Raw genomic sequence first — 72089 nt, 5'->3', positions numbered from 1 at the left:
GCATTATGTTCCCTCCACTGCTTTACCCACAGGCATTGTACCATTATTGCAGTTATTGTATATCACAAATTACAGACTGTCTCCAATATTTGCTACCATAGAATTACAGCCTCAGGGAGTGCCAAGTTTTCTGCCATCAGCATTCAGGACACTACCTTTGTGAGGATAACAAGAGAAATCAAAGCAGGCAATCAACAATGTGGGAAAACTGCAGAGAATTATAGCATATAATATTCTACTTCCAAGCTATTATAAAATCCAAGCCTGTACTTAGATGCTGTGCAGCCTCAGGTTCCTAAGAATGCAGAGCCTGCAGCAGGGCAGCGCACCTGAGGGCGCACACACAGGTGCACCTGGGCTCGCTTGGCATTCCAGAGCTGCATGGCCAAGGAAGACAGTCATCAGTCTGGAGCTGGAAATCTTTACTTCAGATACCAACCAAATTATACTCTTTCTTTCTTTGTTGGGGTGGCTGAAATGTGGCCAACAGCTTTTAAGAGTTTTGACGAGATTGAAGTTAAGACTGGACTTAGTCTTTTGAGGGGCCTTAGAAACTCAGGCCAGTAACTGGCTCTGACTAAGTCTGGCTTTTCAGTGCTGTTGGTGTGGAAAATAATTCCTGCATTTCTTTGCATGTACTGAATTTTGTGAAAGAGAGTGAAGACCTCCTAAAAATGTGCCGATTCAGGCCAATGGCTGTGTAGAAGATGACGTTCACAGTCCTATGTATGAATTTCTGAACACACAAATGAGTCCCAGTAGGAGAGAAGGGAAGGGAAACTTTGGCTATTAAACAGAAAACTATTTTGACTTACCTGTTAAAAACTTGGAGAAGGATGGAGACAAAGGGCTATTTTGCCTTATGCCTTTATGCATCAAAATTTATTGTTTCATCCAGCAGAGGTCATTTGAGAGTGTATCTAGAGAGGGAAGCAGATTACTACTCTGATTCAGAGTGTGTTTTCCTGTGAAGGAAAAGATCAGAAGTCCAGGAAGTAAGGATAGAGTGAGGAGTAAGGTACTATGCAGAGATAGGTACATAGCACTAGAAACCTGTTCCAGAGTTTGGATTAACCTTTGGTTTTGTCCTTCGCTGTTTTGTGTGTGGCAGATTTCATTAAAAAATTATATTCTATGTTTCTATACTTCAAGTCAATAAACAAGTCTCTATTTTCTTGGTGTGTTCAGTCTAAAAATTGTTGCGAGAGACAGAGTGGATTTTTGTCTCCCCCAGAAATGATGAGAATAATTTATTTCTAATTTTTGCTATTACTGTCTCAGGCTATGCTATTAAGAAATAGCTATTCTGGATAGTGGAATGAAAACAAGAAATATTCCCTCCCTGATGGTAATGGTGGCTATTAAACCTAAAACCCCAGAGCAATGTAAAGGTCTAGCATGATAATGTAATATGATCACTTTGTCTCTCCGAATGACTTAGGACTGACATTTATGTTTTCAAACAAGCCCTGATTTTTTTTCAATATCTGCCACATTACTAGGCTTTGTAACTGCATACCTTACTGTCCAAGCCTCTGACTTGTAATTTATGTGTCCTTACTAACCATGAGTGGGAGTCAAGTGCCTTAAGTTAGGTGCAGGTGTCTACTCATGAGTGACTAAGTGTTACACAGATTTATCTTGCCAGTCCACTCTTCCCTTTATTCCCAAAGCTCACTTAATGTTTAAATGCATCTGTAAAATCACAGTGCAAGATTTTATATACTGCTTACGGAGAGGACTTGGCTTCTGAAGTGCAGATCACAGGAGTACGGATCACCTGTAAGCTATCGATTAAAGCTCTTCAAAAGGAACCTAGTGATTTGAATTTCTGACATTTATGGTTCACACTTGACAAAGAGGATTTTAACATTAACTGGTAACTGCATCTTTATGAAATTTCTGATATGTAACAGTGTTTTGAGTAATTTGTCAGGCTTCACAAGGAATAACTCTTTTGCTGAAGTTTTGCCTCTTTCTTAAATTTTCACAAAAAGCCCAATGAATTCCTGTCTGATGAAAGTGAAAAGCTAAACCAGCCATTTTATTTCCTATATTACAACTAATTTAGAATCAGTAGGCTCAGATACTTATTTCATATGACACACAATTAATGTTCATTAACAAAATACTAGGAACAGAGAATGCACTTTGGCTTCTGAAGCCAATGGCACTTTTTCCATAAATTCCTAAGCAGCACAATTTTTATTGCTACTCCTGTGAATGTTGAATGCCCCCCTCAACATCATGACGCAGTTTCAGAGCATTTTACAACATGGGGTGTTGGGCAGAGGTCCACCTATATGGCACATTTGTTCCTGCAAGACTGAATGACTTGACAGGAGGAAAGACTGAACTGTCTTTGACGGGCAAATTAATGTGCTTTCCTCCAGGATATAGTGCCCCTGACTGAGATTATCTGGAATTCTGGCAATTCCAACTAATTTCTTGAGCAGAACTTATTTTCAGATTTCAGTCTGTGATTAGCAACTTTTGTGCCATGTTCCAAGTCCTCCTTTCTGAAGGCAATTTTGGTGAATTTTGGCATCTCCTTGTTGTAAATCAAAGTTGTTTAAAGAATTTCTCCCTGGGAAGCAAAAACTGAAGTAGCAAAGCTCCAAAAGTACATTACAGCAAAGGAGTAAGGCACTCAAGCACAGTATTAAGCAAGATGAGAAAACCTTTCTGAAGCAGAAGAGCAGAAGTGTTTTGAGATTCTTAAGCTCATCTTTATGGAGTTTAATAATTTTACAGAGGGTAAAAATCCAGACATCATCAGCTATTTACTCTTATACTATATTTTCTATGGAGATGTAGTACTGGCCTCAAGGAAGCATTGAACCCTGCATTTGCAGTGTTTGCATAGAAATGCTATGAATTTTTGTTCTTCAGTCCTAACATTTAGAGTAGCAGGATACCATTCTTGATCAGAGGAGTCAAGCAACAGGCAGTCATAATCACTTTCTACTCCAGAATTGGCAATAGGACTAAGAATCAAGGAAGCAAGTCTTCTATTCTGGTGTTCATGCACTGAATAATAATGGTTGCAATCCAAAACTATTTATTGTAGAGTACTTTTAACAACTTAATGTTGAAGAATGTATCAGTCTAGATGAGTTTATTCTTTTTTTTTACTTATAAGAAAGCAAAAAAAAAATCCCTTAGTCTCTGTCTTTTTTAAAGTCTTTGTCTTTTGTCCAAATCTTTCACTATTTGAAACTTGGCAGGTAGTAAAACAGGGCTACTTTAAATAAAAAGTGAATTTCTTATGTATATGTAAAAAAAAATGGCACTTCTAAAATGGCCTGGTATGCAACTAAAAACTATTTTTAACATTCTCTTGGACCTGGGCAACAATTCAGCAGTAAAAAAAACATAGTAGTCAAATTTACTTAAGTCATCTATTTTATCAACCATCTTTTAGAGGAAAAAAAGAAACAGACAAACCAAAACCTTTAATAAGAGCAATAGTTTATTAGAACCAGAAAACATTATTGTTACAAATAGAGAAAATTACGTACTAACTTCTAAAGCCTTGCATCACTCAGGTATAATAAAATTGATGAGTCCATATAATAAAATTTATGGAACTGAGGTGAATTCCATTTATTTGAATATGCTCAGTTATGTTTTTGTTTATTCCCATAGCAGATGTTTAATTTACAAACCAGGCAATTATTACAGCTCTTCCAAACAAATAAGAACAGATTACTCAAATGTTCACATCAGTTTTTATGTTTATCATTAGTTTTATGATGCATCATGAATATTCAGTGTTAAGAAAAAACTCTCATTATGATACCTAGAATACCTTAAAATTATGGTTTTCATCTCCAAATGGTGCTTCATCCTGTTTGAAAACACTGCTAATGTGTTTTACTATGAGCTGAGCTTAAATGCTAATAGGGATTGCTCAAATACTTTCCTGATACTTTCAAATAGATTAGCTTTGCATTCACAATAGTATGGATGTAGCCAACTATGTTACATATTTTTTTACATAAATAAAGGAATATCAATTTGTATTTCACAGAGAATTCTGGAGGCTGAAGTGTTCTATTTTTTTTAAAAAGACAAAGCAAACCAACCAAAACCCCTCAAACCCCTTTTAATCTCACAAAACAAATAACTGCCTAGATATTTGTCTTGAATTTTCAGGTAAAGTCAGTCAGTGCTATCCAGCTGGCTATTACTTAGCTGTTTGAGTTGTTTGGTTTTGCTTTGTTTTGCTTCATTTTGGCTAAACTGACTGGGGTTTCATAAATAAAAACAGAGTGTCTGTCTGTCATGGAAGGTGTGCATCACATATGCACGTGGGTATGAGACAAGTCTGAGAAAAAAAGTATCTCCCTTCTTATTTTCTTCAAATGAATTGCAGTCTGCTGAGTTTTATGTTAGAAGAAAAGGAAATGAGCCTCGGTTTCTTCCCCAAATTCCTTTAATGCCTAACTCACTTCAATTTGCCAAGATTGTTGCTCTTTTCATTACATGACAACCTAAGAGAAGGTTTCAGGGTTAGATAAATTTATTCAGATAAACTTTTGTGGAATAATCTCAGTAAGAACATACTATGTAGTGCAAGATGGATGAAGTGTTAAAGATTCCACTGGAAAACAAATATTTTTAGTTAAAAGTGCTCGTTATTGCAAAAAAATTTGTCTTTACCCACTTGACAAAAATACTGGACAAAATCAAAATAAATCAAAATAGCACCTGCCACCTGTTCCTTTCTTACAGTAAAAATTCAATTAGAAACTTCAGCTACTCTCAGATAAACTTGTGTAGCATTGTTTTATAGGGTTCAGATCTATATGAATGTGAAAATTATAATTTTGGGTATTTTCTTATCTCCTGGGTTCTAAGAAGAAATTCTAATACCCCTGCCACTTCAAAAATATAAATAAAATGGTGCTTTCTGCATCACAAGTACTGGAACAGGTTGCCCAAGCAAGTGGTTGATACCTCCCTGGAGGTATTTAAAAGACATGTAGATGTGGGACTTAGGGACGTGGTTTTGTTGTGGTCTTGGCAGTGCTGGGTAAATGGTTGGACCTTGAAGGTCTTAAATGCCTTTTCCAACCTAAATGATTCCCTAAGCTTATGATATACACAATGCACCTTGAGCATTATTGCACTACACAGCGTTCATATATTGTTGCTGGAGCAAATATAGCTCATTGAAAAGATTTTGTTGTTTGAACTAGAACCTGAGGACTTCCAGGACAAAAAACCCCTGCCAGTTCAAACTGAAACTCTCATCCATCCTCTTCCAAAACTTCTAACACATATTGACTCCCAGTTTCACAGAGAATTTCATAGCAAGAAAGGTATCTCATTAAAAAAATATCATGATGTTGAGCTGCAGATCTGGAACATCAGACCATGTTGTGCAAATAACTATAATATCAAAAAGGAGGAACTGTGTTGGTAAGCTAGTGCACATAATTATTGGACTTCCACTGGAACAAAGCAAACTGTTCTAATGAGAAACAGCTCATTGCCAATGTGATTTCAGTAAGTAGTACAGAACATTTACATCAGAGAGCATGCTTTTTGAGACTAAATACATATTATACTGCATGGGGAAAAATATGCAGGGATACTGGCAGATGTGAACTTGTATAGATTTGCATAAGAACACAGACAAAAATCACAGCACAAATAATGCCAAGTCACTGTCTGAGGATGAACTGAGAAGGATAAGCATTAAGCAGCAACTTTGTTCCACAACTCTTTGCTAATTATTCTAATACTCCAATCACTCCTCTAGTTTCAGCCTGTTTCCATGGTATCTGAACCTCTGAACACTATAAAAATGATCAATTACTTAGGATGTCTTAATGAAGAAAATGCAGAGGTTGCAAAGGTAAGCACTGCAGTCAAGAAATTAACAGCCAAGGTTGCTTGCACAGTTTTAACTCTTGCCCTTTATGAATATATATTAGAGCCCTTTACCTGCAGATTGCTTCTTCAAGTATTTCACATGTTCTTTCAAGTTATATATTTTAGTCTTCTGATAATAGGCCATCCATTGAACAAACTATTTTTGTTTAGTGTTTAAGCAACATAACTCTGACAGGAATGCATTATTTTAACATTTCAGTGGGTTTTTTTTCTGGAACAAATACCATTAGCAACGTAATGCTAACTGTTAAGACTTTTCTTTCGGCTAGTTTGTTGCTTTTTCTGTGATTTGCTTTCAGTTTTCTTCCTCTTAAGACTTGATATATTTCCATTAAAGCACTGGTCTGGGTTATAGTCACACTTTTCTAAACCTATTTATTCACAAAACGTCTATTTAAAATGCAAGCAGTGAATTTAGCCATGTGATTCTGTCAATGTTATGGTCAGAGGTAATGCCACCTCTTTCTTCCTACATGATATCCATCTGCTTACACACCCAAGGAACATGCTATACCTTGCATCATGTCATTGCCAGAGAGTGAAGAGGTTACCCTCCTGCTGCAAATACACTGTACGGAGAGTGATGTATCAGCAAAGAAAAGAGAAAGAAAGAGTAAAACCACAAAAACCCATTCTGATCGGTATAGAGGTTTTGTGTGTTCTCTTCAAAGGAAAGATTCTGATGTGATTTCATGTATACTGAGTTTTATCCCAGATGACTCAAATTGGTGAAAGATTTTTTAATTGAATAGGTCAGCTGTACGGTTAATTCTTTGGGGAAAGACTGAAGTCTGTAAAATCCGTAGGAAAAATATAATTTTCATTAAAAGAGCTTAGTGAGCTGTGCAACCTCAGATTTTAAAAGCTTTTTGATTTGTACCCTGGTTCTAGTTAGTCCCCTCCACAACCAGGGGGTTGATATTGCAGCAATAGCACTTGTTATTCTCTGGCTGCCATGCTGTGCAGGGCTCATCAGGGACAGGATGGACACACAAAGTCAGTTTCTAGGTAGTGAGAGTCAGTGTAGTGCCTTAAAGTATGAGGAGCTGTAATGAGTGCCATCAGCTCTTCCATAATCTCTGTTTTTCCTTCTGCAGGTTAGAAAATTGTTGTAGTGCTCACTAGAAGAGTTTTGCAGTGATATTGTTGCTGTGGCTGGTTTTATACTGGTTAATGTGTTAACTTTGCCTGGAGATCTAAATATATATCATGGCACTTAAAACCAGAACTGTTCAAACTCTGACCAACGTAAAGGAATTTCATTACAGTGTTGCTCAAGAGATGCTGGAACTGAGGAAGCTCTTTGAAAATGCTGAAAAAATTCTTAAGCAATGACGCAGGCTCCCCCTTTCACACAAAATGCACTTTGGAGAAGCTGTGTTTCATCTTCCCCATTAAAATATGTGAACAATCATAAAGACAACAGAGGAAAAAAAGCAAGCAGCCCTTTCTATGTCTCTGTGCAGCGAGCTCTCTGACAAGCTGACCCCGAGCAGCTGCCAGGTATCCAGCCTGGCTGCCACCCCATCCACCTGCTCTCTGCTCTGTACCAGGCTCCTGCTGGCTGGTTCACAAAGAAGCTTCCAGGTGTTTGCTGCCTGCTGGCCCGGCCACATTTTGGCTGCCAGTTACAGGCTCCTGCTGCCCTGTTCACCTGCTGGCATCATGCTGCTTTCCTGATGCCCTGAATCCCCTGCTGAGTGCCAGTTGGTATTCTTTCACTGTCTTCACCTTTTTATACATTTCCTTTCTAAATGCATGACTGAATTTTCATATATCTGTTACACACACACACACACAACACTCTGGCATTTTCTCTGCCCCTCTGCCTGCTTTTTTCCCTGCCCATGAATCTGCTTGAATAAGCTGGTGTGGAGCAGCAGGTTCCATTTAACATCCCAGCTGCAAGCTGACATTATCACCGGTGTCAGTTTGTAAGCACATCTACAGTAATTGTTGCTGAGACAGCAGGTTTTGCTGTGAGATTCAGCAAGCCCCATGATTTCTCTCCACACGGGAGCTTCAGAAGCAATGCTTACAGCCCTTGCAGTTTTTTGATTCTGTGTAGAATCCAAAATGCACCTCTGGGACTTTTCCACTCTTCGGAGTGGGGATTTCTCCTATTAACATAACTATTTAGAAAGGAAATTAAAGCAAACTAGAACAGATTTCACGAACAGTCATTGCCTTTTTTCTTGTTTTTGTTGTTTTGCTGACAAAACGAAAAGCAAAATGAAACACATAAAACATAACTCACCATTTTCCACAGCCAATCAAGTCCAGTAGCCTTTATCTTACTTGGAAGAAGCTAAATCCTACTGTGAAAATAGGAATAGCCTTACACTTCTACAGCTAGGAACACAGTTGTTTATGGAACAATAAAGTGAAAAGGAGCAAGATAGTGTCGCTATAAGGTATAGAGCCTGAACACAACTATTAATATTAGATTGACTGTGCTCCCTTTACATGAAATCTATGTTCAATTCTTCTTTGAGGGAGCAATAACTAGTTAAACAGTCTTTAAGGATACAATGAACAGGCCACACGGTTAGCACGAAACATACTGTAATACTTGTGTTTTGAATGATATTATAACTTCCAAAGGCAGATATTCCATGGAAATCTCTGGGACTCCTTGCAGGGTGAAACTCTACTGAACATGACAGAGCGAGTCCAAATTAAAAAGCTAGATATAGGAGGGTGTTTAACACTAGGCTGCAGTATGTATTACATTGCGGGCTGTTTGAAAATATGATTGATTTCAGATACAAAGCTTAAGCTGCACATTGGGAGATTAGTATTTTGGCTAGCTGGTCATTACTGTAATTTCTGATAAGAATTTAGCTTAATTAACTTAGGAGATTTCTAGTGTATCTACAGCCATAGGAACAAAAAGTTTTAAAGGGCACCATGATAATAAATATTTATAAATTGTAGACCAGATTTTTATAAAGCTTTATCATATTTGTTGGTTGAGTTGGGTTTTTTTTCAGGGGTGGGGGGGGGGGGGGTGTTTAGTGGGTTTTGGTCTTGTCTTTGACCAGTTGAATGAGCAGGTTCACAGGCATTAAATTTATTTGACATCCAGTAGAGTTGCTCATATGCTGTATGTTCCTACCAAGCCTGGAGAAAAATACATCCACCTTGCCTTGTCTTATGGACACAGACATCATAGCCTTGATCATGCAGTTAAGTTGTAAGGGTCAAATTTATAATGAGTCAATATATCAGGTACTTTTGCACAGAGAAATATCACCATGTGCAAAGAGACTGTTTTCCACGTTAGATCAGAAAAGGAAGGACAAGTTTGCAAGGAGCATCAAGTCCACGTGCTGAGCCATGCAGTCAAATCTTGTCTGCTCTTCATCCTTGAAAGAGCAGTGACTTTATGGCTGTGGACTTAAGATGTACTTTAGTGGATGTACATAGAACCACTTCAGCCCTGTTAGCTTAAGAATGGAAAGTTCTGTAACCTCTCTGAGATGGTGTCTGCACCTGACAGATTTGTTTACAGGTGTTTACCAGCCAAACATCACCGAGAGTGCAGAAGCAGCTGCTTTAATCAGGTAGAGACAGATGACTTCTTTAATGATTATTTTAATGGCAACAGAAATTTGGAGAGGCTCACAGAACCTTTTATTTTATTCTCAATTGCTTTATTCCACATCCAGAGAAGTTTTTTGTAAGTACCAGTAAGAGAATGAAGCTAGTTTACCCTAGGTGTTGTGATGGAAATTAATGTTTTCTTAAACATGATCTCTGAAAATTACTTTCTATAAGACATCCCTGACTAAGCATTTTGTGAAAGTTCATTTAACCTTTACAAATAAATATTAGATAGCATTTTGGCAAAGTATGATAACACCTCTAACTGAAGCTGCTATTTGTCTCATTTAATAAAACCAACAAAACAAAACCAGGAGATAAGAAAATTTCCTGAATAATTTACAAATCTTTAAACTACTATTATAATTTAAAATGCAAAAACTGCTAATGTCTATGATGAAGCCCCAAATTCACACAAAACTGTGTTTTTTTTCCAAAATAATGCATCTTATGAATCTATAAATAAATAAAACTGGAACAAGGAATAATCATAGAATTATAGAAGGGCTGGAAGGGACTTTTGAAAGTAATTTAGCCCAATGCCTGTGCAAAAAACAGGAACATCTTCAAATAGAACAGGTTGCTCAGAGACCTGTCCAACTTGACCTTGAATGTTTCCAGGGTTGGGGCACCCAGCATCTCTCTGGGCAGCTTGTGGCACTGTTTTACCTCACTGTAAAATGTTTTCTCCTTACATCTAGTAGACATTACCTCTCTTCTTTTGGTATAAAGTAATTTCCCCTTGTCCTGCAAAAATAACCCCCAAACTTCTATTACTAGTATTATGTATAAAAAGACCTATTTTTCTGCATTTTTTTATTCAGAATTCAGCCCTTTGCAATTTGAATCTAAAATTTGCACGAACAGTGGCTGCTTGTATGTACTTGTCACTTCTCACTCATATTGACTGGTAGTAAGGAAAGATTAAGGGTTGTTTAGAATGGATAGCATTAATGACTACAATTTAATTTATGACTGGAAAATTGAAGGCAAAACCTGAAACAGACCCTACGCAAATGGACTTTCAATGTTCATATGGCATGTACATATATGCATATGCCAAAGAGTAGGTAGCCTAATTTCACTTCTGTTAAAGCTGCCTATTGCACATATGTTTGTGTCTCAGTGTCCTACAGAAAGGATACAGCAGATCTGTAACTATTAGTGAATAATATCTGCTACTGCATCGTGCTGCAGTATGTCCCACTGGCTCCACAGGCACAGAGGTATTACATCTAAAATGACTTGATGAGAACCAAAACAATTTTTCCAGCTGCCCCAACCTCTAACTACTAAAATACCTACTTGTATTATGTCTTACTATATTTTCAGTTTCCTTAAGATAAGAAGGCAATTTCACTTTTTATTATTTGGCAATTTAATTTGACATTTTCTTCCTAAAATGAGAAATAATAAAAAGTGTTTTAAAAGATAAATATAGTTTCTTAGTGATTCAGAATTCACATCTCTTTCAATGTTCATATTTCCTGCTCATCTCCGTGAACCTTACAATAATCTCAACCACCTTACTCAGACCTCTGCTAGTTTTCCATTTGCAAAATCTTTAAATGTTGACTGTGTCACTCCTAATCCTCTAGATTACCTTTATACCATTCCTCTCCCAGTAGATTTTTCTTGCTAGTGTATTGCAACAAGTTGGTTCAGCAGACTTTCTTATGGCAGATTTAGGTTTTGTACATGAAAAACCCTTATTTTCAGCACAGGATAACAAAGAGACAGAAGAGTCTTTAGGAAAAGAGACAAAGGGAGAAAACAGCATTCAATATCCTACCAGCAGCAGTGAAGGAAGAAACTTATGTGTGTAAGTTTATACTTAATACTCAGTGGATCCTAATCAAGTGTTGTAGAGATGTTGTGCTTGGCTTCTGGGCTTGTAAAGAAAAGAGCTTTGTGCAGACAGAATTTAGATTAAAATCACCTTCTTTTTTTTTTTCCTGATAATATTCAGAGTTTTCATTTCTGCAGAAAGGAAGACTAAACTCAAGTTTGTAATAGAAACATAAAATATTGTATTTGATAAACAAAGACTGTGATCTATTGAAATATAACTTCAGAAAATGGAGCATTTTCTTTGCCTGTCACACACAATGAAAGATGTGCTTTCCCTTGAATGCCCCTATTCTCTCACTCTCCTTGCCCTGGAGGTTCTGTTCTCCACTATCTGCAAATATGGAATGATGAGTAGAAGGTCAAAACTTGCATCTTTGGGAATATAAAGAAAGCGTCTTTTATCTGCAGGTTAACATTCAAACTGCCTGCATTGTTTTTTGGCATTTTAAAATGGGAACTTCATGGCATCCTGAGGGTTGCTTTAATGAATTTTTCTGGCATCGAGACCCTTCTATGCTTGAAGGCTTTTTCTTTTCTTGACTCCAGGGTACAAAGACACTTGCAAGGTTACACCAGGCTGTAATAACATGATGTCACCGGCTCTTATTAAAGAGCAAGTTTTATGCTGGTGGAGGAAAGATCAGGGCAATTCCTGAGGAAAGAAGTGTCAGCTCTTCCCAGACTTCCTCTCCACAGCAGCTCCATCATATATCCTGCGCTAGACCCCTCCACTCCCTAGATCTCTCTGTGAATTCTAGCCCTTGGGATGTTTACAGGCACACAATTCATTTCTCCAGCCAGAAAATAAATGGTCTTGCTGCAGTGCTGCAAGTATGGAAATGCATCCCTTTACTGTGGGACAAGTCCACCTGGCACCAAGGTCTGCCTCATCATGACCTTCAGGGACTAAAAATAACAAGTGCTAAGAACATGCTGCTTCCTGGAAATTGCTTTTTATTTCAGAATTTGCAAGATGGAAGAAGGAGGCAAATCAAGTTTTAAGTTGGATGATTTGGTTGTCTTATTTACTTACACATTTACGAGGATCAAGTCATAACACCTGTATTTACCTGATTTCTAAAAATAGCTATACTCACTACACCCTTAATTTCCCTTTACTGCTGTTACTGTTCATCTGTAAATGTATCTACTCTTCTGATTGTTGTTGGAACATAAAGAACATAATTCATTCTACAGCTAAAACCTTTTTAGAGCTTTTAGCTTAAATGTGTCTAGTGTTGTCCATGTTTATTTGCTTTTGCACCACAGTTATCTGTTTGCTTAAGTATCACTCCTCCTTAAAGTATAATTTAAAAACAGCACTTATGGCTCATTTAAGGCCCTTTCTAGGCTAGGTAAACCAATACATTTTAATCTCCTCAAAAGACGCAATCTTCTTATCCACAGAACTTTTTAACCATTTACCTACTAGTTTTCACATCAAAGTAAATTTTTCTTGTTTCAAAATGCTTTCTGAATATGTCCATTCACAGAAGCATGGAACAGCCCAAGTGTGAAGGGGTCTCAAGAGTTCCCTTTGTCCCATCTTTCATGGGAATAGGAGCCAGAAGAAGTCATCTAGCACAGTGTCCAGTTGTATCTTGGAAGCCTCTAGTGGGTAGGGACACCAACACGTCCCTGAGTCGCCTTTTCAAGTGAATTATTGTTCTTGTGTAAAAAAAAATCTTTGCTATAACTGAGTGAAACCTCTCCCAGTGGAACTTGTACCTTTTGCTTCTTGTCTTCTCCATGTGGCTCTTTGTGAAGAGAGAACCTCCATTCCCTTTGCAGTCATCTTTAAGTGTTGGAGAACTGTGATGTGCCCACCCCTACCAGGAACACAGACAAATGACCCTCAGAGGTGAGGAGCTGCTGGCCTGCTCTCATCAGTCTCCATTTGCAGCCAAAGAAGGGAAAAAAATAAAAGAGATTTATGAGCAAGATCAATATTGAAAGAGCCTGTCTTTTTTGTCTTTTCCCGGTGCTCCTCTGGGAAGGTACTGGGCAGGTACTGGGGGTAAATCCTCCTGGCTACCTGGATGTAAATCAGGAGGAAGATGATGGATTTAAGGTAATCCAGCCTGATTTACTCCCTGTGTCTGATCCCTGCAGGTCAGTGTGTGGCCCTGGGAAGGGTCTGTGATGATCCATATCTTCTCCAGGGAGGAAAGACCTAACTCCTTTCGCTGATCCATTCAACTTAAAAGACAACACTTAGAATGTGTTCAGCTACCTATCTTTCTGCCTTCGTGGCTAGCAAAACCCATCTATTGCTTTATTATTTCTTTCATTCTTTAAAGCAGGTTTTGCATCACAGTTCCTGACTGCAAAGAGAGACTATACCAAATGTAAAAAGAAAAGAGAAATTTAAAGAAAATGTATACTTATTTGCAAGATTGACAAGTTCTGAAAAATTCCTGAAATAGACCCTGAATCTGAGCTATAAAGGCTTACAGAGCTGCAAAGGATGTTCTGTTTTCCCCAAGAGGTTGCAAGAAATCAGTTTTTTGAGTATAAGAAGCATGTGCCTCACATATATGTGTGGAGAAATAAGAAATGTTTAAATTGAGCTGTTTCTTAATGCTGATTTCCCTTGATCATAAAAAATGTCACATTTTTTTTCCATCTAAACATTCTACATCAAATTTTCAACCCAAAGACGTTATTTGAGTATGCAGAGATGTACCTACTGCTCTGATAGCTACTCTCAACATCTGGAATGTGGCCAGTACACAATTTCAATGAATTTGTTTATATTTGCACTAATATACTGTCCAATATTTGCCACCTTTACTTTGGCTATAAAGACACCATTACAGGATTTGGAGGACATACTCTCTGATATTAAATAAAATAAAGAAAATTAATGTAACATTGAATCTGAGTAATCAAGCATACACAAGCCTGGAGATTCAAAATATGATGGCATGCAGTGCTAACTCAATTTAAATGGCCCATCCTCTCATATTATGTCACGCATTATTCAAATTCATACTTAAAGGTGAAAACATTGTAAACCTATGTTTGTATAGGCTAAGGAGAGAGAGTAATTTTCCTTCACAGTCTAGAAGAGATCTAAAAAAGCAGTGCTCAAATCCAAAAGGTTAAATTCAGACTAGGGGATGGATTTTAGAATCACTGAAGATATTATAGTTTATGACACTAAGATGTCTGGATCATTCCTAGGAGATTTCTGTCCAAGCTGTCAGAGAGCTCTTATTTATAAAGCTACTATGCAAAATTTAAAAACAAAGAAAGAAAGTGTGGTATTTTGAATAACCTGAACTTTCCAAAATAGCTTTGAATCTAATATGCAAAGTCAAATGTAGCCTTTAACATTCTAATATCACCTTTTATGCCTTAGAAGTAATTACCCAAGAATATTATCTTGTCACAGAAATAAGGTGATTTCAGTAAAGCCAAAACTTCAAACATTACCATGTCAAAAATCAAACCAAAATTGTCTCTTCTTAGAAATATCAAGTATGTAAAACTTGCTTAACAGAGGCAGGGTTTCAGTTGCCTATATATAGGCAATTAACAGCAGTTTAGATAATCTGGGATATTTTCTTTCTGTCTCAGCTGATCCTTCACAGCAGCATTAGTCTTTCATATGTCCCAGGTCCTATCTGTCAGCCATTTGACATGTCTCTGATACCCTGGAGCATCTGAAGAGATTTCTTAACACTTGCACTGGATGAATCCTTTTCTGCTTGCAAAACCTAGGAAAATACCTACAGTCAGCCTGAGTTCTTACAGACATTCATATTTTAGTTTAAATCTTAGGATGAGATTCAGATTAATTTTAGAAGTTGTCTGATGTGTATCTTAGACCCTCAATTTCTCAGTCTGTAAAGAAGACAAGATGATTGAAAGAAGCTTGAACATTTCCGTACCACATTATTTCTCACACAGCAGCACGCATACAAAAAGAACTGATATCTTCCTAAAAAATTTTGGGTCCGTGAAGATGTTAAAGCTAATGTAACCTTAGCCACTCTTCAAGCTAATTTCAGGCCTAATTCTATGTTCATACTTTCCTTATATGTCCCCTTTCCATGCACAAAGCCAGTAAGAGGACTCTGGGACTGAAAGGATGAGGAGAAAGGCCATGGTAGAGCTCAATTCTCTGCCCTCGCAAAGGGATTCAACCTGATTAATTTCCAGGGAAATTTGTTTTACTGATTTGAACTGTTATTTTGGAATGACACTGGTGTAGATGAGACCAGCATGTAATTCAGTATTTACTGCACATAGTGCAGCAAATGGGATGGTGATGTTACTGCTCTGTATGAAGATACCGCAGAATATTAAACTGAATATTAAGAATCTCTAGCTTCATGATCTGCAGAATATTCATATAATAGCAAACTTTTTTTTTTTTTTTAATATCAAACTGCTAGTGCCTGCCTTTAAAATTGTCGTATACCCTTCTCATTCAAGGAAATATCATTTTCTCCTGGAAGGCAGCAGAATTTCTGTCTCAGGCTGAGCAGGAATCAACAACAAATATTGTAGCCCATACTATAATTTTGTAAACAATCATGTTTTGGAAAACTGAGTATAAGATATGATGCATGATGAATTTACTATTACTCCAAGGAAAGACACAGCAATGGGCAACATCAGGAACTTTTGGGGGACTTCAGTATTCCTGGACTTCTAAAGAAATAGAGCTGTCCAAGAAAAACCCACTGGAGGAAATAACCAAGTAAATATAAATTTTCTCCCACCAAAGCTGTTTAATTAGATGGGCTTAAGAAAGTCTGGAATGATACTCACCATTTTAATTCATATCATACAGGTTTAAGTGTAAAACAATTTATTAGAATAGAATGTTCAGCTATGCTAGAAATACATTATTGTACTTTACAGAGCTGTTTTTATATTCATTGTCATTTATAAGAATATTTTTATCACAAGGGAAATCCTAAGGCACAAGTGTGTCATTAGAAGTGTGGTGAAACAAAAAGTAAAGCTATTTCAGGTTAGCCTAAAGAGTAGAATATCATAATTTCATTAAAACCATAAGATGCATTTATCAACGACTGCATGTCTATTATAGGATCTACTCATTACCTGTTTCTCACTGTCAGACTTTATACATACTTGCATTATCATCTGTTATTGTGTATTCTCTTTCATGAAAATAAAATGCAGACTTACATTTGAATTATATTTGGCTGAAGCACCTCAATAATATTTCATTTTGGATTGAAATAAATCAGTCTTGTAACAGTGCAGCTGAAAAAACACTAAAACACTGGTAAAAGTTAGTTTATGGCTCTTCAAGTTTTACTAAAACTTCACTCAGAAGGATTTGATACTGATTTGACCCTCTTTTGTCACACTTTCTATGTCTGATGATATGAGTACTGACGTGAGGTACATCTATGTTTAAAGCTCTTAACTTGAATTAGGGATAACCTAACCTCAAATATACCTTTAAACTTAATATCAATTTTGATGGAGATGTGCCAAGGCCCAAGCTAGTACTTTCACTGAAAAACCCACAAAACTCTTGTGATAAGAGAAGCTGTGTTCTGAAAACTTTCGCCTATGAAGACATGTAAATTTACTTCTGAAATTACTCATTTACACTTGATTCCTTTTTTAAAAAGGGGAAGAAAGACAAGTTCAAAACAAGGACCCGGCAACAGCAAAAATTATTTTCAAATTTCCTTCCAATACAAAATCACATTCTAATACCTTCATGAGAGACATGGAATCCAGTACTTGTCCTCTGGCCTTCTGTAATAACAATCACAACAAGTTAATGAAACATGTTAGAAATATCAAAATTGCTTAGGCTGCAAGTCATATTAATTAGCCTTATCTCTCAAAGACAAGAGGTTATTATGTTCAGTGAGTTTTACAGAATTGTGTGATTCTTAGATCAATGGACATTTCCTGCTCTCTCAAGCAGCTCTGCAGGATCTTTCTTTAACTCTGTGGAGGATCTACAACTTGAACCAGCGTCTGACATTGCTATCATTGTTCACTGTATTTTAGTGATTTATATTACCCAATATCTGTGAAGTAACAACAGGAAAAACATGCTGGGCATTCTCAGAGAGATGCCCAGTGTCAAAGCTCTTCAGAGACTACCTTTGCTCTCTGATATGTGGCCCCCCACCCGAAGTTATGAGCAAGTAGAAAAGTGATACATCCTACTGCTGTTACCCCAGTAGTCTTTCCATTCTGCTCCAAGATCTCAGAACAAGCCAAGTAACATCAATAAAAAGACTGGATTGTCAGTTAATTTTATTTGGGTATTAGGTGTTGATTTTGAGGAGTGCAGAGTGCTTCACTACCTGCAATAGTGGATAATAATTGATAAGTGCTCATTTTTGCTGAACCCATACAATGTATTCCCCATCACTGAAGGACACTGCAGTTCAAGTCTCTCTTCAAGGCATGAAGCTGAATGGAAACAAGTGGATCTTCTGATTTCAAGAAAATTAGTAATTAATATCCAACTATGATTTAAAAGCTGCATAAAGGACACTTTATTTTATGTGACTTGTTTAATTAATAGTCTTTTTTCCATGACAATAACATTGATCATAAAGGATTAATTTGATATTAATGCAGACATCATATGTTCTTCTGTCAGAACTCCTCTGTAATTCAGTGTTAGCTAAATGTGCCATTAAAAGAAAGTGTTACTCAGAAAAAAAGATTGGGTTACTGGATTTGTGTTTACTCTATATTCTCCTTTTCCCGTTATAGAGTCTTTTTATCTGAAAATGAAAGGTTTAAAACCATTAAGCATAAAATGCACATAATGCATAGAGTACATTTACAAATGTAACTTTCCTTAAATTGGTCAGATTTTGAGCTTTCATAATCTAAATCTCGGAGAATTAGCTGAAAGAGGTTGTATTTGCAGCAATTAAATAAGTAAAAGAAGTGCATTAAGTTGCTGAAATTGCTGAAATACATGATTGGCACTGAGTTTTGTACCCCAAGTGTTCTCTCTAGCCAACTTCTTTTCTGAGTTCATAGACATATACTTTTGTCTTTATCTAAAAGCATCAAGAAAAATCGTACATTTACTAAGACTAGGTGTTTGGAATTAACAACACTATACTAAAGAGCTGAGTCAATATGTATTGCAATAGCAATAACAATAATCTTTTCATGCAGTCAAGGCCAAAACTGTGTGATGTATCTCAGCATCTTTCCATTGCTTTCAGTGGTACTATACTAATTTGCAAGTCACTTCTGTGATGGTGTTCGTGTTTCAAGTGTTAAAACTCATGTAAGTTGAGCACTAATTTATACCTGCATAGGTTCATATCCTGTTAGCACTTATAAAGGGATTATATTCAATCCTACAAGAATTTGGGATATATCTGCTTTAAGGAGGAGATAAGAGAAAGAGTATTTGAACAATATAGTACTGAGTGTATGATATTACATTTACTTGAATCACCCTTCAGATGCAGATGTCTGCTCAGTCTGGTTCAACAGATGTTTGCATGAGGAAAAGATTTTTCTCAGCCCAATAGGGTAGGCCCACAGTCAGCAAGCCTTTGGATTGTGGATCACTTGCTCTGGGGTTCAGTTCTTTTTCCCTCTCCATTTCATTGTTCTTATTCTTATTCTTATTCTTATTCTTATTCTTATTCTTATTCTTATTCTTATTCTTATTCTTATTCTTATTCCTAACTTTATTTCAATCTTAAACTGCTCTTATTTCAACACACAGGTTCTACTGATTTTACTCCCCATCCCTTGTCCCAGGGAGTGACAGGGCAGGAAAGGAGAAATAGTCAGGTTAAGAAAGAAATTTAGGATCTTTGAATGTTTATATTTAATGCATTTCTCTCTGGTAATTCATGCGGTCATCTTTTTTGCAGAATGATTATTTTACCACATGCTTTCCATATGTGCAAAAATATCACCCAGGCAACAACATGCAAATATTTATGTCACTCTATGTGTATTTTAATGGTGCTTACCCCAGTGCTTTCACTCAGCTATTTTCCTGTGGGTTTCCAGAGACTAAGACATGATATCTCCTAAGAAAAAACTGTGTGAATAATGGCACTCTGAAAAACAACAACCCAAAGGAGCAGTTCCTAGAAAAAGAAGCTGATATATAAGCATCACACTACCAAACACAAGGACCTGCAGGAAGATGTGTATATCCCCAAAAATATTTGTGTACCTCTCTGTGTGTCCAAAAGTTTTTACTCTGGGTGTCACAGAGTGAAACTCAAAATGTAAATGCTGATGTAAACAACATCAGCATTTTAAGTATATGGTTTAAAATTATTGTTTAAAGAATCTTATTTATTTCAGGCTCCTTTTATAATCTGCAAATAAGAGAGAGAGGCTTGTTAACCTGATTTACTGTGATGGAGGGCAAGAATTGGAACATTCAGTTTGAAATCATTCAGATATCAGGTGTGTAGGATGCCTTCACTGAGTTTGCCCTGGGATGAACTTTCTCTGTTAGGTGCTTTCTCTTCCATTTTACTACAGGTGAAATGCTGACTTTAGGTCAGATAAATGATGATTTTATGTGTAAATATTTCACACATTGATATAAACTTAAATTTTCTGACAGCCTTAGCTATTTTAAAATGTGAAGGTGAATAATTCTGGGCTAATGAAGAGTACTTTCTACATCATAAATGCATACTGTTGAAAGAAATAACATTCTCCAGTTATCCAATTAAAGAGAAAATAAAAGAGATCCTGAGCACTTATGTAAAATTTGTTTAAATTTTTCCTTTAGCATTGACATTCTGAGAGTTAGCTGTCTTGTCCATGCTGTCACCTCTCCCCTAGCCCTGATTTAATGAAGAGAGACAACAATTTTCAGGAGGTGATTCATCCCACCTATCCAGGTTCCAGTACCAATGAGGATGATTCATTACTACTGTTCCTTCAGCTCCTTCACCTTTCATTTTGGCAAAACCACTACAGAAACCCAAAGACAGACATTGTCCCAAAGAACTTGCCATGTTCACATACTCTCTAGGCTACTCTGCATCTAAAAGGTAGAGATCTCCAATACCTAAAACTGTTCATACAGGGAAAAATAGAACCTCTTTAAAATACAGTATAAATATGAATAAGGGGTCTACTCAAGGAACATTGGAAAACATTTCTCGAAAGGCACTAATCAGAAAAATGCGGAAATTATAGATGACATTGCTTTGTAAACTCCTCATAACATTCTTTGAGGGTTTCTAAGCATCTCTGCTAATTTCTCTCAAAGGAAGAAATTTTGAAAATATGAAATTCCAAAGAGATTAAGAAAAAAGTTTAAATTTACAATCACTATTGCTAAATTACTATTACTCTTACCATTCCATGTATTTGTGCAAGAAATCCAAAAATGTATTAAAATATTTACAAAACCAAATTCATTTCTGTATAGGGTGTTTCCAGACTACAATGCTATATGATTGTATTAAATATTCTTTTATGTCAACATAGATTAAAACAGTATACAGGTACTGAACTCTTAGAAATAATTGTAGATGTTTACATACATGACTTGACGATTTTCAAGACAAGATCATTGTAAAACATTTTAGATAATTCTTATTTGAGTAACTGGTTTCTTAAATTACTTGGCCTGCCCTAAAATCTGCATCACAAAGCTGAATACATGGGCTGGATTTCAAGGTGATTGAACTGTATACCTACAGTTTGCCTTTACTATCTCTGAATCACACATCTTCTTATTATTTCTTTTTCCCTTTTTTTTTTTTTGTATTCCTCTTTGGTGTGAACAGTTGTTCAATATTAACATGACCATTTCAGGTACTACTACAAATTTTATCCTTACAGTATCATGGGAAGTTTCTATAAATGAGGAAAAACTATGAAACTGTTTTTAAATGAAAAGCAAAATATGACAAAATCCAAATATCCCCAACAGCTGCACACCACACACAGTTGAATTTTGCTACAAAACTACCTTTAAAGAACCTGAAATATTCACATTTGGTCAGAAATTACACAGAGCTCCATTGGTCAAAAGCCCTCCAGGGAAAGAAACGTTTATCTATATTTGATGTCACTCTTCTGCAGCTGCCTTATCAATTTTCTTTAGATCTTAAATATTAATCAGATGATACAGTATTCAAAAGCCTGCCTGCATGTCTTCAGGCATCTTTGTCATAAGTAGATCAACTCTGAATACATATTCTAAAATATATTGAAGGAGCCTTAAAAATGAGATGAGTCTCCTTTTCTGATAATGTACCCATAAGTATGATTAATATTAATAAATTTTAAGAGTGCATATTTAATATGTTATATATTTCTTGAAGCAAAACGGTGCATTCAGTGCTGTTGGAATACGCATGTACTTCAGAAAGAAGCGTCCAGACTACAACAAGAAAGACCATCTGCATGTCTTTTAACTGATGCTAAGAAACAAATTCAGTGAACAAGTAATATACTCAGGTCATTTGCGTTATTTTCCAAAATTACAGGCTGTCCATGATTAACTTAAATATTTATTCAGGTTTATTATTTATCAAAATTTGTGTTCGTATTTCACTCATTGACAGATATTTGAATCATGCTCATTGTTTGCATTTGGGTACCAACAGCTGTGGGGCACTGTTTCAGCATTCTACTTGGTTGATCTAACCAAAAAATAGCATAAGAGGAAACTTGAAAAGGTAGCTGTCTTTAAATATTTTGGAGAGAGATGGTGAAAATAAGTAAACAGACTGGAGAAAATGAAATAGCAAGAGGAAGGAACTGAAAGGGTAATAAATGATTTGGTTTTTTCCTGTGCAGACCACTTGCATGAATGTATTTCTTGAAATAGGAAAAAATCCTAAAACTTAATTCATTTTATATAAACTTTAATATTTTAGATACACACAAATATTTTCTCTTACCACCACAGAAATAAAAATTTACCAATTTCCAGAATGCTTGAAAACAGTGACTGCAATCAGATTTCTACCCGCTTTAATAGTTTTTCTGCTAGGATGGAAACACAAGGAAGGGAAAAAAATCTATTGCTTGGATTTTTCAGGCAGTAGCCTATCTAAAACAAACACTTTTAAAAGTCCTTTGTTGAAATTGGTGAAAGAAAATACAGGAAACACATAAAAAAGTAAAAAAAGAAATTGCTGAATTCTTTCAAGAAACGACTATGGTCTTTTAGCTCAGAAAATCAAATAGTGAATGTCAATCATGTGCAGATGGAAAACAATACAGTGCAGTATCATAGAATCATTAAGGTTGGAAAAGACCCCCAAGGTCATCGAGTTCAGCCTTTGCATATATATAGACCCAGAGTGTCAGTTTGTATAAACAGCAAAATTCCATCTATGTCAATGGAGTTTATTAAATTTATTCTGAATGGCAATCTTCCCTGAAACTTATTTTAAATAAATTTCATTAGCAAAACCAGAAACAAAGAGAGTCAGAACATGTTCTTACAGAAATTTTTGTAGGGAAATGCAGCATTGCTGGAGAATACTCAGCCAAAATGGGGCAAATAGACATTTGTAGACTGCAGCTTATCAGTGGTTTGCCCCACCTAAGTTGTAGAGTAGTGGAATTACTTCCTGCTACACTTCAATGTCTATAGATGTACTGGAAAAAAATTAATTTTTTCTAAATCATTTGGAATTGGCTAATAGCAAGGCAATGAAATCTTGCCAGTTACCAAATGTATTAAACGCATTTTGGGCAGATGTAGGTATTTTCATGACTTCATTATACAGTCAAATACTGTTCCATGAATAATAGTTTATTTATAAGGGTCTGTATTGTGCAATATCAGCTTGAAATCAGCTTGAACTGAGGCATTAAATATGTAGTTGGCCTTCAGCTTATGTAACCAGCTCCTTAAGACCCATATGAAATGCAACAGTAGAATGTGATTTTGTCAGGAAAGCTATTTCTCGGGAAGAATCTGCCTACTAAAATCACATAAAAATATTAGGCTTGCCATTTTCTTGTGCAATTACCATGTCTTTTTTTTTTTTTTTTTAATATCACCATTTCACATTTTGCTTTTTTATACGAGTACAGGAAGGCTGGCTGTAATATAATGGAGTAGCCGTCAAACAAAAGGCCTGTATTTCATTTTCAAACAGTACCGCTTCTTCCAAAAAGGGAGGAATCAAATTTCATTTCAAACTACATTCCCAACTTTATTAGGGCAGAGCTGATCACTCACCTGTGCAAAGCTCCAGGTTTACAACAGATGAAACAGCCCTAGATACAGGATTTTGAAGATGTATAGATGTAGTCCTGTGGCCTGAGAGCTGTTTTCCTTTGAGATTGTGAAGAGTCTGAAGGGATAAGAAAATCAGATCAGAGGATTTGACCGAAGAAACTCAAAATGAGAAATGTTTCAAATTAAATCTGAAAGCCTTCTGTTGATTTCTTTGACTTTTGTGAAGTCAAGAGAGAAAGCTTTACAGTGAAGGAGAAAAAAAAATGATCAAAGAGGCCAGATACACAGCAACAACAAAGCTGAAAGTAATACAGCATTTTCAAAGGGTTAGAGTAGTTCTCTGTGTATGAGTTAGTGGAAATTTCAGATTCATTTACTTGCAGAAAGCACACAAGAGTTATCATGATTTTAGAGACACTAAGCAAGAAGTAGTCTTCAGCTTCCAATTCCTGTAGCCCAAGCTCAACAAGTTTTTGGTGTAGCTTCCTCATCAGGCAAGGACAGCAACATCCCTCTCCCACCATTTCCTTTTCCACAGCTCCCTTTTCCTTCTTCTGGAAGGGAAGAAGAGCACGGAGAGTAAAGTGCAATAATACCCTGTAGTGCCTGAATTGAAACCAGAATCAGGAATAATTCAACACATCTCAGATAGTAAAAGTTAGACCTATCAAAGAACAGCAACAAATATACTGAAATAGTTTACAAAAATCTAACTTATAAATTTCTCTAAATTCATGCCTTCTTTTGTTTATACTTCCTGAAAAGTCAGATGATTAATTTATCTCTTAAATGTTGCGCAATATGTATCATTGATATAAGTCTCTGATCATTGATCCCGAATGTACAAAATCATTACATTCCTAACAATTGTAAAGTAGTCCTAGTTAATTTTTCTGCCTTTTAAAAAAATCAAGCACATAGTGGAGGACCAGATAGATGCTGATACGGACGACAATTCATAAACAGGAAATAGTAGAAAAATCTCAAAATTTTTCATGTCGAAGTAAGAAATGTACCTTTAAAACGAGAAATTTAGAATTGGCACATATTTAGAAAGTGGATTATGAATATGAAAAAATTAAGACGTTAAGGTGACAGTTTACACTTCATTTCCATCACTGTGTTTCCCCACAAAATTCAGTTAAAATATTACTGATCTCTTATGGAACAGATTTTAAATAATATATTACAAAATAGTTGTCTCAAAATCAATAACTGTATGTTTTTGTGTGAGGTTTTCACCTAAGATTTTGAGCAGCAGAAGCAAAATTTGTAGCGAAGAAAATTATTTTACTAGAGAAATAGTCACCAAATGCAAAAAAATCTACATTAGAAGATAAACCTATGTGGAATAATAATGCGTTAACAGGAGCAAAACAGACATGCATCCATTACACCCATGTTGCTTAGAAATTTGATTTAATTCTCTCCAGCTTGTAATATATAATATAGAATTGAGCAGCAGCTGAATTACTGTTCATCTTTATGTCTGCATTATGCATATTGCCCAATTTGTCATTTATTCCTGTGCCTAGGGCTAAAAGAGGTATCTGTAGCAAACAATTGGATTAGTGGCTTAAATTCTTTTCACTATTAATGATTTATCTGGAGGTCGATCAAGAATTTGCACGTAGTTCAAAAGTATCTGAAAACACTGAATGCAAATATGTCTTATGCTGTAAATGCTTGAGAATCTGTTTGTTTTGTTGGTTAGTTGGTTTGTTTTGGTTTTGTACACATTTATTCTTGCATGTCTTATGTAAGTAAGAATATACTTACACTCCTTGTTAAAATTCAACTATCTATTAAGAATGCCCAGCAAGAAAAGGGGAAAGAAAGGCCCAAAGAAAAAAAGTGAGGAATCAGATCATGATTGATACATGTTATCAAATTTTAGTGCTGTGTTTAAATTGCTCTCCAAAATCATGAAGCAAAATCTGTTTGAAAGTGCAAGTTTCTTTGGAAGTCTGGCATTTCTTTTTCAACAAGTTCTAATTTTACCTGTATTCATGTTTCTCAGTGATTCACGGGACTTGTGATGAACAAATACAGGAACCCACATTCATTCCTGTCCCATGTAACACACCACTGATTACAAAGATGTATGTCACTTCAGCAATACTTATTTCTTTTGATACCAGAAGAGGAAATTTCTTCAGCTGCTTCTGCAGCACAAATCTGGCTTTGTCACTCTTATATAGAAGGAGGTTTCTCAGATGCAAAACTAAAATATTAATGAAATCAAAGCTGAATTGGAATGCCATTCAATAGAGGAAGGCCGAAGAGCAGAGAGAACAGAGTAATGCTTTACTCTGCATTTCTTAAAAACATTTCTTAAAAACAAGTCTTTCACAGATGAAGCAGCCATTAGGAAACAGAAATATCTGTCTGGCTGACTGCTGGGAAGTCTTTCCCACCATCAATAAACCTTGTAAGCAACAGTGACTCTGGCTGTATTCTGCAGCAATTCACTAATTCCTTCTTTGATTAACTTAACAGTGTAACATATCTACTCTTGGCTTCTTTTTCTTTCACTTTCCTAGTTTTAAATTATATTAGCATTTACCTTTCACCCCAGGTCTGTTAAGCATCAGTCTCCTGTGAGACCTTATCAAAGCTGTTCAAGTAAATGAAATACTTTATGGAAATGCACAATTTAAAGAGCACCTAGCTATAGCAGCCATATTTTTCATCTGTTACTCAATAAATGTCTAAAAATGCTTTAAGCAAGTTATTCTTCTTCTTCTTTTTCAAATTATGCATATTTGGCATTGAGACGAGAAGGATTAGTTCATTTATCCTGAGGCTCTGGAAAATGATTTACAACATAGTGCTAATCTACTTCTTCATTTTCTCTTCCATGCATGATTTCTTCAGGTCCTTGGATTTTTTTTCCATTTTCTATTGACTGCTTGATAGAAATCACATTTCTTCATGTAGCCATCTTCCTGCCTGCAGTTTGAGTCCTCTGCTTCCTTTACTGTGGCTTTGTCTTTACTCTGAAAGCCACCTGCCCAGATGTGCCCAAAGACAGCAGTATAATGCTGCAGAAGTAGCAACTCCAGGCAATATGAAATTGCCACATTAAGAGATTGCAGTTTGGTTTTTCACACTTTCCACAATCTGTCGTATCGTATTCAGCAAAATCTTTTTTTGGGGGGTTTTTTCCCTCCACTCAGAATGCCAGGACAGCTAATAGATCAATATAAGTATAAATGGAATCTGGCATGGTAAATGTCTGTGCTGTACACATCAAGCCACTTACATGAGAAGGTTTTGACATACTTTTATTCTCTAGTATGAGGTTAATCACAAGTTATGTTGATTGATGCCTTATGGCAACAAATCTCCTCTAGGAAGCTTTTTCGAGTATAATGCAGAGTTTCAGAGATGCATGAAATAGTAGGATAATGAGGCAGAAGGAACTAATTTTTAGCCAGAATTGCTTCCAGCTAAGCATGCATTCTTTATACATATAAGCTTTGGAAGAGTAATTTAGAACAAAATAAAACAAAAGAAAGAAACAGAAAAAACGCCAAACCCAACAACAACAAAAAAAAACTCAGAGAAAAATGTAATGTTAAAAATTAAAATATCAATGCGTTCAAAAACCCCATTACTGTCCCAGTGTTTTGTCCACACGCAATATAACAAGAAGATAGAATTTAAGGAAATTGAATGGGCTGTACCCTAGTCCTAGAAAAGGCAGACCATGTAATCACACAAAACAGCATTGTTTTCTGACACTTTCTCAGAAATCCAGCAATACTGTTTTCAGCCTTTTCTCTCCATTCTCCTGCATGTAGGGATGCTTATTAAGGCCTTCTTTTCTGAATCCGATGCAGAGTTACTCCATGTGATATTCCCCAGCAGACTCAGGCAGCCTTTGATATTTACGCATTCTTTTCATAATGGTGTAGAGAAGTTTCCTATCGAAAGCCTTTGTTAATAGGAAGAGTTTGTAATATTGGCACATTATAGTTTTCCCAAAATTAGTTTATAAGCACATATAAATTACCAAGAGGTGTTCTTTTTTATAGCATTGGAGAACTATAACACAGGCAGAGAAAAGCCAGAGGAAGAGTGCAAATTTTAGCTATTGACATGTACTAGTTTTAAAACATAAACCAGGAGTGAAAATGAGGGAAAATAAATCAGGCCAGTAGCACAAAAATTAATTGCAGCTGAAAGAATATTGAGACCTATGAATGCTATGTTTTAGATGAGCTACATTCATTGCCATGAAGAGGGAAAGTAGTAAATTTAGACATTGAAAATGCACACTTGCTATTTCCCCTCCTGCCAGTTTTTCTATCTATTGATCTAGTGTTAGCTACTGGAAATATTTTTCTAGTCTGCTTTTCCTTTATTATCCTGTTCTTGGTTCTACATACAGGATTTTGGTGTCTTAGAAACAGAGATCATACAATGCACACAAAGATTTCTAAATATAACTGTCACGTGCTCTTGGGACTATACAGATTTTTGTACCTCTTAAAACTTTGAATTCCATATTTAATGGAAATTAAAATGTTTCCTTGTGTTTCCTGCCTAACAATGACATTATGTATAACCTTAAACTCAAGCAGCCTATATATAATTTGTGTTTTATCAATTTGCAGACATATTGTACAGTGATTTTGCAAGTTGCACTTCAGAAGTTATTCCTTTACTATTTCCTGATTTTACACTCTCCATTGAATTCTACATTTTCATGGTCAGATTTCTGACTTGTACCATTTAATTGTGTCAAGACAAATATACAGAAAATTAAGAATTAAACTTCAAGCTTTTTTCTAGGAATGAAACTATGGTGACTCCTGTCCTTGATGGGTCCTCTAACTGGATGACAAGCATCACTGTCCTGATTCCCTTTATTTACTATTTCAATGGTCTATTAGTGTGCATACCTTTGCTACAATGAAACAGTTTTGAGATGAAGGACAGCCGGTGACCCGTTTTGACCTTCACCCTGTCGCTTTTTCTACTTTCTTCCAGCTATGATTTTAAAGGAAACTCTTGGCTGTTAGGAATTCCAGACTCAGGGATCAGTGGAGGTGGGGAGGTCCTTATGGGTATCACCTACTCTGAGTGCCCCTCTCAAGCAGGGTCAGCTGCAGCAGTTTGCTCAGGGAGTTCTTGAAGCAGATTTTTAATATCTCCAAGGATAAAAACTCCAAAACTACTTTGGGCAGCCTGTTCCCAGGGAAGTACCATCTACCTTGACCTGCTGCAGTTCTTCTAAGGCAGCTCAGGAGTGTCCAGCAGGATTCACAGGTTCTTTTTTTCAAGGCTGATTTCCAGTCTGCCTCCAGCCCATCTGATGTATGGAGTTATTCCTTCCTGGGACCAGAACTTTGTCCTTCCCCTTGTTGAACTTCATGAGGCTCCTGCCAAACCATTTCTTCAAGCTGTAGAGATTCCTGTGAATAGCAGCTCAACCAAAGCAGTACTTCCTGCAGTATCAACCCCTGAGGTACAGCAATTATCCTTTTTTTCCTGTGAGGGCAACAAAATACTGACATGCATTGCTTGGAGAGGTTGTGGATGTTCCATCCCCGAAGATATTTAAAAGCCATACAGATATTTGGTGTACCAACAACTCCTTCCAGTTTTATATAATCTGAAATATTCTGAGAATGTCCCCTCTCCTATTATTCATGTCATTAATAAAGACAATAAATAGTAGTGGCCCCAGTAGAGATCCCAGCTCATCCACCAAGCTAGTCAGCTCATTACAGGTGTCTATGAACAAGGTTGATAAAGCATGATTTTCTCTTTGCTGTCTACTCCCACTTTGTAGTTCCTGTGTTTGAAAATGGTTTCTAGGATTATTTCCTCCACCTCCTGTGACCAAGATGATGCTGAAAAGCTTTCAGTTTCTTAAATTTTCCTCTTGTTCTTCATGATGATAGGAATGATATTTACTTCTTTCAAGTCCTCAGAAACTTCTCCGATTCACAATGACCTTTCAAAGATAATTGAGATTTTCTTTGCAAATTACAGCTCTCAGCTTCCTCTAAATTCCTGGGTGTATCCCATCAGGAAAGTAATCTAAAGTTTGAGCCTCCTGAAGAGACATTTGAATTATTTCCTTAGTGAATCAAACAACTGTGAGCGACACTAAATAGGTGTAACCTCTTTCAGCTACCCTTTAAAAGCCTGGTTAATTTCCTCAATTCTTACTGGTTCAGGACATAGCAGTACCTAAATTTTCTATCCAAGCCAGTAGCAGAAATACTGCTAAGACATCCAGATTGGTTTGGGATGGTGCAGAGATATTAGGGATGTTGAGGAATGCATTTGTATCTGGGTATGCAGCTGCAGTGCGAGCTACAGGCTTAGCAGGGGTGGGGAATGGAGGGACCCCCAGGCAAGAGCATTGGCCCCTTGTGTGACATTAAGGACATGGCACCTGTGGCCTGTCACATGGCACCTGTGACCAGACACTCAGAGACATGGCAGGAGCTGATGGCTCAGATGGGAGGCCCCGGACTAGCATCTGCAGAGACTGTGAGAGTGTAAAAGCCCTGGGATTCCTTTGTTCCAGGTCCTCTGGAGACACCCACTCAAATTGTTGTGCTGTTGTTTCAGGAAACATGGCATGACTGCATGGAGCAGGGTGTGCAGGCAGTCCCGAGGGATTCCCTGGAGCCATCCTCTGAGAAGGGGCTTTGATCCCAGCCATGACAATCTCAGGTGGTGGGTGTCACCCCTGAAAGAGTAACTCCACAATGGTTAGGCAGGAAAGTTTGCTTGACACAGACTTATTAATTTCCTCAATTATTGCATAAATTCCTCTAAACTACTTTTGGGTGCAAAGTGCTAGGTTTTGCGTGATACCACACCTTGCTTATTTCCCACATCCAGTTGTTTAAAGGCTCTGCTATTCCCCACTGCTTGGTAAGCAACTTAAACAAAATTTAATTTCTTCAAACATAGAGAAACATAAATACAGAATCCTGGTGTTTTTAGACTCCTAAGTCTAGAGACAAAGAATTTTTTTGCATGTGGCTGAAATGGCAGGAACATTTCAGATAATGCTCATGAGCAGCAAACCCATGGTGAACATTACATTAACTTTCAGGTCTATGCAAAAGAATAGCACACTGAGTCAAGTCAACTTTTAGCTTTAGGAGTTGTACAACTGCTACTGTATAACCTAAATACGGTCCCTCAGTCACACATATCTATAATCTGCATAGCTATCTACTCAAAAAATCTCATGCTCCATTCCTATTTTATTTTCCTTTGTTACTCATGCATTCCAGGACATTTAAATCCACAATTTTTGGTCACAAAAGATCCTCACTAGATTTTGCTTAGACGTACTTGAAAGCATCTCCTAGGATTTTTCATGCTTTTAGAGGTTGCATTATTTTCTATTTTCTATATTCCATTTCCTTCTGAAAAAAATGCATGGCTCAGGGGAAGCATCACAAATCTTTTCTGTCCTTGCTTCACATTTCCATTTACTATACTAATAAGCTTATCCCAGACACCAAAACCTTTTCATTCTCTTGTATGTTATTTTTAAATGGAGCCAAGCAACTGAGACTTCAGAGTGTTACAGCTTTCAAACAGACCAGCTACTTATCAAGCGTGGTCAGAAAATTCTCACTTATAAATTACAGAATTCTTCAGTGTGTGGTTTGCTACTATTATAAAAATATCTAGATAGCAGTAAATCAGCACAAACAAGGACATTTTATTAAACTTTTTCTTGCATGAAAATGATCCAATTGTCTTTAACCTTGTTTTTGTCATTGTGCTAAATGTTTAGCTTTCCTTCTCGAGTTTAGGAGAACATTTTTTCCCATCCCCATTTTCAACATACTAAAATGCAGAGAAAAAATTTTATCTTCTAAACATCTTTGAACTATATATTTTTTAATAAATATTTGGCTTTAAAGTTCAGATACTTAAAACAGAATGCTTAATGCTGGTATTTCTAAATGCATTGTTTCATTATTTAATTTAAATATTTTAATATTTTCTTGAACATTTTTTAAAAGATTTCACTCGTATTCAATAAAATTTTCTTTTTTCTTAGAAAAAAATCTAAAAAATTCTTACCTTAAGAATTAGAATGAATCTAAACTAAAGGACAAATATTTTACATGATATTATTTCATGGATTTATCAAAAGAAATATGACATGGACAATGAATTTTTAGGTATACTTACAAAGTGTTAGGTGTACTTAGGTGCGCTTACAAAGATACTTCACAGCAAACAGTTTTAACATTTTTTTTTTTCCAAACACAATAATTTCAAATGGTATTACAGTAAAATAAAATTCAAATGGTATACAGTAAAATAAATAAATAATTATCAAGGCAAAAACATCTGTAAAACAATTATTTATTACAATTACTATTTATTACAATTATTTAATTGGTAGAAAAGGTAATAATTCAACAGAGTTAAAGAAACTGTTGACAATTTTACAGAGAAATAAGTTTTAGGGTTTTAGGTTGAAAGTAAAAATATTGGCTGTTTTAATCAGGCATTTGCTGAAGGAATAAAGATTCATTTCAGAGTTCAAAGATGATTTCTCACTCTTTCAGCTTTTTTCAAGCAGAAATATTGGGAACATTTTTTCTTGTCTTATTAGAGTTATTTGGCTCCTTGTCTTATTTTATGATCCATGAAGAATAAAGGGAAATAAAAAATGAAAAGGCATAATAAAGGCTATCTGTTGTTTTTTGAAAAACAGAGGATTCTGGGTACACATTCAGTGAAGGATCAGATTTTTTTCTCCTTTCCGAAAAAATCACTGTTCATATTTATACATTATTTAAGTGGGAGGTAACAGGTCCTCCACAAATATATAAATATAAAAACAGGTTTTCACATTTCAACATTCCCAATTGTTCTAGGCACAGTTTCAATTCTGATAAACTATTGCAAGAAATCGTGTGTAACAGAACTCTCTAATTATGTAGTAAATAACAGAAATTATAATGAAATTAACCCCTTTAAAGTAAGTGCAGCAATTGCTGATAAAACTGTATTTTCCTTTAAATTCACCATAAATTAAGATGCTTATGAGGTTCTCTATGCAGCAAACACTGATGAGTTAGCCTAAAGCACTTATACTGGTGGACAATCAAACTCTTCTGTGGAAGAAATAAGGGGTTAACCAGAGAAGTCCAATTTCCTTTGTCCTAGAATACTTGCTTATGAACAAGACTGTATAAAGTATGTCATGCTGGAGAGTGATCTGGAATTGAATTTTACTCTCCTGGTGTTGCACTTGTGTTGTCTCTGACAGTTCCCTTTGGCAGGGGAGTGCTAGGCCAGAAAGAGGCACTATTTATCCACGCTGCATCTTGATTTGCAGGCTGTTCTTCTCTCCCTTCCTGCAAAGACTCTTCAGTGAGACCAGGCCTACCCAGGCATGCTGAATAGTACATGCAGCACAGCCTTTCATGAGCTTCATTGACATGCTGTACCAACACTGCTTTTTCTGAAAAAGGCAGTGTTGGAAAACCAACTAAGTGAGAAAAGCCATGGAAAACAGCTGTGGTTTGAAGCACTTGATCTTTGTCCAGATTGACCTCAAGTCCCTTCTGGGGGCTTTAGCCCAGACAAGGATTCAAACTGAAACTTGTGGCTTTAGCATGGAATATTTCCTTCTCCAACAGAGATGGAAAATCAATGGCTACTGACTGGCTGGTTCTGAAAATTAGTTGCACAATGTATATTAGAAAAAAATGAGGAAAAGGATTTCTCTCTCTCTGACTAACTGTCCCCAATATAAGCAAAGCATTTAGAGAGAACTGTGTAGTCAAAGGCATGAACAAATTAGCAGAAGAATAAAATTGAGTAGTCATTCTTAAAATTATAATTCCATAGTGCACCAACATGCAAACACATCCTTATGCTTACATATTTCTAAGAAATTTTTTTTGTTGTTTTTAAAGACACTATGTGCACTTGATATTAACTGTTTATAGAAAATGTGCAACAATTTGGAATAAAGTCAGTGTGAGATAAATGAATGATTCTCTCATAAGACACATTTTTTCTCCACTGTAAGGAGTAATATTCACTGCTAAACAGAAAGGATTTAGAGGGGTGAGGTGTTGATATTTAATCTATAAATTGAAGATTCACGTTTCCTTATCTGTCAGACTGCTTACAAAGTCTACACATTTATATCTTGAAAAACTAGTTTTTATCAGGTAGTTTATTGTTATCAGGTATCTTATACCCTTATTTGAGTCATAGGGCAGAAATTATGCCTTCTTTATAGCCTGCATCTCCAGACATGTCAAAAGTGAAGAAAAGGTGGAAATAATTTCCTATGCTCAGTAGATATCTAAATGTTCTTTGTCCTTTTGATGCAAATTCTAAAGCAAAAGTTTAAATCTTTTATACACAACACAAAACCTTCCCAGCCTAATTTAACCACTCCCCTTGATAAAGTAAAATATTATTGCTTTAATATTGAATGTAGGTACCATAATTTTCCATAAAAGGTAAGAGAAGTCTGTTATCCCATGGAGAGTACACAGCAGCTTCATTTATTTTTCCATGATATATTAGCTTTCCAAAGATTTTTTTTTGCACATATTGGCTATCCATTTACAGGACTAAAACAATAGGCTGTCCCTAGCAGCCGAAGAAATGCAAAAGGTGAAATGACAGAGGAAAATGTAGGAAAAACAATTAACTTTTTTACTGGTGGGATTTGGGGAAAATATCACATGTACAAAAAAATTAATGAATATGGACTTAAATCATTAGAAATTATAGAAAAGTCAAGGGTAAATTTCATGCATGTTCTCTAGTCAATGAGATATTGCAGTATATTGGCAGGGGAGGGAGAAAGGAGATATAAAGAGAGGATAATGAGCTTATTCTGAATGTTTTTCTTCTCTTCAGGAGAGAAGACCTCTTCATTTCTCCTGAGACGGACTAATCAGAGAGTTAAAAAATTAAAGTGATGGCTCATACATCTGTTTGTCGTTTCCACTCTTCTCTGACCTTAAAACCATCTATCCTGCTCCTTGAAAATTACAACACCCATTGATAAGAATGATCTTTTTTTCTTCTCTTTTGAATAAATTTTATCCTATGATGTGAGTTTGCTGAGCATTATTAAGCACTGCTGTCCCCTCCTGAAAATGATAAATTATAGAGATGAATAATAGCAAACACTTACTTGCGATTTAAAGAGTCAAATTGGTATTTATATGTTGAAATATCAAGATGTTCCTACATGAGTAGGTACTTTATATTTAAAGTAGTCTTCTGGAAAAGCATGAGAGAAATGGCAAAGCTGAAAAATGAGTTTAATACTTAAGGCCCATTGGCAGGTAAGACTTAAGCACTTGACATTTATCTCCCATTGACTTCTTTTTAAAACTCATCTAATTATCTCAGATATTTCTGAAAATGACACTTGGCCTTGAAGTCACTTTCAATTTCATCGAAATTTTTTTGAAAATTTTAGCTTACATCTCAAGCCCTGTGCCCTCATTATTACCTCAAATCATTACAATGTAGGTTAATGGGCTAGCTTTTCATATAAATTTTTTCTACATAAATCCATGAATGTCAGGATAAAATTGGAAAGAAAGGGTTCTTTTACCAGTAAGATACAGCGAATATATTAAATAACAAGTACTAAGTAGGATTATATAACTCTCTCATGTATTGCCAATACTAAAAATGTCTTCCAAATGAGATAAATCTGCTGAAATCTTGTTGGAATCGGGTGTAAAGAAATTTTTTTTTCTATTTGACCATGAATGTTTGTCCTCATCACCTTAGTGCCTGATCCACACACTAAATTTTTATAACTCCTAATCTGTAAATGTGTTAAAAAAGACAAAGAAAGAAGAGGAAAGGCATGTTTTTCTCCTTATTTGATATATTATGGGCATTTTTATGGCACTTCATTTCATTTGGTCCTTCTTTACAATTCTTAGATTTCCCCTCATTTTTCATTCTTCCTGTACAGATCTGCAGATGTGATGACAACACAACATTAGTGGGGTCAAACGTTGATGTAATTACTGATACTTGCACTTCAAATAAAGATCCCTCTATTCTGAATGCAAGATTGAGTTGATCAGTCACCAGTGCAGGAACCTGGATAAACTCAGAAAACCTTATGCTGCTTATAGTTTGTGTTTACTTCATACATTAACCTATGCAACATTAAACAGCAACAGAGGTTGCTGTTTAGAAGGCATTGACTATTACTAAATAAACAAGTTTGATAGTAGCATAATTTTTCTTCCACTTAAACCAGCAAAAGTTTCTTGCTGAGAAACAACATTTTTGCTACTCTGAACCACAGCCGGAGCTGTAGTTGCTTCATAGGCTCATCCCACCTACTTTAAATTATTCACTAATATTGTTTTGTATTTTGTCACGCAGGCTCCTCATCTAAATTGATTCATGATGCTATTTTTTGGACCATGCAGAAGTAACAGGCCTTTTGTTGGTGCTGTTTGTCAGATGTCCAGGTAGGTGTAGCTCAGGTAGTCTGAGTTCACGTTAATTGGAGCTATCAAACACCTCACTAAGCGTGAAAAGTTTTTCTGGTCCCTGCAGCAGACAGTGGCCTCTAGGTATTGCTACTGCAAGTGTTAAAAAAGGCATTTACAAGCTCATCCATATCTCGGAATATTAATGCATTTGAGTCTCCAGCTGACTTTTCAAAGCTGAGGATGATTTCCTGTGCAGGTGAGCTTGTCTGCCAGAGGTGGTCTAGAACTTTCACTGTGTGATAGACAGCAGCTGTCAGGCCCTGGTCCTTTATTGGTGACACATCCCAGCCCAACACATCTCACATGCTGCAGAACATCCTGCGTGAGGTCGCTGCATGTACTGCACCACAGCGTGAGCTATGCAGCAATTTCTGCTGCATGTACTGCACCACAGAGGGAGCTATGCAGCAATCTCTGTTGCATGTGCTGCGCCACAGCAGGACCTATGCAGCAATAACTCTGTCTAGCAGATTGCATGTGAGATCAATAAAGTGTAAGTAAAATAAATATGTGTTGTGGATCTTAAATGGACTTTGCTCCTGGAGGCTGTTCTGGGGTGGTATAGGAAAGCGGTATCAGTTCAGGATGGACTGCACAAACTTCAGCCCACACAAGATGAGGTAAAGCATCTGTCTACCTTTCTCATCTGAGAGGGAGAGACTGATCAGCCTGAAAAGCAAATTCATTCTTCCTTCACAGAGTGAAACTTTTCATTGAAGCACTGGGGACAACAGAACTCATGCAAAGAGAACAATTCTGAGCTCTGCTGTGAGACAAAGTAAAGACTATCCATGATTTCAGACAAGAATACATTATTAAAAAGAGAAGATATTAACCTTTATCAAAGGAAAGAAATATGTGCTTTAGTGGAAAATAAAATTAATAAGACGTGTTTACAGTATAAACAAGCTATTACTTAGCTGACAAAAAAACCCTACTCAGAATGAATATAATGACTAACTTGGCAACTGTGGTTTTCTACGTATTCCTTAAAGGAAGAAAGAATATGAATTCTTTCACCATCTAGCCTTACTAAAAATTCTGGAGTGAAATTTAAATGGGGTTTGGAAATAACTGTTTCTTCCTGGGTATGAAGTGAACTTTGAAACGCAGAAAAACTTGCAGACTCAACGGACAATGTATCTGAATAAATTTCCCCCAGAGGCAAATGGAGCTTATAACATAGAAAGAAAAAAATCTGCAGCTTCCTATTGTAAACTCCATTTTTTTGAGTTTGTTGTAGAATAGTGTAGTTATTAGAAACTCAGTGTTAGAAAATATTGTCTCCATCCAAGTGGCACTTAATCTCTATTACCTGGAGGTTAAAAGTCAAAGAACAATCATCCATGTCAGTGATTCCTGCAGCAGACTGTTACTGAACCATGTAAGGTCGTTTAGTGGGGAAAATTAGCTCCCAGCAGCTTCACATGTCGGAGATGTTGAAGTAGTACTCTGCCCCAGCTCCTCTCCTTAGAAAATGATGATGATTCTATGGGCTTTTTCAGGAAAGGTGTCCTGTGGAAAGAAAAGAAAAGCTTACCTTCCACAGAATGTTTTGTAAAAGGTGAGAATGAACAGATAAAAAATTGGTGACTTTACCAGTCAGCTGTAGATTAAAGGTACACAAGTACAGCCAGTTGCCCTCAACTTTGCAAACAGATCAGGAATGCATTCCTTGTGTTTCTGTAGCTAATTCATCTTCTAAGTCAATTCCACTCTATGCCTAAAGAATGAAAATTTTCTTGTGCGACTATCTGAAAGGCCAGGAAAACCTGGGAAAGCTTCAGAAATGGGCCACTGACCAAAGGCAGCTTGGAAGCTTCTGTGCTAATTTAATTGGAAAGTTGTCAGTAGCAATGTGTGGGCATATGGAATCAGTCTCTCTCTGGAAATGCTATAATCCATCAATGCAGTGAGAGCTCTGGCTGTGCTGTTTAGAACAAGTTAGCAGAAATAAGCTAGGATGAAAAAGAACAAGATGCCCAAGTCCGTGGAGTTGCCCTGGTCATGACAAAAAGCTGGCCTGAAGTTTTGTGGGAAAACTGACTGGAAGGAGCCAGAAAGGTTGAAGTGTGTCATGTTTGAAGTGTGAGAAAACGAGGAAAGAACCAGTGTGCATGCAAAACCTTTTACTAAGCAAAAAAACTCTCTTACTAAGTGGTTATTGAAACTATTGTAAGAGACAGCAACTGATCTCTAATGAGCTTACATCTTGCCTTTCCCCATATGAAGCCTAAATAACATCAGTGAAATAGTGTGAGAACATATTTTTTCCTGCAGTTTCATTTTTTATTTATGGTTTATTTAATTTACCTATTTATTTTAATGTTTTACAAAGGAAATGTCACTCTCCTCTCTTCACCCCTACTGGGTAATGAGTGCTAATTTCAGTTGCTTGCCCTTGCTTAAAAATTATTGAAGAAATCAAAGAAGGATTTTAAACCCAAGGTGTTTGGTTTGCTTTCTGTGATTTCCAGATCCATGTCCATAGTAACAGAAACTAATGTAGTAGCAGAGCTCTACACTCTCACTTTTCTGTTTTGGTTTCTTCAAAGCAGAAGCATAAAGGAAGCATAAAGGATAGTGTGGCCAACAAAGCCACAGAAGAGGGGAAGACTAGAACTATTTGCTGAAGGGGACATTATTTTTACTTTTTATCTGCATATAATTTGAGTACAGAGAAAAGGGTAAAAAGTTCTTCTTTTTCTAATTCACAGCTTTCTAAATCAAAATTAGAAAAGAGATTTAATGGCAAATTTTGAAGTATAGAATTTACCTTAAATGAGAGAACTATGTTTTGTATCATATATGTTACTAGTATAAAAAATACGCAGATAATCCATTTTAAAATTGCATATATTTTTGCAGTTGGAAACTTCATTGTCTTCTCATATGCCTGCACTGCCCCCAAAAGAAAAAAAAATAAATGGAGATTTTGAATATTGATATTGAAGATTCCTGTTTCAATAGACAGGTTGCTTCACTAGTTAATTACCTCCAAAGCTAGAAAGCTGTACTGAGTAGAAACTTCAAGTCCAGATTCAAAATTCTGTGCTGTGCACTATTACAGTCCAAACTTTAAAATAGACCTGAAAACTTCTTTTTTTTTTTTTTTTATGCTTTACACTACTTTAATTTAAATCCACATTTCTCCACTTGACAGAAAACTTTGAGTGCTTCACATGAGGTGCTGCCTTAACTGACCTTACCAGAATGTCAACCCCTATATCATTACATGCACTGCCACTTAGCCCCTAACCATGACATGTTAAAAGCAGTAGCACAATACACAATGTTTTATGATGTGTGGCATTGCATCCTGCAAATTAAGCACTACAAACAGAGGAAGTAGAGAAGGCAATGGCATGAACGAGAAGGACCAGATGTTCAAAGGCAGATAAAGAGGAAGATGACATTATTTTAAACTCATCTAAATCCTTTATTAATCTGATTCTCTGAGGACTGAGAAATGTGAGAAACCAGATCATAATATTGTAGGCATTTATTATATGCATGAGCTGTACAATATATTAATTCCAATAAGCTTTCATATTTCAGTGTATCATTATTTCACAGGAAGATTCATAACATTAATCACCTTAAATTTGTTCTCTTAAACCCATGGATTATTTTATCTATAGATTTACTTACCGAAATAAAGTATTTAGAAAAAGAATGTCTTTGGACTGGATTAGATTTTTTCCACACTCTCCCTTTTTTTTATGTTTTCAAGACTGGCTTACAACAAGAGAAAAAATAATTACAAAGCAAAATGTCTGATGCAGCCTTTACTAAAAAGAAATAAATGATCTTCCACATTTTCAACAGTTCTTTAAGGTGCAGCTAGTACACACCATTCGTACTATCCGAGGATCAGAGTAGCTTTCTGTCACTGATTGTTACATCACTTCGAAGATGTACTGTATGACAAACCCTATAAAACATCACTTGCATTTTGTCTTGCCTTCCCATTCCCCTTCCCCCACACTTGTCAAGACACTTTTACTTCAAACACTCTTTCTCAGCTAATTTTTGAAGAAGGTGTCAGAATGCCTCATTACCATCCACCCCTTTCCTGATAAACATTTTATTTTCTCTTCCCCCACCCTTGCACCTTGTGCCTCTGGTTGTAATTCAAAAAAAGCAGAGCAGAGCAGGCCTAACCTCAATTTCCGGTGCTGAATGTGCAGCTGCTTGACTGACGGCCTCATGAATTATTAATGCAAAGTCCTCATGTGCATATTCATGAAGTGTCTCTTTATTAATTCATAATGCAGCTGCTGCAAAGGCAGAGAGTGGAAGGCTCAGTCTCCTCCCACATACAGACATAAGAAATGTCTCTTCCTCAGCTTCACTCTGATTCCTTTACTAGCTGTTCCTCAGTTATGCATCAACACCAGCAGTTAACATTTTTGTTGATTTCTGTTTTATTTTCTTGTATGCCACTCTTGTATCAGCCCACATTCCCCATTCCAGAGGAACCAAAAGGGTGGGCATCAAATTCCCCAGTAAGGCTTCTTATGAGAAATAAACCCTAATGGGAGTAATGAGATTTTAGAGCTCTTTTCAATTATTTTTGGTTGCTCTCAGGTGCTCCAACACATGCTTAATTTAATTTTACAGTGAATACTACATGCAGTGTGGTGATGTTTGTCACTAGGGACAAAAAGATGCAGAAATATCTCACAGGAGGGGATAAAAAATAATAAAGACCTTAGTTACTTTTGCAGCTGTGTTTTCCAAAATGAGGATAGAAAACACTAGAGACTACAAGTAGGCAGGTTCTCAATGAGTCAGTTTTCCATGAAAAATAATAAACAGTAAAAGCTCTGGAAAATTCTTGAGCATCACTGAGATGGGCAATCATACAGGTTTTAATTCTGTGTGAGTAATTCAATTCTTCCCTCAAAATGGTGCTGGAGTTTTCATGGTATGATCTGACCTCCAACAGGGTTTGCCTTGAGCTAACTGACAGCTGGAATGTTTACAAAAATAATCAGAAAACATTTTTGCATTGCTTAACTCCAAGAGTCTGAATCTAGCATTCTGTATGAGGGTAGGTTATGAAGAAATAGTCTACAATTAACTGAAAAAAAAAAGAAAATTCTTCAAAGTTTCATGTGTGCTCTGACATCATACAAGCAGGAAACCCTTGACCACAGTGGCTCTCAAGTGAAGCACTCAGACTGACAAGGTCTGCCGTTTCACAGCTGAGGGCAGAGGATACCTCAGTGAAGGAAGGCATTGCATGGGATGGGTAGGGAGAAGGGAAGTTTAAAAAACCTGTTAAGGCTACAACTTGGGAATCACTTTTCAGAGAGATAAAGGGTATGAGGAATGAAATGAGAGTTTCTGAACACTTCAGGCCCAGAATCTGGTAACATTCTGTGCATTTAAATTATACACACATGGAGGAAAAGTTCCATTACAGTCTAGTTTAGATTCTGATCCCAATATTTTAAAGCCATGAGGGACTATTAGATCATGTCTTCTGACCTTCTGTGTGACACAGATCATAAAATATTGTGCAGAGATCTTTGTACTGAGTCAAATAACCAGTGTGAAATCATAACTCACAGGTGCTTCATTGTCAAGTTTTTTTGCAATATTTGAGCTTAAAAGCCAGATGATTTGGCTTTAGAGAAATAGAAAACCTTACCTCTGTATCATTATCTCTACTTGTTTCAGCAAAGGTAAGGAACATGATCATTTGAAGCAATGGAATTCAGTGGAGGGTTCTGTTGTGAATTATCTAGTGGAGCTTCTGTTTGCTGGTGCTAACACAATTGTTAACATGTGATGGTATATTAAATAAGAAAGAGCCAAGATAGAGCTTGAAGCAGTAACAGAGTCCTGACCAAATATTTAAGTGGAACTAAGAGCCATCACAGTTACTGTGTATCATCTGCAGCCACTTGCTGCTTTATCACTTCTATCCCCACCCTCTGTGCCATCATCTACCCCACATATTCCAAGCCTTCTCCTGCTCCTGCACAGCAGCTGATGGATGTTATTGCCCTCTCCTGGCTAGAAAATGTGCAGTGCATCTGTGCAATTAACACTTGCTCTCAGCAGGTAAAGGAAAAACAGCCAGGGAGATCTTGGTCCAGGGTGAATAAGTATCTGCTGTGGTTGAACTCTAGGGTTACAGGAAGCCTTGTAGAAGTCCAGAAGTCCAGAATACCAGCTAAAAGCTGAACAAATTCTCTTTCACAGAGAAAACTAGTAAAATTGGATAGTACTGGAAGTTAAAGTCATCATCTACCTAGGGAAAAATGATCACACAAATTCATTTAAAGAAATATCTTTTGGTACTCCTGACACTGGACATATCTGTGTGGAAGAGAGTTTTTGCCAGGTGCAGTTCACCTGTACGGCCACTCCCCTGAACGTCTCCCCTTTAGCCGTCTCCACCAGGATATGGCCAGCAGCAGAATGGCATTGGCTGCAAGTCCAAGTTTACCTTTTACTCTGCTTCCTGTGGTGGGCCCCTCCTGATCTCACTGCTGTGACAGCAGCTTTAAGGGTTTAACATCACAGTGCCTTTTGATCTCATTTCAGCAGCTGTGATTAAATAGACACACATCACTTGCTGTGCCACTATGAGAGCAACTCATGGTTCACCTTCGCTGAATTAGTACCCGCTGAGCACTGCAAATATTTGAAATGTCAATCCATTTGATAATGTCAAAGAGGGCTGCAAATACCACAGAATGGCACCAAGGAAACATTCAACACACGCAGTGGCATATATAATATCTCTTTTCTTCAGGACAAAAATCATAGTTAAATAGAAACAGCAAACTATCTAAGAAGATGTTAAGGTCAACACACCTGATAACCTGGAGTGAGACATGCTTCTGCAATATATCACCTTAAAATTTTAAGCAAACATATTCCCTCTCAAAGAACTTAATTCTTCTACATTCACACATTCTAGCAATTTATTTTCTGCTAGTAAAAATTTGCGACGTTAACTGTGTAACAAGCCATGAGCTGTCCATGTAGATTCTGTACCTTCATATTGAGGAAAAAATAGAAGCTTGTTATGACAACTTTATTACCTTTCCCCACTCAAGAAATCTAAACCAGAAGGAAATACAATATGTGAATATAAAACAATAATGAGGCCATATTTTCAGTCGCAGAAGCTTGGATCAGTAGAGCAGGTGAAAGCAGATGGGATTAGGTTGATTAGTAGGCTGTAGTTTGCCCTGTAGAAAGATTTGCATTTACAGAAGACATCAGGAAGTAAGACAACAAACTTCTTGCTGGGGCTTGAATGAGAAAGTTAGCAACCTAAAGTATGTACAACAAAGAACTGAAATTTGGCAATTACACAGAGAGGACAGTCTTCCAATGAGTTACAGTTTGGTTTTATTTTTTTGTTGTTGCTGTTTTTTGTTTGTTTGTATTTTGGTGTACACAAGATTTACCTTTCTAAACTGAAGATTTTTAAACATTTCCTAAAATTTATAAAACTATATACCAGCTAGTATATAAGAAATTAAGATTCATTATGCAGAGCAAGCTTCTCATTTTTTACTGAAAAAAAGTAATTTACTCACATATAGTGTTTCTATTTTAAAAAGAAAAAATGAAAAAGGTAAAGTTCATGTACTGAAGTACTGACTGAGGAGGCAAATACCATGTGCCTTGTTTGTGGTAGCTGAGAATCAAGTGATGATTTTTCTTTTGTATGTTGATGAAGGCTAATGATTCACTGAGCATGAATATATCTGCATGTAATTAGATGAGTAGTACCTTAGCAATAGGAAGTTATAGAGAGAATTCTTGTTTGTTGTCTTCTTGGAATTCTTGTCTCTCCAATTATCTTGACATTTCAAAAGACACTTACCTTTCAGTAGCTCAAAGTCCAGTTAATCTAAAGAGCTATATTTAATAAGAAAGAAAACATAAAACCAAAAGAAACAAAACCCCCCAAAAAACTAAAGCCTAAACTGCAGTATACTTAACAAGAACTATGTTCATTAGCATCCACTTCAGCTCCTTTTAAAGATTTGCATACAGGTTTCTTTTGGGTTTATCAGTTGCTTCAACAGCTTCAATTTCAGAGTTTTTTGCCTTTGTCACCGTCAAATTTGGTTGAGGTTCCACCTACAATTCATCCTTTCAAACTCTGCATCCTTAAATGAGAGATTGCTTTGTTACCAACATATCTTTATTCGTTCCAACTAAGATATTAATAAAAATATCTGAGAATAAAGGAAAAATAACAACAGGTCTTAGTCTATTTAGATAACATAATTAAAATAAATTCGGTAAGTTTTATTAAGAGTAGATATGATTGATCAGTCTAAAAATCCATCTGAATGCAGGCAGGTGAGCTCCAGTAAATTTCTCAGCAATACTAACTTCTAAAACAATCTTGGGAATTTTTCTTGCTGCTATGTCAATTGTCTCTGTTAATACCAAACAGCACGTCACTGTGAACATCCCAAGCCACAAAAGTTATGGCTCCTTCCCTACCTCCTGTTCTGAAGAAATTTAAAAAAAATCCTCTTATTTTCTTAAAATTGAAACAACTTCTGTTGTAGTTTTACTTCCATTACCTTATTGAATTTTATCTGTAATGCCAAAATATGTAGCAAATCCTATTACCCTGACTTCAATGGATTTTGGTAGAAACTACGACCTAAAAATTTAAGTATCTTTCACTGCTTCCTCTGCTTTACATATGCTTAATTAAACCTGAACTGGTGATCACTAGTAAGTGCTTCAAAAACAAGCTTATCAATTATTGGTCTTCTACCTTCTTTTCATTTGAAAGCAGGGGGGCAGGAGAATACCATTAGATGTAAGTAGGCTCTACAAAACCTTTGAGTTTTGCTCACCTCTGTTAATTTTTCCTTTGATCATATTACTAGAAAATTATGTCAGATATTTCTCTTCATTTGTGCAGTTTATCTCAAATCTTTGCTTTTTTATCCCCTAATCAGGAAAGGACTAAAATTCTGATTAATGTCTGTTACACAGGCATTCATTAGTAAAATCCTTTGTTTGTCCATATTCCTCAATCCCTTTTGAAGTGACTAAGTTGCACAGCTAAAGAATCTATTGTACAGCTATTGCACAGCTATTACAAGAGGGTGGCTTCAGTAGAAGATCTCTTTCATCTGACTTCAGGATGCACTTTATCCTGATGCGGACATTGAGTATTCTTAGATACTCTTCCCACGCCACATTAAGAAAAGGTCCCTTCAGACATCTCCCAGATGAGAGAGGGGCAAGGTTCCTCCTTAGTGCCTGACCTTTCCCTTTCCCTTTCCCTTTCCTTCCTTCCTTCCTTCCTTCCGCCACTTCCTTCCTTCCTTCCTTCCTTCCTTCCTTCCTTCCTTCCTTCCTTCCTTCCTTCCTTCCTTCCTTCCTTCCTTCCTTCCTTCCTTCCTTCCTTCCTTCCTTCCTTCCTTCCTTCCTTCCTTCCTTCCTTCCTTCCTTCCTTCCTTCTCCTTCCTTCCTTCCTTCCTTCCTTCCTTCCTTCCTTCCTTCCTTCCTTCCTTCCTTCCTTCCTTCCTTCCTTCCTTCCTTCCTTCCTTCCTTCCTTCCGCCACTTCCTTCCTTCCTTCCGCCACTTCCTTCCTTCCTTCCTTCCTTCCTTCCGCCACTTCCTTCCTTCCGCCACTTCCTTCCTTCCGCCACTTCCTTCCTTCCGCCACTTCCTTCCTTCCTTCTCCTTCCTTCCGCCACTTCCTTCCGCCACTTCCTTCCGTCACTTCCTTCCTTCCTTCCGCCACTTCCTTCCCTTCCTTCCTTTCTTCCTTCCTTCCTTCCTTCCTTCCTTCCTTCCTTCCTTCCTTCCTTCCTTCCTTCCTTCCTTCCTTCCTTCCTTCCTTCCTTCCTTCCTTCCTTCCTTCCTTCCTTCCTTCCTTCCTTCCTTCCTTCCTTCCTTCCTTCCTTCCTTCCTTCCTTCCTTCCTTCCTTCCTTCCTTCCGCCACTTCCTTCCGCCACTTCCTTCCGCCACTTCCTTCCGCCACTTCCTTCCGCCACTTCCTTCCGCCACTTCCTTCCGCCACTTCCTTCCGCCACTTCCTTCCTTCCTTCCGCCACTTCCTTCCTTCCGCCACTTCCTTCCTTCCGCCACTTCCTTCCGCCACTTCCTTCCTTCCGCCACTTCCTTCCGCCACTTCCTTCCGCCACTTCCTTCCGCCACTTCCTTCCTTCCGCCACTTCCTTCCTTCCTTCCGCCACTTCCTTCCTTCCTTCCTTCCTTCCGCCACTTCCTTCCGCCACTTCCTTCCGCCACTTCCTTCCGCCACTTCCTTCCTTCCTTCCGCCACTTCCTTCCTTCCATCCATCTTTCCTTCCTTCCATCTTTCCTTCTTTCCATACACATCAGCCTTTCTCTGCCATCAACAAAGCTGGTACACAAAGTGAATATGGAGAAAAGACCAATTAGAGGAATAGGCTCCAGGCTGATAATTAGAGGGCACTTTGATCTTCAACAGCGTGTCCTTGCTTTGAACAGTATCAATGTATTTGTACTCATGGAATAAATAAAACAAGAGTTCCCTTTGCACAGTGAGATCTACCAATGATTTTGTGTTTGGTTTTTGTGGGTTTTTTCCAGATCAGTGTTCTTTTTGAAGATATTTCAGTTGAATATATTACATATAAAAATACCTACTCATCTACTACTTCTTACCACCCTCAATTCTTATACATGCAGGTTACACCCCTTTATTCAGGTTTTCTTCAGGATGCATGGGGAAAAGAAGGCAGGCTTATGTGGACATTCTTGGATAAGTAAGAACTAGGATACAAGAGTGTGCAACCCAAACTAGTTTAAAGTTTAAAGATTTAACCATTGCAGCAACGCGAAAGGTAGTCAGAGTCAGCAAAATTGCAAAAAACCCCAAAAGATTATGCTTATCCAAGTGCCAGAAATACAAACAATATGAAGGACCTAAATTAGCACCAATGACCACTCCTGCACTGCTGTTTGCCCCTGACAGAAAAGCTCTCACTTCATTTGGGAAGCCCAAAAGGGCAGCGGATGGACAGGATGTCTAATACAGAGAATTCCTTTTTCTCTCTCTGCCTGGCTGAATGCAGAGAGAATGGGTCAGGGGGCAGTGGTGATAGGTCCCTGCCTGGCACAGCAGATGCATCTCCTGTGTGAATGCCCCACGTGTCCAGGTGGCATCACATTGTAAGTACAAGGCTCTGCAAGCGTACCTGAAGAGTGACGAGGGTGATGGTCCCTTTAACATGGAGGGGTTGCTGAGGTGAAGACAGCCTATGCCCAGCATCTGAGCTGGTGCCACAAATGAAAAAAGATGGGTCATTGTCTCAGAAGACTCCCTTCTGAAGAGAGCAGAAGCCCCAATATTCAGAGAGCATCCACTTCTTTGGGAAGCCTACTGTCTTCCTGGGGCCTGGGTTAATGTTTGGAAGAGAAAGCTTCCTGCCCCAGTATGACCCTCAGGTTATCATCCATTATTGATTTTTTAGGCAGGCAATGATGAAGTTGCAACAAGAAGCTCAAGGTCAATCAAGAGAGACTGCTGGGCCTTGGCCTGAGCAGTTAAGGGATCAGGAGCACAATTAGTCCTCTTCTCTATCCTTCCAGTTGCGAGGAATGATGAGGAAAGAAACAGGAAGGTCCAGCAGATCGATACAGGTATCTGAGTCTGCTATCACCATCAGAATTTCGGGATTTTTTGATCATGAATTACTCTACATGACCTTGTCTGCTGGTGACAGATGAGGTACACCTCTCTCAAAGGTTGAAAATTATCTTCATTCAGGAGTCAACAGGGGTTTTGGAAAGAAATCAAAACTGGATTTTAAGGGTGAAAAGGGATAAAACTAGGCTTGCTTAATATCTGGAGAGCATCATGTCAATATTTGAGGGACTGTGCACAAGTGAGATCCTTTGGTCTGCTGTGTCAGTGGAGGTGGGGGATAACGATTCGTGCAACAGTAAAGGGATTTTGATATCTTGGAAACCATGGAAACTCCTGAGAATGGTCACGTAGGAATTAGAGTTTCTCCCTGAAAAAAGGGAGCAAGATCAATGGGCCAAGTGCATCTAAACGAATAGACTCAGGTAACAAATGAGTAAAAACCAGGAGGAGCTGGAGGACACTGTGCAGCAGGAAAACTATGATAGCTGCCATAAAGGCGATATGGTGGGATGACTTTTACAACTGGATGCAAGCCAGGATAAAGAAAAATATAAAGTAGTCTATAAGCAGCTGTGGGATAAGTCCCACAGTTTACAGCCCTTGTTCTCATGAAGGACTTCAATTTACCAGACATCTGCTGGAAATACAACACAGAAGAGAAAAAATGAGGTTCCTGAAATGTGTGGAAAAGAACTTCCCAGCACAGCTGATAAGTGAGCCAACAAGGCATGTTGGTGAACAGAGAAGCGCTGGTGGGTGATCTGATGGCTGGAAGCTGTCTTGGACACAACAGTCATAAAATGATAGAGCTCTGAATTCTTGTAGATGTAAGAAAGATGTTACAATCCACCCCTGAAGGAGAGAGTAACTGAGGTTCCTGTTAATAGATCCTTTCAGGTGGACTAGAGTGAAATGACACAGAATGACCGGTGTTTATATATATCTATATCTATATCTATCTCTGTGTGTGTGTATGTGTGTGTGTGTGTGTGTGTGAACAATTTTGTTGCCATTTTGATTATTGTCTTCTACAGCAATATAACAGCAAAAATATTAAGCTATCTCTTAAGAAAATATACAAGGAAAAGAAAGAAAAGAAAGGATAAAAGTAGATAATGGATAGGAAAGATATCACCACCTGTGGATCTAGAGATGAGACTTGATTGTTGCAATTTCAGAACTTAATCTGTCTACTTTTGTAAAAGACAATCAATATTTTCTATAAATCCAGAAAAGAAAAGAGGGGCTAAGGAGAATTTCTGCCCTTTATTGCATGTGGGAGGAAATATGGTGACAAAGAGGAAAAGGCTGAGGTACTTTATGCGCTCTTTTCCCTGGTCTTTAATAGTAAGGTCAGTTGTTCTCCAGGTATCCAGACCTCTGAGATGAAAGACAGGACCAAAAGAAAGTCCCAATAATCCAAGCAGACTTGCTACACCACTTAGACACATAAAAGTCTATCAAGTCAGATGGGACCCCAAGAGTACTGAGGGAACTGGCAGAGGAGCTCACTGAGCCACTTACAATGATTTACAGGATTAGTTCTTGCTTACAGGGAAAGTTCCATTTGACTGGACTGGAAGCGAGGAAATGGAAACTACAGGAAGGGCTAGAAGGAGGAGCAAGGCAGCTCCTGTCAGCCTGACCTTGGTGCCAGGGAGTCTTTAGGAGGCTTAAGAAAGAACTCATCACTCTCTGCAACTCCCTTAAAGAAGCTTGTAGTGGGTGAGTGTTGGTTTCTTCTCCCAAGTAATAGGTGATAGGACAAGAGGAAATGGCCTCAAGCTGTGCCAGGGAAGATTTAGACTGGCTGGTATGAAAAGTTTAATCACAGAAGCCTTTCTTCACAGAAAGTGTTATCAATCATTGTAACAGGTTGCTGAGGGAAGCAGTGGAGTCACAATCCCTGAAAGTGTTCCAAAATGTGCAGATATGGCACTCAGGGACATGTTCAAGTGATAAGTTACTGGTTGGACTCAAAGATCTTAGAGGACTTTTCCAACTTAAATGATTCAATGATTCTGTTCCCACGGTTGAAAAGGAAGGCTTGGACAAGGACTCTCATGACCTTTATTTTTAATCAAGGGAAATAGATAAATAAACAACTCAGAGAGCAGCTGTGGTACATAAAGGCAGCACATGGTTCCCAGCCATGAAAAATCTATCTGCCTGGGCAGATCAAGGTAGGAATATCCAGCAGAGCTCTCTAACAGCTAACATGAGTGAAAGTATCTAATAGATCCCAGTGAGTGTTCACTAGCCCTGGCTCAAAGGCTCTCAGTGTATTGTAAGTGAGTCCTCAGGACACAGCTGGTGAGATGTGGAAAGTTACAACTCTCCATTCACTATAAATAGCATGAAACAAGGTTATACAGTTTCACTGTCACTACTTATGTTATTCTGATGAAAAAAATAGAAAAGATAATATAGTGAAGAAAAACACCTCAGTGAGAGGACAAGCAGATTTAGATTTATCAGTGAAGTCAAATCAGTGCTCTGGGAGACAGTAGCTGAGAGGCACGAAAAGAATTTCTTATAAAATCTCTCTGCTGAACTTGACCTTGAAAATACTTCTCATCCATTTTGGGACAAAATCTACCAGGTGAGCATGAAGACCATTAGATTTCCTTGTTACGTTGTGTCCTGAATTGGACAGTCACACTGACATACTGAATCTTATCTGAGGGACAGCAAGTAGGCAGCGAGCGCTAGCTGCTCTTTCAAATGTGCTCAATGTTCTGGCAAGAAAATTTCATGGGAGGCAATGCTGTACCAGATGCACCTCAGGACACAGTTGGTGCAAGCCGTCTCTGCCTATGGCATGGGGTCATTTTATGCATGTCTCAAACCCCCCTCAGATGTCAAGGCTAATACCAATGCCATCAGGGAAGTTTATCTCCTGCCTATTTCCACTCCAGAAGCTAGTGACAGTCTTTACTTGGTGGTTAGGGTTCTTGCAGGCCCCATAGGGAAAAACCACAGGTAGTGAGGAAGATAAACAGGATGTATATACAGCCAGAATGTCAGAGAAACTTTTTTTGCTCTATGCTTTCCACAGCAGAGACTCAGACATCTGACTCCTGGTTTTGGGAAGCAGCTGGCTGCAGAGAGCAGGGTGACAGTGAACCAGTTTTCCAAAGAAGCAGTGATGTCATGAAGGGTGTTTTCCTGAGAGCTGTAAGCTCACATCTGGGAGCTGGGCACTGCTGCCTACCCCAGAACCTTGGACTTCCTCATCCTGCAAGCAGAGTCTTCCAAAAAGCTGGAGAGGGCCATTTTGGCAGGCCAACTAGTAGTAAAGAGGAAATCGCTTTGTACTGTAAGACTGTGTGTTGAGAACAGATATCAGAAAGAAATTCTTTACTGTGAATGTGGTATGGCATTGCCATGGATTACCCAGAGCATTTGTGGATGTCCCATCCCTCACAGTGTGCAATGCCAGGCTGGATGAGGCTTCGAGTACAGTGGCCTAGTCCAAGGTGTCCCTGCCCGGGGCAGCAGGCTTGGAATTAAAAAACCTTTAAGTCTCTTCCAATCCAAACCATTATATGGTGCTATGATTCTGTGTTGCTTTGTCCCCTGTCCTCTCCTTCCCCCTGCTCCCTGATTCCCCACCCTGAGAGGTGGGATGAGCAGGATCCAGAGGAGGCTGCAGTTACCACAATCAGTCAGCTCAGAGAAATTCCCACAGTTTATATACTGAGCATGACTCTCCACCATCCTTTGAACAAACCAGGTCTGCTATGCTCCATCCCAACTTTTGGTGTATCTCCTGACTTGCAGAGCAAAAGATGCTGAAAATTCCTTGATTTAGAGTACACAGTACTCAGTAACAGCCAAAACATCAGAGTGCTGTCAACGTTATTTGCATATTAAATCCTAGAAACACAGCACTGTACCAACTGCTTAAGAAAAATCTGAACTCTAGCCCTGCTAAAACAGGTGCAACCAAGCCACTGCCCTCCTCACTGGTCCCATGTGTATTTTCTCCATCTAATAGAGCAAATGCAGAGATACAATGAAAAGGAAAGATCTGTGTACCTTTCTAATAGGTTATACAAGAAAAAATTTCCTCTGTTCTTCTTTTCAGACCACTTTTTGAAGGTACACCACACAACCTCAAAATGTTGTACCTATGTTACAATGAAAGAAAAGAAAGGAAAAAAACCATCCTTAACTGTAGACTTGAGATTGAGCTTATAAAGGAGTAGGGTCAATGCTCTGAATTTAAATGAATTACACCTGTGCCCAAGAGTGAGTGGCAGGAAAGAACAGAGGTGGTTAAAGCTGTGCAAACCTGTGAGCTTGGCAGCTTTACTGCTTAGCTAAAGCTTTTAGCCAGAATGTAATGAGCCAAAAAAAAAAAAAAATTCTGCTGTTTATTTTGCTCATAAAAAGAGAGGTACATATGGCATTCAGATAAACAGTTAAGCATGTAACACTTCCATTAGTTATGACTATCTAATTCCATCAACTTGAATAAAAAGTTTTGTACAGAAACATATAGTAGATCATTGCTGCATATTTTGCAAACATTCATTAAACAGTTGTAGCAAAATTAATTTTTGTACAAAACACAAGGAGGCATAGAAAGAACACTTTGATCTGCTAAAGTGGTGTGTCAAAATGTTCACCTCAGAGATTTCTGTCAGCTGGTGGCAGAACTGTGTCTCAAGGCTCCATTAGCTCTCTACAAGACCTTTAAAGAAAAGAATAGACAAAAGAGGTGAAATGAGTATCAAATCTAAAGAAAAAACCCCACAAATTGATAATGGATAAAAAAATGTCTCTTGAGATTTCTTGCAGCATTGTCTGTAGCATTTGTTCTGAATTTCCAGTGGAGAGTTAAAGTTTTGAATGAGTGTCAGCCAAGATTTCTACTACAGAAATTTGATCATCTTTTCTGTTTAACCCTTCTGTGCACAAACAATTATGTACAGCTGTATCCATTACATAACTGAGAGTATTTCCACTGTATTTAGTACAGCAGTCATTATTACAATGGGCTAGTTTAAGTCAATAGCTTTAATAAGACACATTTTTCCCTAGGGTAGGAATGTAGTCTGTTCAATACCTTACGCAGCTCTTTTATTGAGAGATAGTAAAAAATGTGACCTATATCAGGGGTTAAACAATTGTTCTTTGCCTATTCCAACAAATTAGTTAAATGGATGTTTGCCAATATTACTTTTACAGCATGAGGAAGTAGGAGATATACACAGTAAAGTTGACCAGGAATTATTGTTCAAAATTTTAGAAGCAGTTAATTGATAAAGACTCCACAACATCCTTCCAGCAGGGATGAAGTACCATAAAAACATGTGGACAAACTTCCACTGATTTTATAAAGTCTAGTCTGAAAAGACTGGAAAATAGCCAGGATAAATCTATTATCTAATAAAGGGACTAGCAATTTTTTTTTTTTTTTAAGTTGCAATTAGCTGAGGATTGTACAAAGATTTCTAAAGATTTTAAAATGATTAATTAATGAATATACATATCTGGTCTCTGTTCTTAATGAAGAAAATGAAATACTTTATTGAATCTATGAACTCAGTTTGAAAGTGATTGAAAGTAAAACTTGAAAGTAAAACTTTCCAGACATCAAAATGAGAGTACTCATCTTATACCCAAGTGCAGTAAAGGGTTGAAGCCAAACAGAAGAAAAAAGATTATGTTATCAACATACTGCATAGAATTATCTTCCCAATTAAATTTAAAAAAAAATTAAGCTGATAAATGTCATGAATCTGACACTAGAATATTCAGATCAGCAATACAATTAAGTATTTGTGATGTGAGGTTGTAACCAATGACTCAAAGAAGTTACCAAGGGGGTTGGTTGACTATCAGTCTTGTGGGAGCAATCTGTCTCACCTGTCCTAGACACTTATTTCAGAATGGGATGAATCACCTTCTGAAGGAGTCTGTAAGGCCAGGGAATTTAGAGCCCACAGAAGCCAGGGTGGAGTTTTCATGACTAATTTAGATTGCATGCCCAATTTTTAAGTAGCCATAGTTATATGATATAGACAAAACTCATCACAAGACATGTACCTAAAAATATATTTTAACTCAAACAAAAATATCTTGATTTTCAGAAATGAGGATAGAATGCACAGTGCCATCTGTTAACAGGAAGTCAGTTTGGATAATGACGTTAACTCCTTTTTTATTTCAAAAACTTTGTTGGGATGGTTAATCATCCATCTATTTCATGCACAGTACTGCTCAGTGTACTTCTACTGCAAAAAGGGAATGAGATACTGAAACAGATCAGATAAAAAATGGGTAACAGTCTACTCAGACTCCTAAAATATGACAGTTATAAGAGATTCTATCTTCAGTTTTGATAAGGATCATTTAAAATTGAAAAGCTTTTGAGAGGACATAAGTTGTTCCAACCAGCCAAAATTTTTAAGTGGAATGATACAATACATGAAGCAAATAATTTAGGCATGTAGATCTTTCAGGACTGAAGGCTAAAAAGCATACTTTAATAATAAATACAATTTGAGAACAGTTTTAGATTTAGAGCCAGTTTTAGATTTAATTAGATATTATATCAGCAAAATCATTTGAGAAAAAGTGATCTTAACATGGAGGGGGTGGTAAGGTAGCTCTCTGCCAAAGACAGGGAGAAAAAATCAGCTGAAATTTAGGTGCATTACACATTGTGCATGAACATATTTATGTGTCTATTTGTGGGTGAAGTGGTTACTTACATCCTAGAACCAGTTGATGATACAGAATTGATGATTTTTGCTGTCTTCTATAATTATGAACATACTTCCAAAGTTCATGTTATGAAGATGTAGACTGAGATGATCAAGAAAGTATTTTCTCAGAAATATTCTTCCCTTACCGGTAGCTGGATCATTCTGCCCTTTATTGATTGTCTGTATGAGTTTATTTTGGTGTATAATGGTTGTTTATTTCCACACACTTAATTCTAGTAATAGTGGGTGAAATATAGAAGCATTCTTCAAGAAACTGAGGTAAAGAATCTGAGGGTTTTGATCTGCTGCGTCTGCTGCATCTGCTGCAGGGGTTACTTTTGTGGTGGTTGGAGGTCTTTGGCAAGTTTAAATTATGACTTAAGGCACAACCTAGATTCATTCAGTGCACATCAGACTCTGGAGAGGTTGTTTGAAAAGACAAATTTAGTTACAAGGCTGTTGGAAGTATTAATTTTCCAGTGCAGGTCTGGTGTGTGTCTCAGGTAGGCAGCAGAGTGAGAACTATTTAAAATCTCTTCAGGATGGCATATTAAAAAAACTGGCATGGTTTTGTGCTTGTTATGTAGAGGTCATTTTCATTATTGAAAGTAAAGTTGTTGGTAGAAGAGAATGAGCGATATCCCTGAGCATAAGCTATAAATATTAGTCTTGCTATCTGAAGTACCTAGGGCAGGATATGTTGTAGAAAGCTGTGAGATATTAGTGGAGAGGATGGTATGAAGGTGTTTTGCAGATGATGGAAGAAACCAGCTGCATCTTAGGGAGGCAGTTAACCTTGGAGGCTGGGAAATTACAAATCTGAGAGTGGTTTTCATGAATGGTGTTTTGGAAAAGTTCAGCTAAATATTATCAGCTTGCCAGAGATCTTTCTTTAGTGATCATGTTAAAACCTCTGCAAGGGACTTGGCTTTATGAGTTTTCTTGGAACTGAGCCATGTGTCCAAACCGAGGCTATAATGATAAGTTTGAGTTCTAAAATGAAAGAAGAAGTATCTACCTTGACACATTGCCAGATTGCCTCTCACACTGCTGCTGTGTGAGTGCAGGTTTGTTTTTTATTGTATTTTCCTCACTTGATATTTCAAATAATTTTCTCTGTGGTAGTCATTTCATATTCTTAAACTCAGATGTTTTGTAAATTCCTAACACTTTTTGCTAATGGTAAAGTAACAAAGCAGCATCTCTGTAAAATTTTCTTTGGTTCTTTCTTTGCCTAATCTATTTTTCAAAAGCAAAAGATAAAGCACTTGGTTTTATTAATCCTTTAGAAATATAATCCCAATTATTTAAATTAGTTAGACATTGGACACACAAATGAAGAGAAATACTCTAACATGACATTTATCCAATACCTGCTAATATTTGAGAGTGTTGATAGAAAGTTGTACACATTCAATTTATGAACTCTGGACAAAGTAATATGACAAGAAATAAAACTGTATGAATTTCAGGAGAACACTTATGTTTTGAACAGCAACAGCATCACTCTGTTTTTGCCTTTGATCAACCATTAATTTTTATGTCATGTTCATAAAGAAAAAAACAAACAAGCAACCCAAACTCACTCATTTCTCAGTATAGTATGCTAAGAAAGATTTAACCCTTCAATCTTGGTGTAATTACTGGTGGCCCTGGATCATGGTGTCTGCTTGCCTGTAGTTTACATATTTTTCTACATATTTGTGCTCAATCTGAAAATCTAGCCATGACTAAGTCTTATCCAAATTTTCTTATTTCTGCACCAGCAATTAAATTGGCACTTAACAACCACAGTTTATTTTAAAAGAGAGTTATTTATTCATAAAATGAATCATTGAAGAAAATAAATATTCTGTATATCCTTTTTTTTTGGTGTACAGTCCTGTTCAAGCTGCCATTGACTTCAATGGGCCCTGGATTGGGATATTTCTCTGTTGAACACTTTTTTTTCATGTGAACATTTAAAAATGACTTATCAATAGGAGTTTTCATTATGTATTACCTTGTATGAACACTTTGATGAGCATTATCTCAGTGCAGTACATTGATGCCCCAGTAGTGGGCAAGGCTGTAATATCTGTTTGCTTTTATTTGTGGATCTGAACCTGCTGGGTTCTTAGGTGTGACCGGGCCATCACAGCTGCCTCTGCTGCCATAAATTTGCATTCTGTCAGAATGCTGCAGGCAGCATTGCTGTGGGATAGCTGTAAGATTTGAAACATGAAACCTCAGCTGAGTGTTTGAAGCTCCTGGTGAAGCTGAAGCAAGTGCTGAGGAATGCATTTGGTGTGCAGCTGCAGAGCGAGCTGCAGGATGAGAGCGGAGGGAAGCGGAGATGCCCCAGGCAAGAGGCAGGGGACTCTTTGCATAGCAAAAGAGTGTGTCCCAGCCAGGTGACCGGACACTCAGAGACACAGCAGGAGCGGATGGCTCAGATGGGAGACCCCAGACCGTCGAGTACACAGACTGTCGGGGGTAATGAGCCCAGGGATTCCTTTGCTCCGGTCCCTCCTCGGGGGCATCGGCTCGAGTTGTTCTGCTGCTGTAGTGCTATGACTGAATTTAAGGATTTAGAGTGTCAGACTCTGCTCTGGAAAACCTGGTCTGACTGAGTGAGAGTGGGATGTGCAGGGACTGCCGAGGAGCTCACCGGGGCTGCCAGCTGCTACGTGGCTTTGGTCCCACCAGGTACAGTCTTGGTGATTCCAGTGTCATTGCCAGAGTGGATCCGGAATGGTCGGACAAGGAAGTTTTTTTTAACACAAGTTTCTGGAACACGTGTTTTTTCTGCCTCTTATTCATTTTTTTATTTCAAGTTTTCCTCTTCCACAGCTGAGGATGGTTAATATCAGTAGTATTTTCCAATGGAAGATTATCAGCAGGCGTTTCTATGGACCTTGTAAATTGTAGATGGGTTTTTACTGTAATATCAGACACATTACACGTAACAATTTTTTTTTCAATTTTTTTCCGGTTTTGTTCAGATGTGCTTTCATTTTTCTCTCAGTCCTTATTACTAATTTTTTTTGTCCAGTCTACCCTATCACTGCATCCCTGCTTTGCATAGCCTCACCCTGCCAGTCCAATTCAACACTGGCTCCCTGTTGGATTAGAAAACCTCTCATTCAGAGGTTTGCTGTTCTCTCCTGACAAGCTGGCAGTCAAAGCTTCCTCTTTGTGAGTAACCCTATGCATTATTTTAAATCTGATAGAGCCTTTCTGCCAGAGAGCCTGCATCAGCATAATGTGTCTCTTTTCTCTCATCTCAGTCATCCGCTTCCTCTGCATGTCCTATTGCATTCACAGGCCTCAGCATGCTGTTCTGAAGTGTCTTGGCAATGGACTTCATCTCCTGCAGGGAAAGGAATCACTGTGTCCTAGCTTGCTGTATCCCTTGATGTGAGATTGCTTTTCAGTAATCAGGACACAGCTTGTGCAAGAAGACTGGTATTTCAGTTTTGTCTAGATGAGTAATGTTCAGAATAAAAGTAGAGTACAAACTCTAAACCTTCTTAGCAGTATGGAATGAACTTAAGTAATTGATTGCTCCTTGTAAGCTTCAAGTTTCCAAATATTTTCCATCATGTCTTTAAAAGTCTTCTCCCATTCCACATGCTATTGTTGTACTCCCTATCTTTTTGGACCAGAATCCAAGAAGGACTCATAATCCATTCTTCTATAAAGTACAAACTAAGTAGAATAACAAATAAATACTTTGTTTACAAAATGAAAATTCAAAATAGCTCTATTCTTTTGGCAAATTATATCCTTTTTGGTACTACCACTCGGTACATATGTATTCTCTAGCCTCTACTTAAAGAATCATCAAGGAAGTCATAGTTAATAGTATTCTACATAATCTATTCTAGTGCACCTTGAGAATAAAAGTAAAGGGTATATTTTTGATATGGACAACTCTTTGAGTTCTGCATTCCCATGTTTCAGCACTGATAAGTTTAGAGGGTATTTATCTGCAAAACTCGCATGCATTTACTATCGCATGTTATACTCATTGTTGTGTTTTATTGACTTCTACATTTTTGGTTAACACCATGTCTGCTCAGTTTTATTGTAACTTAAAAAATTACATCCTGTCATGCTTCCTTCCTCTGTATTGCTTCTCTGTCCATATGTGCTGGATGATTTTCTATTGTTACCTTTTTGTTCTCTTCTGCTTCCTTCACACCTCTTCTCTGCTGTTCCTCCTGGACCACTTTGTTATAAGAAGATCTTCAAGCTAAGTTCCAAAATATTTAGAATTTTATTGTATTTTAAGAACCAATCTTGGAACTTTTGTTTTAACTGCATTTAATAATCAAGGTGCAGTTTTCTGCCACTGGTAATTTCTTTGCTGAAATTGTCTTAGGGTCTAACTAATAACAAAGAAATTCACTGTGCTTTTTTCTGATGTTGTTAGTCAAGTCAATCACAAAGCCTGTTGCTTTTCCACAGCTAATTTAAATTATCATCCATCACTTTTTTCTTTCTATTTGACTTGTACCTGTTTATGTTTGGCTGCTGCAGTCTGTTCAAGTTGTGTGTCAACTCTAATCTAGCTGTTTATTAAAACCCTTTTTATGGCTGAATTATATGGAATATTATAAGGAAAATGTTAATAAGGCAGCAGCTATTAAATTCATGCTTCAGAAATAACAAATTGGAGGACCTTTGAATTTTCTCTGCTTGGTAATCATTCAGTAACAGTGCCTGAAGAAAAAACAGGAAACTGCAATGTGCCCACAGTTTGGTTGTTATCTGAGCTGAACGTTCAGAATATCAGTGGGCAACTGGTCAGCACTTGGGCTCCACAGGGCTGTATCTTAGCGTCAGTGCTCTTCAATGTGTTAATAAACAATTTGGATGCAGGACTCTAAGGGATAATAAGATCACAGATGATACAAAATTGGGAGGAGCTGTTGATTCCCTTGAAGACCCTGCAGAGAGACCTTGATAAGTCACAGGACTGGGCAATCAACAACCGTATGAAGCTGAACAAGTGCAAGTGCTGAATTCCGCACCTGGGATGGGGCAGCCCTGGATGCACGGACAGACTGGGCAATGAGACACTGGAAAGGGACTGCAGAAAGGGACCTGGGGGTCCTGGTTGATGGCAAGTGGAACATGAGTCAGCAGTGCCCTGGCAGCCAGGAGGGCAGTGGTGTCCTGAGAGGCATCAGGCTCAGCACGACCAGCTGGGCAAGGGAGGGAATTGTCCCACTCTGCTCTGCACTGAGGTGGCCTCACCTCCAGTGCTGGGGGCAGTTTTGGACACCACAATTCAAGAACGACATTGAGTCATTAGCGAGTGTCCAAAGGAGGGCAACAAAGAAGGCAAAAGGCCTTGAGGTGAAGCCGTATGAGAAGGGGCTGATGTGACTTGCTCTGTTCAGCCTGGAGGAGAGACCCCATTGCAGCCTACAACTTCCTTTTGAGGGGAAGAGGGGTGGCAAACACTGATGTTTTCTCTGTTTTGAACAATTCCAGGATTCAAGAGAATGTCCTGAAGCTGTGTCAGGGGAGGTTTAAGTTGGACATCAGTAAAAGGCTCTTCACCCAGAGGGGGTTGAGGAATTGGAACAGGCTCCCCAATGTTCGGACAATGCTCTCAGGCACATGGTGTAATTCTTGGGGTGGTCCTGTACAGGGTCACAAGTTGGACTTGATGATGCATCCAATATGATGAGAATATTCTGTGATAATCTAATTCTGTAATAGACAGAACTGCTTAAGAGCTTATATTTTAAGCTAAAAAATCTCATACACAATGCACCTAACAAGTAGCTGACTGGAATAGTCACAGGTAAAGTTTTATCATTGATTCACTGAGGGATCTATTCCATCTTATGAGAGCCAGCAGAAATGAAGCAGCTTGATTTGTGATATTGACTGCAATACCATGCTTGACAGAATGTTATTCATGCCATATACAGAACTCTCTGACCAACCTGGACCAAACAATAGTTTGCAAAAAAATTCTAATGGTGATCTGCAAAATGCCTGCAATGCATTGGGGAAAGCAGTGGAATTTTGCTGTGATTTTTTTCATTATGTTTTTTTTTGTGTTGGCACATTGACTAAAGCAGTCTGGAGATATGGAGGCACAGTTTGCATATATCTTGGCAGTCCTAGCAGCTCAGGTTTACATTTTGATATTCCACTGTATGCTAAGGAGTCCTTCTAGATGTTATTTTTTACCAAAAGACACTTACCTGCTTGACAACTTTAATATTAGTTCCTCCTCTGGACCCTGTAGCTGAGCTAAGGGTACACTGTAGCATTTTGAATGAATGAAGCAATATGCTGGAGACCTGGGTATTTGAGATTCCTATACTTATTTCCTGGATTTGCTACTGTGTTTGGTAAGGAAAATTTTGCTATTATAAATTTGCGTTAATGTTTACCTTAAATTAATATATCATACACATAACTTTTATTGCAGCACCACTGTTATCAATTGCATACATTATTGGGATCTTTGTAAATGAGTGAGCTAATGAAAGAGAAAAATTTCTTAATCTACACATTCTCACTGTTGGCTCAGGAGATGTTTCATTCAGATCCAGATTCTCTTCCATCCAGACAAGTTGATTTCTTAGATCCTTCCTGTCAGAGAGCCTTCATTAGCATAATATTTCATCTCAGTGGAATGTCTTAATTTTGAAGCTGATTTCCACTTGAAAGTGAAAATCTTGCCCCAGAAAGACAGATTTTAATTTTCTGAGGGTAATAATATTATAATAAAAACTATTGTATTTCCTTGAAGACATGGTATCCTCTTGTTAAACCAATGTATCTGGTGCTTGACTAGGGAGAAACACCTGTCATCCAGAATTTTATTGACTCACTGGCATGTCTAAATATAGGAAGTCTTACACCAGATTTTGTGTTCTGTCACTTAAAAATCTAGGTGAAATAAACATACATGTCTTGCACCTTGTTTGAGTGCAGATGCAGTGGTTGCTAACCAGTCTGAAGATTGCAATTCACCCACTGACCACAAACCTCTTCATTCTAAACACACTCAGTCATTTCTCTTTTCCTGTTCTTAGAGTATAAAATCACAGCATTCCAGCGGAACTAACCACCTTCAAAAAAAAAATAAAAATAGAACTATTTCAAACTATAAGTGCTGACCTCTGTATTAGAACTGAATCACTCCAAATACTTGAGTTTTTTTTTTTTTTTACTTGTTTTGAATATGTTTTCTTAGTGAGTGGAGGAGTATTTTTTCCATTTGCCATGAAACTTCTTATGATTTTACACAACTTAAGTTTCTCTCTCTAGATTTGAAGGCTATATCTTGACAATGATATATAATTTTGTTTATAAAACAACCAGCAACACAGATGATGTTTACAGATTATATCTAACTGCTGTTCTAAATTAATAATAAAAAATAAGAAACTAAGCATAAAAAATGGCATCAGTACTTCAGTTTCCAATATGAATAGTCCAAGAACCAACATTTAGTCCAGCTTGACAAGGTATTAACAGCATGAAGTCTTTGCTTAGATTTCTTCTCTTGTATAATCAATATACAGTGCAGCACAATTATACCAGCTTACCCAGCAGAAAATCTTCATTAATGTTTTTGAGAAATCTTTTGGACAAATTGCACTATTTGTAGCATGCATTCATTTCCTTCAATTTAATTTACTTACACTGGTTGCTCCCTTTTTCTTGACAGAATTAATAGTCACCAGAGTAGCTGCATGCTCTCAAATAGTTATCAGTGTACTGTAGACAGTGCTGAGGTTCCTGTGATGTGCTCATTTGTTTGCTTCCTTCTTTATTTCTGTTTTCAATTTTGTTGTCAATTCTTGAAGTCCTTTTTCTTCTTCCATGTGCCTGCTGTCAGTCCAGCTTGTTCCTAACAGCAGAATGAGTTTTTTATGGATCTGTGTTTCATTATTACCCAGCTTCACTGAGATGGGGTAGTGTTCAAATCCCATTTTTTCCTCCCTGGGTGAACAGCACAGTTGGTTTGTTTGACATAGGCATGTCAAACATGTGATTTGTATTCTTCTCAAATGGGGCAGTTCTGAGCCCCAGCAATGCTCAATTCCTTTTCTTAGCTCTTCAAATAAAACAAATTTTTAAAAGAGTCTGGGGATAGCAGCCACATGATGCTGCTCTTCAGCTATGGGGCTGGAGTCACACAGCCCAAAGAGTCAGATTTAGGAGGGGAATCTCTGGCAGAAAGAGAACAAATCAAACTGCACAGAGCTCTTTCACCAGGACTGTGAGCAAGGATGTGCTTGAGCTGATGATGTGGGAACCTGCCCAGTGTGAATTATTGAGGTTGGGCATTTTCCAAAGACTGATTTTTGAAAATCTGTGGTGTTGCCACAATATTTGGCCATGGTCAAAATGTCTATACATGCTACACAGATACCCTAGCAACACACAGGGAAAACCAAAAGCTTGGTATTTCTGCCTTTTTATAGGACGATACATGCTATGACTCTGGGCTAGGTTTTATTAATCCATCGGGCCATGAATCTTATCAGGCATTTGTTTGTTTGTTTGTGGTTTTTTGTTTATTAAGTACTAGCATGCTATCTCTTCCTGGAAACAGTAGATATATGTGTTTGCAGAAGCAACCTCTGTGAATACATGTAGCTAGGAAACAAAGTGAGCTGATTAGGAACTACCTATCATGTGTTTTTTTAAATGGCCTTAGAACAACTAGTTCTCTTTTTGTTATCCTAGACTATTTTTCAGGACAAGGATACACACATCCAAATATGATTTAAAATATTTTAATATCATTAGGCATTTTATCCAATGTCTGCCCCAAATAAAGAAAAATATATTTACTCTAGTATGAGTTCGTAATATTAATTGAATGGTGTTCTCATTTTACTGTGGTATTGGTTTTTTTCTCTGATCTACTTAGTAGACATTCCTGGCTGCAGCAGCAACAGAATAGGTCATGTCTAAGTTAAATCCTCAACCAACCTGTCTTTTAAAGTAGAGGCTTGACTTTAGTGATTGATTGGTAGCAGTCTTCTAACAAAATGATAAAAATTTGAGCCCTCAAGAACTTTTCTGACTGGCTTTAAATGATAAGAAGTGATGCATGCAGGAACACCAAAGCCAGGAGACAACAGCTGGCTGATGCATTTTCCTTCCTAATCAACTTTCTATGACAGATACCATTAAAGTTTCATGGGTTTAAACTAGAAATGAACAGGGCCAGTCCGAATTATAGATATTAAACCAAATATTTGATATTAACACTAGTGCTTGAATATCAATACCAGTACATGGGGATAAAAGCTAAAATTTGCTGGGAGAGGGGGAGAAATTAGGGAGCCATAGAGACTGTGGTTTTAGTAAAATCCAAGAAAAAAAAGAAAACAGCTTTCCTTAGATTTGAAAGAAGGAGAAATAGAGAAATAGAAGACCTAGAGAAAGAGAAGTATGAAGAGTAGTTTTGGAGGAAAGGGATTAAGTCACAGTAAATAGAGAAAAGAATGAGAGGTACTGAGAAGGGAAAAGGAAAATAAAAAAGGATCAGAAGAGCTTGTTGATATCAATGTTATTCTGATATCCACTCATACTTCCATCACATTTTCAAACTTTTAGTTTTTCTTACTTTGGAAGATTAGGAGGTTTTCTCAGCATAGAAATTTCTTATTTTGCTTTGAGTTTTTTTTCTGTTTGTTGGGGTGGTTTGGTTTATTTTGTTTTGTTTACAGTTACATACAATGATATTTAAATTTGGTGTCACTGCCAAGAGAAGCTATCCTAAATACATTTATGGCTCTGTATTACTGGTATGACTGTTTGCAAAGAGATAACGAGAATTTCTCTTTTCAGAATTTTACATATATGTGCATGAGACATATATATAAATAAATATATTAAATATTATTTGTGATACTTACATATGGAAATATATAAATATAAACTCTAAAAGGAATAAAATAGATATTCAAAGTAATTAAAAAAATTATTATATCTTGGCTGGATCTGGGAATTTATTAAAATGCATTTTAATAAAAATCAATGGATTTTTTTTTTTCAATATATGTATATATTCAAGATCTTTTAGGTTTTGCTGGGGACATTCAGCTAGTGCCATATTCTGACTTCTAAATATTATCCTCGGACTGACTGGTTTAGTAAACCACAGAGGGGAAAAGCAATAGATGGCACATTTATCCCTATGCCTGTGACACTTCCAATGTGATTTGTAAAATCTCTGTTACTACTGCAGTGCAAGCCATACTAATACTTCCCATTTATGTAGCATTCACATGTCTCAAAGCACCAAATAAATGTTCAAAGGATGTACCAGCCTTTTGCAGATGGAAAACCTGCTGTACAGAGGTTATGATTTACAAAGCATTTTGATGATACACACAGGAACAGAAATGATTTCTTGTTACTTGTGTTAGACAGGTGTGCACCATTTTGTTCTTCTGTCAGCATTTTTTGACTCTTCCGTTTTGTCCTAATAACAGTTTCTACTTCCAGTTTCTACTTTATTTCTCAACATCCATCTTATTAAAGGAGTTGAACTCACTTATGATAGACATACGTTCATTCTTCACCATTTAACCATTCCTGTTCAGGAAACTAGCTTTTATTCTCTTTTTTATTCCAAATTTTAAGGGTTTTTTAATAGTGATTTTCATATGGTCTTAGTAAAAAGTCAGATGTAATCAGAAAATTAAGTGCAAATTATAAGACTCCTTAAAGTTGTACTTACCAACAGCTAATGACCAGCTGGGTGTTTACTGATGGCAAAAACAAGGGGGAAAAAAAGAGATAATACATAAAAACATAATTTCTTCAATAATATAATTTGAAGCGATCACTGGTATTTCAAGTATATAGTTAATGGCTTGCTTTTCTTGTAATGTTTTCTTTTATTAATACATCATTAGAAAAAAATTAACTTATGTGATCAAGAATTTATTTTCCAGCAATTTTTTTAACAGATAGAAAGATGATAACTCTTATGTAATGAGGTCTTGGCTTTGATTTTTATCTTGTCCTCAGAACTCAAATATAAGGATTGATTTTACTGTATGTAAGACTCCATTGGGATTTACATATACTTTTCTAGCTAAAATTTTAGGGTTTTTATGAGGGGATATTCTTTAGTAATTTTAGATTTTATAAATTTCTTAATGCCTTAAATATGTCTTAATACTTGGATTTCCTTTTCTGTTTTTTTCTTACTTGTCAGGAAAAGTTGGGCTTCTGATGCCATAGGCATCAACAAGACCAAGGTTTCTTTGCTGTCCAGACATGAATGGAGTTCAGGCATCAATATTTCACAAGTGTATGCACATACACAAAGAGACCTGCACTAAAGCACTGAATAGTTTGAGATAATTTCAATTAAGGTTAGTTCAGAGCTCATTGTTACATGTGATTTCACTAAGTGATAATTTAACACACTAAATTACCACTCTGTTCCTCATAGAAAGTGACACTTATGACCACATAATAAAATACTTTATAGCCTGTTGTTCAGATTCATAATTCCACTTTGCTGTAGGAGGAGGAAGCCACAAGTCATTCCAGTGTAGCTGCCATTAGGGGATGTATTGCCTTCCCAGCCCATGCTCTGAGATTAAAAACGCTGACAGCCTCTCATCCACAGATGGCAGAACCCTCTAAAGCTGTTGAACTGGCACTCAGTCAGTTGGCTTTTGATCTGACTGTTCAGATATAAGAGCCTGTTTAAGCAGAAAAGAAAATAGGCTGTTCATGTTCAGTTACTATAAAACTCTCTTCCGATGGGCCTTTGTGTCTTTATCTGTTCCTTCAGCTGCTTTTAATTAATGCTTTGAAGACACTGTGTATTTTGGGTTTAAGGGCAGGAATAACTCTTTCTAACTCAGCTCCATGTGAAACATCTCGATGCTGTGCAGCAGCCCTGTTCTTCCCTAGTGGACTACCCACACAACAACTTATGACTAAATTTCTTGAAATAGGTACAGATTTTCTCATCTAACAAGGAATAAAATCTCAATCTATTTATGGTTGTTTGGAGAATCACAGTTTAGTATAGACTGAATGTATAGATAAATAAAAGGCTGTTTCACTGCTTGGTACAGAGCAGCCATTAAATTAAAGGGGTTATGGGAAAGCCCAGCAGCCTGCAATTTTCAGGGAACTGTTGTGATATTTCAGGATGAATCCTGAGGTCATATATTTTGGCATTGCTATTTTTTAATTGACTGCCTAGTAGAGTAGAGGCAATATAAAGCAGAGGTGAGCCCAGAACTCTTCCACCATGGGGAAAACAATTTCCCCTGCTCTACTCAGAGTTGCAGTATTATCTGTTTAAATAAGGTAGGGAAAAAAAAAAAAACCAACAAAAAACAAAATAAAAGCAGAGTAATTGTGTTCAAAACACAGAAGGGAAGAACCCACCAGGGAAAGCAGCAGCTCTCAGGGCAGAGTGGAGCCAGGCCTCCCAGGACCAGGAGCAGTGGGACCCTCCAGAGCAAAGTTTCCCAGATGTGGATGGTCCCACTGCCAGCAGCAGGGCAGCCAGGAGGCACCAGGCACTCCCAGCCACAGGTGTGCCACCCCTCCCCGGGCATTGGCCTTCTTCATTGCCACTGGGGCCTGGGCTTGTGGCCCCTGGGGCTGACATGAGGAAGAGAGACACAAGGAGAACAATCCTCAGGAGGTGCACCAGAGAGTCTCCAGGACAGTAAATGGAACAGGCATACAGGGGAGAGATTTGAGATTTTATACCTTGAAAAATTCCCATCCTAAATAATGTAACATGCAAAAAATGGTTTGCACTGAAAATATTGAAAAGAATAACAAAAAAACCTAAGGTAAAATATCTCAGGTGAAACTGTTAAAGGTTGAAAGCTATAGTCCTTCACATTTCATTTTCCAAGTTAGCACTTAGTGAACAAATAATGGAATAAGTATTGTTGAGCAGTGCACCATCATGCCCTTGAATGAAGCACTTGTCCATGAGTGCAGTGTGTAGCTAAGGGAGAGTGAACTGAGAGAATAAAAGTGTTAAGACTGATAAAATAATTTACTTGTTTCTTTGTTTTTTAAGGAAGATTGTTAAGGGATTATCTCATTGTAGGAAAATGCAGTAATCCATGGTTTAATAAAGAACCAAACAATATAAGCAAGCATTTCCCTTGCTGTTAAAAATACTGTTATCCAAACACTTGAAGTCATCTAAGTGCTATTTAAAAATTAGCTAGAGGATTTATAGAGATCATTTAGAAGAATTTAGAATATTATTAGATACCAAAACTGACAGCAGTATGAATGTTTCTATGTATTTTAAATATAAATTTTCTGGAAGATATTCACCTTTCATGAACAATCTTAAGCGGCATGTCAAACATGAAGGCAGCAGACTTGTTTCAGTACTCCCATTACAAAGCAGTGTTGCTGTCGTGCAGCAGCTGACAACTCTGTGTGGCGCTCCATTGTGCTGCAGTGGAGTTGAAGTGATTCACAGAGGACTGAACAGATTGATGTAGGCACAGAGACTGGCAGCTGGCTGACTTGTGCTGGGGAGTGCACAAGGGGAAGGTGGAAGGAGAGAAGAGTCATGCTATTTGGTGGACTCAGTAAGAATTGTGTGTATTTCCCCCTCAATTTTGCCTCCAGCTCATTTAAGTTTTTCAGTAAGGATAACTGGAGAATGTGAAACCAAGAATTCACCCATCAAGATTGCTGATTACATTTGGGAAATGCATTCATAAATTTATTTCCCAGTATTTGTATGGTGACTGCTTCTGGTAAGAACAGCCTCAGAGTATGTTGACTTCACTATGGCAGCTCCTAGAGGAAGCAGTGTGTGTATTCATGCACACATGTGTATCTCATGGGTTCCAGGACCTTAGTTTTTCATTTGTGAAATTCAGAAACATGGACAGAGCACACAGCCTTCCTTGCACTGCAAATATCTAAACTTCCTTCACAACAAAAGATTAGAGGGGGTGAATGCAACTGATTCTTAGATAGGTGTGAGCCTGATGTAGGATCAGGGTGCTGAGATATGCAGAGATTTGCAAACACTACTTGAATTACCAATTTGCATGTTGTCCTTTGTAAGGGAAGTAATGAGAAGAAGACCAAGTTACTACATAAATTTCAGTATAGAAAAAGATTAGGGCAGTCTGTCTAACATTGCCTATACACATTTAAGAGTCTATTGTTGGTCCTTCGTGCATTTTACTGTTTCTTTGTAGCTTTTCATCTTTTTCTATGGGCCTGACTTTTTTAAGAGATACTTGGAAACATTTTATAGCTACTCCATTGTACACAGTAGAGAAGTATTGTTTTGATATTATTTTAACCCTGTATCCAAATTCTGCTGCTTGCTAGGGTTCAGTTTCAATTACTGAAAGGAATGAAGCGTGCAAAACACAGATTGTGATTTCTTTAACTTCTTCTTCTACCTGGAGAGAGCTATTCAAGGGTCTCCTTTCACCCTCCAGAGAAAGCTGAACATCATCCTTTCAGCCTGCACTGTGCCACTGTGAAGATTCTGAATTTGTTTAGCACATTCCTCTAAAGAAGAAGATATTTATCCATGTTTTGCTTCAAACCTGGAACAAATTTTGAGTACTCTTGAGTATATTTGAGAAAACACCACTTTTTAATCTTTGGTCTTATTTTTATAGACATGAATAACTTGGAGTTTGTGCTGTCACTCTCTTTCATGCTAAGCAAGTATATTAGTATTTACTTTCCATTTAAAATTCTATTACCTTTGAGTACACTGACTGTTGTTGCTGAGCTCACAGAAACGTTTTGAAAGCTCAGCATCAACTTTTTCCTTGCTGCACATCTTACATCTTAGGAATATATTAACCAATTACACTGCTGTGAAACCTAGATAGACAATCAGTTATTGGCCTTTCCAGGCCTACTTCTGCACATCTGTACCTTAAAACATTGATAAAATTCTAATTTCTTATCCACAAATATTTTTCCTTTCTTTTTTTTTTCCTTTGCAAATTCAGTGCATCTAGACTTATTAAAAAAAAAAAAAAATCCTCCCCTGGAGTGATTCCTTCAGAATGGAATTTTGTTATTGGTTTCAAATCTTCCCTTGCATATGTCATATGGTGATCTCCTGTCAGACTTTTCCCATTCTCAAATACCTCCCTTCTGAAATAACATCTATGATAAAGTTGTCAATTAAAAATATTCCAGAAAGGAACATTGTGATAATTGCTTGCAGCAAACTTAATTGTGTTTACTAGAGTAAAATTGACCATATTTATGCATTGCACACATTATCCTAAATTTCTGTTGTCATTCTAAACACCAGATCATTTCCAAAATATTGTTTTATTGGGAGACAAGGAGTGGAAAAAGAAATCCAAACAAAGTGACAAACAGTACTCCAAAGAAATATTTGCTTCTTTAAAGTACAATTGTCTTTCCAGAATTACTGTAGGCTGTTATCCAAGCTGAGTATTTCTGCTCCAGAAGCAGTGGCCCAGTAAAGTTCAGTATTGTAGTCCTCCACATGAAATTGAAAGAACATCAAAGCCTATTTTTTATATTAAATAACATTTTTCTTATAGTTTAACTATCCATAAATAGCACCTAAAAAGTTGAGACTTTTTTTTTTTTTTGAGAGAAGGGACTACAATAGAAAAATAATGTTGGTAATTTTCAGATATTTTTTCCTTCTAATGTATTATTTTTCTCCCACTATTCCATAAGTGTTTCTTAGAGAAATGAACATAGCCAGAGGGATATAAAAAGCACTTATAGTGAAATCCCAAAGCATTTCTAAAATACACTTCTGTTCAGTATGTTGCTTAAGCAGAATACACACTGGTGTAGTATAAAAGGTTTATTAGCTTTTTTATGAGTTACATAATTCACTCATTGCTTCACCAGTTCAAAGGGAAAAAACAAACGAAAACAGCTGCCCAAAGGACAAATGTGTTACTCTGTTCTACCAAATTTTGTATTTTCGAATAAATACTAAAATGCACACTCAGGAAAAAAAATAATATAGATAAAAAACTTTAATTTGTTTAGTAATTCTAAAAGTACAGCTGTTCAGGAATAACCGCTTTTTCAATATTACTTAAGTTTTTTTTCTCAAGTGGTCATGCTAAAAACATCCAAATTTGCCCAAAAATTTGAAAATCCTTCCTCAACTATTTTGGATCAATCAGTTCTCATTAAAACAATTTTCAAGTTTACTTGTAGAACAAAACTTCTTGGAAAGTAAGTCGATCTTCCATCACTATTTTAAAACCCATATGCCTGACATGTTACACTGAGAGTTTTCAGAATATGATGTTCTGTTAAATTCTGAATGTTAATTTTCAATAAAGACTAAAACAATTTAACAATACTACATTAACTTTCATAATGCAGATTTTTGAGTGAAACTGAAGGATACTGACATCCATCACTAATCCATTAGCAACATGGAAAAGAAAATACACATATGCACCTCTGCTATAGCTCCGTTACCGGTCATAAGAGTTCAGTGTTCTTAGGTGACAGTTGAAGATGGAAAATAGAGTATTTACATTCTGTGCTATTTTATCTTCAATGTCAGCTGATTTTTCACATTTAGTAATAACTACCTGAAATACAAAAACTTGCTGCCTATAGATTTGATAAATATAATTAATTTTCAGTGGCGATCAGTGCAACAATAAACACTTGTTTGCCTCCATGAATATATGACTGGAAAATATTTCAATTTATGTAAGTAATGAATTTTAAACCCCACATTGTGATCTGCATCTCTCCAGAATACTGCCAGGACCACTCCCAGCTAGGGGATGGGAACCAATTATATTTGTTTAGAGTGGGGGGAGAAAGAATATGGATTGCCTGGAAGTTGTACAAAATTAGCTTTATTCATTTCAAGGACCCCTTTTTTTCTGTGTCACAGGGGATCTTTGCACATGAATGCAATCCATCCTAAAAGTCTATATATAGGCCATCAAGTGTGTTAGTCAAATATGTGAAAGTAATCAAGTAAAAGCCTAATCAAACAAGTTGAACTTAAGCAAATATTTCAAGTGGCCTTGGGTGTGAGTTCCCAAGAAGCCTGTATGTTTGAGAGGTGGAGGTGGCAAGGGGAATTAATAAGCATGGTGTGTGAACACTTTCCTTTCTAAAATACAGGTAGACTTTGGAGCTGAAGGTTTAAGTACTGAATGCAGAAGCACTGCAGAAATCATCTGATTAGACTTGAACTGACAAAAAACCCCAATCAACCAACCAATCAACCAAAACAAAAGAATGTAACACTTCCTTTTTGGAGATGTACAGAGCACAGAACAAGCACGTAAAGAGCCTTGCCTGCACAGGGCAGCTAGTAAATGTAACAACAAATATAAAAGAGGATATTAAAAAAAAGCCTCTTTGTAAAGAGACTGAGCATATGATCCACTTTTTTATGGAATGAGTAGCAAGCATAATCCCTGTGTGGGAGGTTTGTTAGCCTTGGTGTATTACATATGGCATTGAAGTCCCTGTCTTGTGTTCTTTTGAAATTAATTTTGAGCACAGCAGAAGCAAAACTAATCGAACACTTGTTTACTCACAGTTTTATTTGTTAGCTTCTGCGCATAGCCAATTCTAAGTGGATGTCGGTGAAATATTAGTCTGGGGTACAGAATGTGAAATTTTGATTTAGTAATGTTCTCTTCATTAGTTCAAGTATTAGAAAGA

This window comes from Zonotrichia leucophrys, chromosome 3 (assembly GCF_028769735.1).
Source record: "Zonotrichia leucophrys gambelii isolate GWCS_2022_RI chromosome 3, RI_Zleu_2.0, whole genome shotgun sequence".
NCBI lineage: Eukaryota > Metazoa > Chordata > Aves > Passeriformes > Passerellidae > Zonotrichia > Zonotrichia leucophrys.
Note: the sequence above shows the minus strand (reverse complement) of the source record.